Raw genomic sequence first — 72,089 nt, 5'->3', positions numbered from 1 at the left:
ACATTTCTACATAAGATTGGGGGGGGCACACCTGACTGTTACTACATTTCTATATAGGCTTGGGGGGCACACTTGACTGTTTCTACATAGGATTGGGGTGCACACCTGACTGTTACTACACTTCTACATAAGATTGGGGGGAACACCTGACTGTTTGTAAATTTCTACATAGGATTGGTTAGGGCACACCTGACTGTTTCTACATGTCTACATAGGATTGGGGGGGCACACCTGACTGTTTCTACATGTCTACATAGTATTGGGGGGCACACCTGACTGTTACTACATTTCTACATAGGATTGGGGGGGCACAACTGACTGTTACTACATTTCTACATAGGATTTGGGGGGCACACTCAACTGTTTCTACATTTCTACATAGGATTAGGGTGGGCACACCTGACTGATTCTCCATGTCTGCATAGGATTGGGGGGCACACCTGACTGTTTGTAAATTTCTACATAGGATTGGTTAGGGCACACCTGACTGTTTCTACATATCTACATAGGATTGGGGAGGGCACACCTGACTGATTCTCCATGTCTACATAGGATTGTGGGGCACACCTGATTATTTCTACATTTCTACATAGGATTGGGGGCACACTTGACTGTTTCTTCCTGTTTACATAGGATTGGGGGGCACACCTGACTGCTTCTACATTTCTACATAGGATTGGGGGGCACACCTTACTGTTACTACATTATTACATAGGAAAGGCAGTCCCTTCTTGTGGTTGCATACTTATGCCCACCACAGGAACTCTGTCCTTAGACAGGGTATGATAGGAATGACTGTTTCCAGGTCCTGAGAATTTTGTCACCAAAGACTTTTTAAGCACCATTGAAGTTTCGTCATATGCAGTCTTGCATATGGAATTAGCAGTATACATAAGGCCATGAACCCTAGGGCCTGCAGTATTTTTCTTGCAGATAGCTGGGTTCTGGTGGCCAATTGTTTGACGTAGGTTGTCAGATAGACTTGTTTTTATGAAGTGAGGAATGCCATCTGGGATGTTGTGTCCAAGCTTGCTCCCAAGAATACAATCTTTTGACTGGGTACCAGTTTTGATTTATTTTCATTGATGGTGTACCCCAAGGAAGTGAGGAGGTTTTTCACAAATGTAAGGTGCAGCAATAGCAATTCCTGACTGTCCTCCTGAATCAGGCAGTCATCCAAGTATGGGTAAATTTGGATATTTCTCTGCCTGCAGTATGTGATGGCTGGAGCCAGGCATTTTGTGAATACACTGGGTGCAATGGATAAGCCAAAGGGAAGTGCAGAGAACTGATAATGCATATATCCGGCCCTGAAACGTAGATACTTCCTGCATGACTCCCTTATGGGGATGTGCAGATAGACTTCTTTTAAGTCTAGGGTGACTAACCAGTCATCCTTGGCTAGCATATGAAGAAGCTGTTGCAGGGTAAGCATTTTGAATTTTGGTACCACCAGGAAGGTGTTGAGAATTGAACGATCCAGGATTGGGTGCCAAGAGCTCTTTTTTCTGGGTACCAGGAAGAGTATGGAGTAGAATCCTTAACCTCTCTGTTCTACTGGAACCGGCTGAATAACTCTGATATTGAGCAGGGAAAGAACTTGGCTTACTGGTTTGGAGGAAGGTCTGGGAACCCTCTTGGGGTTGGCAGTGAGTGGAAATAAAATTTGTACCCCTGGGATACAATGTTGAGGACCCATCAGTCTTATGTGATGGACATCCAGTTTTTTGCATGAAGGGCAAGTTTTCCTCCTAGGGGCACAAGCAATTGGGCAGAGCTGGGGAGTGGAGTAAAGAAGTCATTGTGAGTTTTTCCCATAAGGAGGTGGCTTACCACTTCCTGCTTTAGGGGTGGGGGCACTCTATTGCTTAGATCTCTGCATACCCTGAGACTGTAGTCTGGGTGGTCTGTTTCCCCTGGGTCTGATTTCAGAAGGCCTGGAGGGGGCTGGAAAGGACCAGTGTTTGGAAGGGCAATTCCTACTGAATCTAGGGGGTTGCACTTGTAAGAATTCTTTAACAGTCTGCATAGACTTAGCTTTTTCTTCCATCTTTTCAAGAACCTCTTCTGCTTTGGTGCCAAATAAACTGTCCTTGTTCAAAGGAGCATCTAGTAACTTTGATTTGACATGGTCTGGCAAGGTCTGCTCCTTGAGCCAAGCATGTCTTTTCAGTACAGAGCCAGTGACTGCTGCCTGGCAAGATGCTTCTAGGGCTTCAAAGCCACACTGCAAAGTATGCTTGCTGACTTGGCTTGCAGAGTGCATAAACTCCTGCAATTCTTTATTTTCTGCACAGTCTGTAAAGGTTGCCATTTTTCTGTTTAATAAGTTCCATAATATGTTGCTGGTACTTCAGCATGTAAAACTGACAATTCAATGCCCTAATAGCAAGAGTTGCAGAGGTATATACCTTATTACCCCATCTATCCAAAGGTCTGGAATCCCTGTTCGAAGGGGTGGGATTCTTGGCTGTAGTCATGTACATAAGAATGTCATAAAAGGACAGTTCTTGAGAGCTAGTCGATTACACAACACTAATGAAGGCTTAAATGATACAGTTACAGCTTTAAAGAAGGAGTTTAAAGACAGAGGCTACAGTAACAGAGACATCAATAGTAGCATTAAGAATATGAATGAAAAACGAGCTAACAGATGTAAACCCTACTTCTCAGAAACAGTTGAAGAAGAAAATAATATACAATATGGTAATAAAATTAAAGTTAGATTCCCAATAACTTATTCAAGTGATATCAGGAGATTTTGCGGTATTATTGAAAAGAATTGGAATATTTTGCATTCAGTACCAGAGTTACATAATGTCTTACAAGATAAACCTAAGTTTTCATTCATAAATAAGAAATCCTTAAAAAGACAGCTCTGCTATAAACCAAGTTCCTCAAAACAACCAGTATTATCACAAAGAATAGGGACCTTTCCCTGCAGAAACTGTATGGCATGTAATTATTTATACAATAAATCTGTTTATAAACATCCCACTCTAGCCTTTACCATTGAGGTTAATTTTTATGCTGATTGTAAAACACATCACCTAGTTTATTTTAGTTTCTGCACCAGCTGCTCTGCGTTCTATATAGGCAAAACTGATAGATGCCTTAAAGAATGCATGCTTGAACATTTGAGAGACATAACAAATAAGAAAGATACTAGTGTTTTGGCTAAACATGTACAGGCAGAAAATTCACAACACATTTTTAACTTCATGGTGATAGAAAATAATTAGCAAAAATAACAGAGGAGGGGACATTAAGAATAAAGTGGAGGAGGCAGAACAGAAATGGATCCTGCAACTCCAAGCAGATAAACCCCCTGGGCTAAATAGTGCGGTCTCTCTAAAACAATTTTTGAAATCCAGACCTTTGAAACACTGAATATTTTTATTCCATCATTTTTAAAATGCAATGACATTTTTAACTAAAAAATATTTATAAGATATGTTATCTATATACATTGTTATTATATTATATATGCATTGTCTTTTGTCTTTAAATATGTTGTATGATGTCACAGAGCATTTGTTCTCTGATTGGACACATTTGGTTTTTAAAATTCACTGCTCTAATGTATGTTTTAATGAGTCTGAAGAAGCGATCAGTTGTTGGATCGCGAAAGCGCTTACTCTTGTTGTCCTTTTAAAGTTGTATTCTTGTGGAACCTGGAATTTGGAATCTGGAAGTTTGTTCAGCCATGGTCAGCCTGTTTTACTTTATTTTCTACTGTATATACCTTCTTAACCCATCTATTCAAAGCTCTGGAATCCCTGTTTGAAGGGGTGGGATTCTTGGCTGTAGTTGTCTTGCTACCTTTAGGCCCCTGGGAAATTATCTCTGGGTCAGCAGTAGGATTCTTGAAAAGAAATTTCTGAGTGTCAGGTACTCTGTAGTACCTGTCTGGTTTCCTAGGGGCAGGAGGCAAAGTATCAGGAGTAATACTGGATTCCATAAAAACATCATCAACAACATCCAGGACAGGAGGTATTGCTAAAGGCCTTTGCTGAGGCAAATCTAGGAATTCTCCGAGTCTCTTTTTGGACTGAGGATAGTCTTATAGGTTCATAGGTTGGTATTTAGGCTATTGGCCCTAGGGCCTATACAAGCCTAGCCATAACAATTCCCTGGCTATTTCTTCCCACACTATTTACTTCCCTGGACCCCTGTCTAGCAGGGTGACTGACGTGATCCCTGGGGTGAATTTCCTTTCTCCCATCCAATCATCAAGGTTCCTTTTGAAGAGGACCAAAGTGGAAATGCTCTCTTAAAGTATGCAAGGTTCACCAAAAGAAAAATCCTCTGAAGGGGAGGCAGAGGGAATGGATTCCTCTGCATCTGAATTCTCATAAGCAGATAAGGGCATGTCTTCATAATCAGAAACCTGAGTCATTGAACTCCTGGTCTGTAGAAGCTGCTGGGGACTGGTCTCTTTTCCTTTTAACAAGGGAAGGCTGACTTCCCCTAATCAGCGTAATAAGGTCTTCTGCCATTCTAAGCATTTGTCATTGTAGCATGGAAGCAGGTGTTTGCGCTTTGGTCGTCAATTTTCTAGGCATAGCGCATGCTCTTGTCCTAAGAAACTCGGTAGTTTTAGATAAAAAAGAAGTCATCGGTTTGAGTTGAATATCAGTTGAGCGAAGAACTGCCTTAAAAGCCGGTGCCTGCACAATGGCTCAGGACCCATCCAAGGTAGAGACATCTGCAGGTTCCATAGTTGAAGAAGACTCTCGCGGCATACCGGACTCTGAATTGGTCTTGATAGAGGCCTACGCATCCATAGAAGTGGGCATCAGGGGCTGCAAAAGCACCTCACTGAGTAACGGCGAACTGGCGACTAGCTTAACAGAAGCATTGTCAGCAGCTTTGGACCTATGCAGTCTGTCTCTGTCTTTATCCTTATGCTTTTTTGGAATATTGGTAGTTGGATGGCTTACCAAAGCCATTTTAGAAGACAGAAATTGAGAGCGAAAGAATTTAGCAACAAGGAGGGCCTGACGATGCATGGTTCGGGCATTGAACAAGGCACAAAACTGACAGCGAGGTATGTCATGGTCTGGGCCTAAACAGGTGACGCAGTAAGAATGAAAATCTCTGTGAGGTATTTGCTTTCCACAGGCAAGACAATTGTTAACTTTTTCTGACATCGGTTAGAGCAAGAAAAAAAGATCCCCAATGGGGTACTTAGCTTTAGAAGACTTCAGGATTATTCAATTCGTAAATGAAATTCAGGTAGTGGCCGACTGGCACTTGTGAACTGCTTCTGCTTCGGGCTCCTCGGCAAGAAAGACTGATGTAATAGCATCAGCTACCTGTTTTTGTACCCCTGACAACCTGATGTCAGTCTTGGAGTGACAGCAACCGACGCAGAAATACTAAGTCTCTGGTATTCGGGCCGACTGAGTGCTACCTGCAGGCAGGTAATCCAAGTGTGATGACTGCAACAGTGAAACGCGAAGAATATCTAGCATAGCTGGCAGGTGAACTGTATTAGAATCAGCCAATTGCACAGGCAGCAACCCAGCACACTACTATAAACAACTATTAAACTGTGTGTCTCTCATTGCCTTACTTTAGCATGCCTGCTGATGTCAGTCACCGTGAAATAACCCTTTGGCCAAGTCTCACCCTAAAAGCTATGTGACGTTTGCGATAACTGCGTGATACTATAGTGTAGCAAACTAGTTAGGTACGCATTCTAATCCTGGTCCTGGCAACTGTGGTAATGTGTGTGTCTGTATGAGAGAGTATGTGTTGACACCTGATTGTGTGGACATTCACACTTACTACACTTCCCTTAACCCTCCTTTAGCACTGCTGCTGATGTTCTTCACCTTCAAAGATACCTTTGGACAGCACTCCAAAATGTAATGTCTGTGGTGCTTGCAATAACTGCATAATACCATAGTGTAGCAAATTAGCTAGGTAGAAATTCTAATCCTGGCCCTGGCAACTGTGATTTTGTGTGAAAGTGTGTGTGTGTGTGTTTGTTGACACCTGCTTTTGTGGACATCAACACTTACTACACTTCCTTTACCCCTCCTTTAGCACTGCTGCTGGGGTCACTCACCTTCAAAGATACCTTTGGACGGCTATCCAGCATATAAACTCCATGGCACTTGTAATAACTGTGTAATACCATACTGTAGCAAACTAGTTAGGTTGTAGTTCTAATCCTGTTTCTGGCAACTGTGATAAATTGTGTGTTTTTGTGTGAGAAAGTGTGTGCATCTTTGTTGACACCTGATTTTGTGGACATTCACACTTACTACACTTCCCTTACCCCTCCTTTAGCACTGCTGCTGATGTCACTCACCTTCAAATATACCTTTGTACAGCTCTCCAGCATATAAGCTCCGTGGCGCTTGTGATAACTGTGTAATACCATACTGTATCAAACTAGTTAGGTAGGAGTTCTAATCCTGGTCCTGGCAACTATGATAATGTGTGTGTTTGTGTGAGACAGTGTGTGTGTCTTTGTTGACACCTGATTTTGTGGACATTCACACTTACTACACTTCCCTTACCCCTCCTTTAGCACTGCTGCTGATGTCACTCACCTTCAAAGATACCTTTGTATAGCTCTCCAACATATAAGCTCCATGGCGCTTGTGATAACTGTATAATACCATACTGTATCAAACTAGTTAGGTAGGAGTTCTAATCCTGGTCCTGGCAACTATGATAATGTGTGTGTTTGTGTGAGACAGTGTGTGTGTCTTTGTTGACACCTGATTTTGTGGACATTCACATTTTCTACACTTCCCTTATCCCACCTTTAGCACTGCTGCTGATGTCACTCACCTTCAAAGATACCTTTGGACAGCTCTTCAACATATAATCTCTGTGGTGCTTGCGATAACTGTGAAATACCATATTGTAGCAAACTAGTTAGGTAGGAGTTATAATCCTGGTCCTGGCAACTGTGATAATGAGTGTGTGTGTCTTTGTTGACATCGCATTTTGTGGACATTCACACTTACTACACTTCCCTTACCCCTCCTTTATCACTGCTGCTGATGTCATGCACCTTCAAAGATACCTTTGGACAGCTCTCTGACATATAGTCTCCGTGGTGCTTGTGATAACTGTGTAACACCGCAGTGTAGCAAACTAGTTAGGTAGGAGTTCTAATCCTGGTCCTGGCAACTGTGATAATGTGTGTGTCTTTGCTGATATCACATTTTGTCGACATTCACACTTACTACACTTCCCTTACCCATCTTTTATCATTGCTGCTGATGTCACGCACCTTCAAAGATACCTTTGGACAGCTCTCTAACATAAAGTCTCAGTGGTGCTTGTGATAACTGTGTAATACCATAGTGTAGCAAACTAGTTAGGTAGGAGGTCAAATCCTGGTCCTGGCAATTATGATACTGTGTGTGTTTGTGTGAAAAAATGTGGGTGTGTGTTTTTGTTGACACCTGATTTTGTGGACATTCACACTTACTACGCTTCCCTTACCCCTCCTTCAGCACTGCTGTTGATGTCACTCATCTTCAAGATACCTTTGGACAGCTTTCCAACATATAATCTCCGTGGGGCTCCCTATCACTCTGTCACAGACGCACGTTGTCAAATGCATCTTTGTCAAACTGAAAAGAGCGAAAAGGCAAAATAGCAAAGCGGCTTTTCAGCAAATTCTTTCCCTGGGAAAGAATTTGGACGCTTTTACTACTTTGCCTTTTTGGCACTGTAGTGCAATCTCGGAGTTGGTATATTTAAGTAGGGAGGCACAGCCTCCCATGTCTGGGGTGTGGGGGTGAATCTTACCCACATTATGTAATGTTTTATAGTTTTTTTTCTCGGAACAGCGATTTTTTTTCACTTACATGGGGTTGATTATGTGTCGTTCGCTCTTCATAATACAGACCCTCTCCATGGCACTTGCAATAACTGTGTAATACCATAATGTAGCAAACTAGTTAGGTAAGAGTTCTAGTCCTGGTCCTGGCATTTGTGATAATGTGTGTGCTTATGTGAGAGAGTGTGTGTGTCTTTGTCAACAGCTGATTTTGTGGACATTCACACTTACTACATTTCCCTTACGCCTCCTTTACCACTGCTGCTTATGTCACTGACCTTCAAAGATATATTTCGATAGCTCTCCAATATGTAAGCTCCATGGCACGTGTGATAAATGTGTAACACTATAATAGCAATACATAGCTAGGTAGGGGGTTGAAACAATACTGGCAAGTGTGTGTGTCCTCAGTATCCTGTGTGGGTGTTGGGGTGATTGTGTAATAACAAGATCCATTGCAGTGTGGGTTTTGCTACATTATTATATTGAGAACCTATATGTCCCACTGTTCCCATTACAAGGCCAACAGTTGTCAAACACTGTAGAGGTTGTTGTAGACAATCCACAGCCATAAATGTTTACTGACATGTGCAATGACTATGTGACAATATGGATTAGTGAACAATATAGGCAACCATTATAATACCCAGAGACCACTCTCCACCCACAGAGCATACACAAAACAAGCTTGGCTCTTTCTCTATCTCTTCCTTTCTTTCTTTCTCTTTATCTCCTCTCTTTCCCTCTCTCTCTCCCTTTCTGGGAGATGTGGAAAAATACATCTGTTTTGCATAGGCAGCCGCTTGACTTTTGTAGGTAATGTTCATGATCTGCTGATGGCCTGTGCACAAATTGGAGTACCTTACTTACTAATTGCATGTGGAACAGCTGTGGTATCAGTCCTATAGCCAACTGCATGGAAACACACTCCTATAACTAAGCACTTCATGTGGGTGTTGGCCCTTTTCCTTCACTGTGAGCAGGACCTCATGTGGGTATCTGACAAACAGCATCACAGAGGGTAGTGGGAAATACCTCTTACAACAAACATTGTGGAGACAGGCCAACAAACTTGAGGGAGATGTTCCAGACATGGGGATATAATGTAAGTATTGCTGTTCTACATTTGAAGTACTGTTGGTTAAACAGGGTTTGTGTGGATATGGTTGTTCTGCATGATCTAAAGTCTGGCATGACAGTGTTATGTGATTGAGAAAACTCTCACCTGTAGGGCTATCTGCAGACTGGCCAGAGTTTGGAGTCTTAGATGTGGTGTGTTACTCCCACATTTTCTGTCTTTATAAATGCAGTAGCATACTCTGATGATTGCAGTCAGTAAATGGTAACATCCATGTGTGTTCCTGACTTCATATCCATCAGAAGAGATATGTCACAACAAACCCTGTTACACCAGCAATTTTCTCAGTTTATCACAGCAATATGTCAATATTGGCCCTGTGTTTGTGCCTCTTTCCCTAAGTCTGTCACCCTTTGTCCATATGTCATGCAGTAAGAGGTGGATATGTACAGTATATCATTATTTACTGACATCATTTCTGATATCAAGCCAGTGATATATCAGACTGCCAGACATGTTATATGTAGGATGCCTTATATTTGAGGAAAAAAACCTGGACATTCTATTGTAGTCTGTACAGTAGTGAGGTCTGTGTACTTATGGTGATTGCTGACAGAGTGTCAGTATTGTGTAGCAGTGTATTGTGAATATGTTATTTGGCCTGTGTACAGACTGGGGTAGATGTCAGTGTTCTTGGTCCTGTTCTATCTGACGTTGCATGCTGCTCCAGTTTCTGGTACCCTGTCAGCTTATATGTTTGTAGGGCCAGACTGGGACATGTCTCATACCACAGTCAGGCATCAGTCTACACTGTGAATTGGGCCAGTATATGTAGGGTTAGTGTGTGAGTGGCAAATATGATGAATTAGGCTTACCATAATGTGACTGCAGCTGTGTTGAGATTGGTTGTGGGTATGCACTTTCACACTGGTGTCTTTTATTCCATGATGTTACATGCCTGTAGTGCCTGCTATATTTGCAATTACATGTGTATTCCCCCATAGGAAAAATGGGTTAGTGTTGTGGCAGTCTGCCTGTAGTTTAGACAGTGCTAGTGTGATATGTCCAGATATTTGTCAGATGTGCTGTTGTCTGGCCAACATACATGTTGTGTATTTATGACAAAGCAGTGGGATGCTGTGAAGATGTGTATCACTAACTCGTGGAAAGTATGAGGGCTTTGGACCTCTGCTCCTCCAGTTAATATGTGGTAGGACAGACAGGAGGCTGTGAATGCATTCACTGTGTGAGCTTATCTACTCCAGTATTTGTGATATAATCCCCATTTTCATGGCTTTAAACATCCCCTTTTTCAGGCTTGGTCCACATTTCTTGCACTAAGGAGTTCTCTGTATACCTCTCGACTGACCAGATTGTTTCAGACTGTCCGCGTTTATTGCTCATATTTCTTCGTATTCCACAGGATCATTACTGTGATTTGTGTGGTACTTCACTATGATGATTTTATGATGTCTGTCAGTAACTGATGGCGTACACGTCAGTTTCAGAAGAGCCTTCCTTCACAACATGCATTTTGACACAACCCCTGTTACTGTAGCAATATTCTACATTTATAACTGCAATACTTACATTACAATTCCCATGCACTAAGAGTTTGAGAGTTATGGTGCTGAGGTATGACTCCACTACATGTTATGGGCATATGTTATACATACATACACACACATATATATCTATATATATATATATATATATATATATATATATATATATATATATATATATATATATATATGTGTGTGTGTGTGTGTGTGTGTGTGTGTGTGTGTGTGCGCACACGTGCGTGTGTGTGTGTGTGTGTGTGTGTGTGTGTGTGTGTGTGTGTGTGTGTGTGTGTGTGTGCTTGGTGTGTGTGTGTGTGTGTGTGTGTGTGTGTGTGTGTGTGTGTATATATATATATATATATATATATATATATATATATACATATGTATGTGTGTATATATATATATATATATATATATATATATATATATATATATATATATATATCCATATCCTTGTTATGTGTTAACATGAGTGTTGTATGTACCTTCTCAGATGTATCCCACCATATTTATATCTGATATGTGTATATTTAGATATAAAAACATGACTGATTCAACACTATTTTCACTAACAAGTAGTAAACAATTGTAGTAGTCAAAGCAGTTGTTCATTACTATTCAGTATGTGTACTGAATGATATATTTGAAAAAGCAACAGACATTTTTACTGCTTAGTGGTTATGTGTTGTGACTATAGTCTAGGCGGTCCTGAGTTCAAGACCTGCAAGGGCTGTTTATTTTGTTGCTAGGCAGAACAAGGACTGTTGGATACAGAGTTGTTAAGATAGTTTTGAGCAGCTTTAAGTGTGCTTGCAGGTTTGCACGACGGTAAGCAGTGCTAACATATGGTTAAATGAGTATGAGCTTACACCATGTAGGCTTCACTTACCAGTGCCCAAATCTGCTTAGCATTTACATTTAAGTAATGCTTACACCTGCTAAGCATAGCTCAGCCCCGGTAGCCAGTGATCACATTCCAGTCTGATAAAAAAGCAGGGTAATGACATCTTTAATGTGTATTTAATTCCATGTGCATAACATGCTTCTATGTGCTGTCATTATAGTAGCAAGGGGTGTGAGTATATGTATGGGACACACGAGTATACATGGGTAGTACCACAATCTTTTCTCTTTGTATATGTTTCATACTTGGGTAGTAAGCCCAGATTATATGCAGTCACACTTGCATGTATTGCATCATTACGTTACTACTTTTAACAGTGCTTTTCCAAGAAAGAGTAGATTGCAGATTGTAGTACTGGAACCATACAACCCTGCATGCAAAGTTGGACTCTGAGTACTGACGTTCGTGTCCTTTGTGTTTGAGCCGTATGTTTTTAAGTATCTCCTATTGGATATTGATCTGATATGTTGATACTAACTGTAGACTACTGTTTTTAGGAGATGTCATTGAGGACTGCTGTTCTGTAGTAATGGCATACCTGTCAGTTTCGGACATCTCTCTTTCAAAACATTCATCCTAATATATAACCTGTTGGCTAGCTACTTTCTGTCTGTCCTCTGTACAGATGTGCAGATGTCAGCTATTCATCTTGGCTACTTACAGGCAATCGCTGATTGACTGACACGGACATGTCTGCCCAGCTGTGTTATGAATGCCATAGCTAGGAAACCCCACTCTGTATGCACCACATGCCATGGATACCTCAACCAGACTACCACAGTCAACAGAACAATGTTTGGTTACAGGTCCCTAACCCAGACACTGGCCATGTTATGCAATATATGTTGCATACACATCAATTGGAGGACATCACTGGCCCGCTTCAAGAGAAAACCACATGAGTGGATGTTGAATTTAACTGTCACCCTGGGGATCACTCAAGTGGCATCAGTTGATAGATGGTCTGCTGACAAATGTCAGGTGACATGATACCAGTGTACTCACATGCCCTACTCTTGTCATCTCTCCATGGACATTAGCCTGGTACATGCCTAGGAACACCTGCACCTATAGACCTCAGCACTGACAAATGTGTCTGTGCGCATTACTAAGTATAACAGTGTCTGTGTGTTTGTAAACTTGTAACTGAAAATATTCTGAGGGCCTTCTCATCCACTACACCCCCCATTGCTATACTTAGAAAGGGCTGCTTTTGTAATTCACATTAAATGTCCCTTGTGACACTCTTCACCCTATGGGCTACCTGGAGCTTGCAGTACCAGCATAACACTATTCTACAAATGGGTAGCTAGGTGTGGGTTACCCTCTGAGTCCTGGCAAATGTGAGGTATGTGTGTGTGTGTGTGTGTGTGTGTGTGTGTGTGTGTGTGTGTGTGTGTGTGTGTGTGCAATTGTGCGTGAGTGTGCATATTTGTAGGAGACAGCATTCTGAGGCCACATTCTCCAAATACACTAAACCTTGCCATACATTATAAGGGATGGTGATGTTGCTGACATTAGGAGAGCCATGACAAAACCCTCACCCTACTATCCCTGTGGCATGTGCAGTAAATGCATATCCCTGTAGTAGCAATAATTAGATAGACAAGGGTTTGTAATGCAGTCTTGGCCAGTGTTTGATTGTTGGTATGTCAGAGCATTATCATGGTTTTCAGTGAGTATAATATCCAATGTTGGGTGGGTGTGCTGGGTATACTGTCTTTACACCATGGTACCCCCAGTACATGTCCCAAGGACCACTGTATGAGGACCGCTGTCACCATCAACCATACAGGTAACTGATGACACTATCCAGCCCAATGATGCATGTGCTGTGTGCAAATAATCTGTAACAGTATGGGCTCACTGACATGGTAGTCAGCACTGCTAAACCCAGATCTGTTAAATGTGTCTATGACTGTATGTATTTGTCAATGTATATATAGGTTCATAGGTTCATAGGTTCATAGGTTCATACTAGGCTATCTGCTCAAGGGCATTTATAAGCCTAGCCCATAGTTATGTGGCTTTCATCACCCCTTTAGTTTGAATAAAAACTATGCCTATCATTTTTCTGTGCCTCTGTCAAGCAGTGACACTGAAGTAATCCCTGGGGTATATCTGCGATCTCCCATCCATTGGTCAAGATTCCTCTTGAACAAGGCCAGCGAGGTGCTCTGCCTCACATGTACCGGGATTTTGTTCCACAGCATAGGGAGTCTCTGGGTGATGAATCTGTCCCTCCAGCATGTTCTATTTATAACCGTGTCAAGGTTTAAGTCTCCCGCCCTTGTGGTTCTGAGGGATCTAGATTTTGAGGTGAAGCATATTCATCAAATCTGGGTTTGACATGGCCTTATATGTCAGGCACAGGTCACCTCTGAGCAAGCGGTATGAGACTGAATAGAGCTGGAGTTCTTTCAGTCGGGCAGCATAAGACATATTTTTGAGACCCTTTATCCTTTTGGTGAGGAACTTTTGGGGCCTTTCAAGCTGCATCAGGTGTCTGGTCAGATATATTCCGAACGGGGCATTGTACTCAATCATAGGTCTAATGAGTGATGAGTACAGGGGGACGATGACCTCCCTTGATCTAGATGTGAATCCCTTCATGATCAGGTGGGCGATATAGAAGGTTTTCTAACTACTTTAGCAACATGAGTGTCAAACGAAAGGCTACTGTCAACTTGGGTCCCCAGATCCCTGATGACTTTTTCTGTGCTCAGTGGATTGCCATCTATATGGTAGCTAGGGTAACCTTGTTTTTCCCGAAGGGTATGACTATGCATTTTTGGCGCTTAACTTCAGGCCATGGCTCTGGCACCAGTTATCCGTTTCTGTGAGGCCCTTCTGGAGGATATCTGTGTCAGATGTGTTTTCGACTATGGCGCCCAGTTTGCAGTCATCTGCAAACTTTGTCAGCCATAACCCTCCTGTGTTTGCTTGTACTTCAGAAAAGTAGATGCCGAACAAGAGTGGACCCAGGACTGAGCCCTGTGGGACAACACTTGTGACAGGCTTTGAGTCTGACATGGCTCCAGCAACTCTGACCCTGTGGGTTCTGTCGCTTAGCCAGTTTGCAACCCATCTTGTGATGTATGGGTTTACATTCAAGCTGATGAGTTTTTCGATGATACCTGGAGTGGGGTATTGTGTCAAGGCCTTTGCCAGGTCGAGGTAGGCTGTATGGACTGCCTTTCCTCATCAATGGCCTTGGTGACTGTCTCGAAAAAGTCAACCAAGTTTAAGAGGCAGGATCTGCCTTTGACAAAGCCAAACTGGGTTGGATCCAAAGTCTGCAAGTTCCCTATGTCTTTATGAGTTCCATTATGATCTTCTCCATGGCTTTGCAGATAAGGCTTGGCAAGCTAATGGGGGGGTAATTTCCAGGGTCTGTGGAGGCACCGCCTTATGAAGTGGGACCACAGTCGCCGGCGCCACTCCTTGGGTATGTATCCTGAGGTGAGGCTAAGATTAAACAGCTGTCCTAACTGTGGGTTTAATTCCTCGCTGAGTTCATGAAGCACACAGCCGGGACACCATCCGTCCCATGGATGCTGTGTTTTGCCTTAGTGAGGCAGTTCTCACCTGGGCTGGAGATGTTTGGGGGCTACAATCCTCTGGAATAGATATCTCCTTTGGGGGAGGGGGAGTTTGCACTGAACCTGTCAGCCAGTATGTTAGCAATGTGTGTAGGTTCAGTAATTTTCACATCATTTTGAACTAATTCTGAGCATATCTGGGAGTTTCCTCCTAGGTTTCTAACATAGCTAAAGAAGGCCTTATGATTGTCTTTAGAGTCCTTGGCGATTTTTCTCTCAAAATTTGCCTTGGATGATTTTATGAGAGCTCTTAGTTTTTACTTATAATGATCAAAGGCCTTACCTTTCAAGGATTTTGCTCTATCTTGTAGTAGCTTCCTCCTTTGTTGTAGAGCTTGTTTATGGCTGGGGTCCACCAGACTGGACGCTTGCCTTTGGTACAGAGAGTCTTAGTTTTGTTTGGGATTGCCTGATCCATGCAGTCCTGTAGGTGCTGGTAGAAAGCATTTGTAAGTGATTCAGCGGTTTGAGTAATGTTTACCACTGGCTCAGGGGGCCTTAAAGGAGACCACACTAGTTTTAGAAGTGTGAAATCGGCTTTGAGAAGTTTTTCACTGTGGTCTTTTTGTTTCAGGTGGGGTGGGATGAGGACCTCCAGCGAGATTAGTTTATGATCTGATCTCACCAGTGAGGGGTATACTTCCGGTGTTGAACATTTTGATCCCATGTTCGTGATGATGAGATCAAGTATGTTTTCACCTCTTGTGGGGATGGTGACTAGTTGTTCCATGGCATTTGAGTTTATGAACTCCAGGAATCTTTGGGTTAGAGTGTTCGGGCTTGAGTAGTGTTCCCAGTCTATATTAGGGTAGTTGAAGTCACCTAGTATGATGGTGTTTGAGATACATTTACCCCTCCAATGTTTTCAGGAAGGCCATGTGAGGTTCCTGAGTTTGAGAGGGTGGCCTGTAACATGCTACAAATTGCAGAGCAGTCTTGCCTATGGTTAATTGCACCTGGATGGTCTCCGATGCATCGTGGCGCTGCCACCAACCTGAGGTGTGGGTGTCCTTATGAATATGGACACCCTCCTTTCTTGGTGTTGTCCGGATTTTGGGGCCGGTACGTATGATATGAGGTGAAACCTGTTAGTGCTGGGGTGCTCTCAGGAGCCTTGGACCAGGTTTCTGTCACAGCACAGACATCGATGTTCTCCATATTGAGAAGGGCCTCGAAAGTGCATCTTGAGATTGGGACTTCTGGCATTGAGCAGCATTACCCTTAGTTTTTTTCCTTTTTGGTGTTCTAGGGTGGTAGGTTTAGAATTTGAGCCTTGCCTCAAAAAGGCACTATGGGGTGGCAAGAGTATTTGCCAATATCCGAAGCCCAGGGGTGACAGGTGCAAACCGCCCCTGCAAGCGTGGGCTTGTCCAGCATGTCATCCCAGGCAGACAGACATTGGCTCCCTTGAATGACACCAGAATTTAAGCCAATTATTAAAGCTGATCATCTTATCACTGTATTGTGGCATCATTCTAGGTGAAGGTAGGATACTGCTCAAGGTCAGGGTCATACCTGCCTGGGCTACATAATCAGAGAGCCCTCGATGTCCCTTTCATGTAGTCCAGGAGGCACGCCTCAGGTCGCTGACACCAGCGTGGACAATGACTGAGTCGTACTTTGTACCTGCTGTTGAGAGACCTGAGTGCTTGCTTATGTGGCGGATTCTAGCCTGACAGGCAGCTTACTGTGACCTTCTCCTTACTCAGTCTGGTGAGCGGACGCCAGTGTGTCTGACTATGGAATCACCAATGACAAGTGTGTCTGGCATTTTGTTTGGCCTTAAGGGCTGTGACTGTTTGACACTCTGACTGTGTGGTCTATGTGTTGCATGTGCTGGGTCGTGAGGTGGTAGTTGTTTGGGTGTCTGCTTTGGTGGCCTCTGCTGTTTTGGTAAATTTTGATCAGAGCCTCGGTATGCCTTTGTGTGAGTATGTGTATGATTTGAAGTTGTGATGGTACCATGTGTGACTGGGTATGTATTGTGTGTGGTTACCTTCTCCTCCTGTCTGGTCTTGCCAGTCCTATGTTGAGAGAGCTCAGCCTCCAGTTTGGCCACGATAGTTGCATCTCTCGCATGTATTTGTGTTTTGTGGGAGAAGGAGAGGATTGTCTGTACATGAGGCAATTGTAACATTGCCTCAATATTCCCAGGTTCACCAGTTGAGCTGGAGAGACACTAGCAACTGATCCCTCGACATACTAGAAGTAGTAGATAAAGAACTTTCAAAGGACTCGGGGAAGTGGGTTTTAGGCTGGTGGGGTACTATCTATAATAAGAGTGCTTTATCATCAAGGTGCAAGTACTGTAGGAGTAAGTGCTAGGCTTTACAGATAGAGAATAGTCTACTTGGGGAATCAAGTAGAGATGAACTTTTCAGTTATAGGATATGCTGGTTAGATCAGCAGTACAGTTTAGTGTTTTATAGCAGGGGCTGAAGGGAGCTAGGAATTGGCCCAAAACGACCAATGGACTACTAGTTTCTGGCTGAAACTTCACCAAATCGGACAAAAGCCGCTCAGTGCTTCCCACTCCCACTGGTAAGCAAAGAAACTTCCTCCTTCCTAATAAGGCAATGGATCAGTAACAGGAACTAAAACAAAGCCCAGGGATCAGCAACTCTGAAACTGGACTACTCTAGTTCAGTAAAGTGGGAAAACAAGAGATTTTTGTTTTATTACAGAGATAAGGAAAAACAGACAGTAAATGCTATAAATGCTGTAAATCAAGCGCACTTTAGTGTGTAGCCTACAGAAACAATTTGCAACAATTAGTAACTTAAAGTGCAATAAACAGTGTAAAATGCAGAAATCACTTAAAGTAGCAGTAAAACAGGCGAAATGCAGTCGCTAGCTTAATAACAGTGGGAAAGCCACAAAAAATACTTATATCTGGTAGATATGACAGTATGTTATACAATGTATTGTCCATTAACACCCAGTACATCTCCCATTACCATGCTGTACAAGGCCTAGTGATATTGTTCACTTTACAGGAAGCTCGGGACACACCTCACAATACAAGCTCTGTGGTGTATAAAATTAAGGCCAAACACATTAATAGCAATAAGTACCTACGTAGGGGTTCTACTCTCAGTGTTGCCAAGTAAGTGTGTGTATTTGTGAAGGGATTTACTTCAGTTTCCCAGGAGATCACTTGTCTGAGAACTAACTGGCAAAAGGTAATATTTCAAAGCAATCATCTTGTGGAAATTCATTCCATTAGAACTAGAAGTGGATGTGTAAATACCCTCTTCCCCACTGTACAGCTATACAGCAATACTGGAGCTGGTATATATAGCTGGATGTGGTTGTTGTTGGCATAGCCGCCCACATTGGTGTTATTGTTGTGCATATCCTCCTGCTTAGTGTGCTGTTATACTGTACAGTTCATGTTAAGAGGTTAAGTAGTTGTTAATCACTCTATGTGTGGTTCTACGCAATCCCACACCCTCCAAAGTGGGGGGCTGTGTCCCCCACACCAGCACACCTATGTTGACCAACTCCAGGATTGCACTACATTGGGGAAGAGGACATATACCCTGCCAGTACCATTTTCAATGACATTATACTGGTGGACTGATTATTTACTGATGTGATGTTTTGGCAATTTGGCCTTGTTGGAATTACATAGGCCAAAATGAGTTCTCTGCAAAATGAAGTAAATCCATGTGAAAAATATTCTCTGTGTATTGCATCAATACAAAAGCCTCTGTTTGTGTGTTATTCACAAACATTTGGTGTGTGCCACCCAGTACACTTACCATTGTCCACTGTAGAAGAGCTGCTTACATCAGCCACCATGCATTCACCTGTATATACCCCTCAGACCTATCAGCCATGTGGCACACGTAGTAACTGTTATACAGACCTGTTACTTGTGTTCAGCTATACCCAGGATATGACACAGTCAGTGTGTCACCACAGTTCCATACCCCTTGTCGGAAAGGACATCAGACCAACATCCTGCTGACACAGGCACCTAGAACACAAACAGAATACATTATGGAGACTACAATCAGTCAGTGTTAATAACAGCTATAATGCATCATGGCTGGACAGCTACACACCCTGATGTGTAAGCATTAAACATTCCAGCTGACAACATGTTAAACAGCATTACATTGCTAAACTTTAGTACATCCACCCTGTGCATCAGAGCTATATTAGCATGTCCCTGCATCGATTGTATGGATCACAGGGATGTGGCACAGGTATCATCATATGCACAGGGTGTGGTGTGGGTTTGCCAGAGGCCTAGGGTGAGCTGTTTGGTTGACATCATGTGTGTGGGTTAGGGGGTTCTTTATTAAATGGCCTGTGCAGATGTGGTGTGTATAGGTGTGGAGGTGCCCTTGCTGTGTTGGTGATGTGTATGTGTACGTATGCACACAGTTCTAGCCATGTGGCTGCCCTATACAGGTGTATGTTGGACAGCTGTTGACTGTACATGCCAGGGTGTACAGTTCACCATGTCCGGCCATGGACACGGGAACTGCACCTGCCAGGGGTTGAACAGGCGCCACCAGGCAGAAGCCCAGATATTGTACTCTCCCCTGACGATGCCAATTGTCTGCTGGATCCACGTCCCTGCTGCATTGTGGTGCGGACAGCAGCCCCCCCCCCCCGCAGTGCTGATGCTGGTACTGCCACTACAGGAGCGGCCGTGAGATGTAGCACATCCACGTAGACCTCCACTTATTGGTGTTGCTGACCTACGTCCACTTGGCCAATGCCCTACTTCCACCACATGCTCTACCACAGACACCACACGGTTGAGGGTTCCCACCATCTCACACAACCGTCTATCCATGAGCTCTGCAAAATAACAGTAGGCATCTGCAAGATCATGGATGTAGTCATGTACAACAGGAAGAGTAGCCCTTTGCAGCCTCAGACTATCTCTGGTGTAACATTCCATACATGCATGTGACTCCATGATGGCCCAAAACATGCATCTACTGCCACCTGCTGTGGCACTTCTGCCAGGGGCATGATGCCCAGCAGCCCTCCTATGAGCACCCCTGTACATCTGCCTGTGTGGGACCTCGCTGATCATCCAGCTATGGCTGCTGTGTACCGACACACTTGCTATAGTCACCATACCTTCCTGTCCCATGGCACTACCCACCAGCTGTCCCTCATCTATGGCCACTGGTGATGGGGTATGTATGGGCATTGTGACTGTGAGCAGGGATGGGGTGGATAAAAGTGGGATGTCAACCAATGGCACAGATTCAGCCCCTGACAACCCTGTCTGTGCCTCACTATGCCTATCATCAATGTCAGAGTCTGTATGAACACTAACATCAGTTTGCCTGCAGGAGGGACCCTGACAGACCTCGCCACCTGTGAGGGGCAGATAAATGTAAATTAACACCTGTACATTATGGTTTACTTCTACACACACACACACACACACACACACACACACACACACACACACACACACACACACACTTACAGGTGAGGTGGCACAAAGATATTACACAGACTTCTCATTACCCAACAGTCAACATGCATGACATATGGCACTCAACAGCATGCACTGCAGCCATACTCAATCCTTATTACCAACATTATACATCTCTGTGATGCATGAATTGTGTTAGTAGGTGATGCCGCTTCACCTGGAGCACACTGTACCCATGTACACAGTATTGCTGTGCACCTGTACAGCACACTGGCATTTACTGTGCACCATACCTCACAAGTGTACACACCATTGCTGAATGTGTATATGTGTGGCAGTTATGTTTGCTCTGTTGCTCTCAGCCCCTATGTGTTTGTCTGACACATACCTAGGATGATATGAGGACTGATGTCAATAATTAATGCCTGAATTTTGATTTGCAGATCTCATCATCAGCAGTGCATGTATATGCAATAAAACCCAGTTACACTGACAACCTTCAAAGTGTAACATGGATATGCGGAGTATACACACCTTTGTTGACATGCTAGCCTCTTCTATGATATGCAATGGGGCCACAATACTGCATTTGTTAGCATTACAAACACGTGATATGTGACATATGACCTGTGCAGTCCAATGCAGTCTCAAACAAATGTTTTAGTCATGCAGATGCTGAATGAGATGCATACAATATGTGGGTTGCAAGTGTGCACACCCTTAACATGATGGTTTGTTGAAGCACCTGTTAAGTGAACTACAGCAGTCACTATTCCTGGAAGGGGTATACTAGCATGGCCCATCTTCACTTACCATTATTTGGTCACTCTGCCCTACAAAGGTCCCCCAACTCTGCCAGATTGCAAGGTTAGCGCATGTGCACAGCCCTTGGAGGTCACACAGTGGCTTCACTATTGCTGTTGAGTCTGGGTTATGTCTGGCACAATTCATAACCTTGACTGAGTTCAGATACAACCATTCTTAGTGAGCTTTGGATGTATGCTTCAGTTCACTGTTGTGTTTCAAGCTGACACTCCCCTCATCGTCAGCCTTACTGCAGATGCCTGGCAACTATGGGCCACACATGAGTGTTATTTTGCAGTGCTCCAAATTCCAAACACCACTACTGGCCTAGTTCCAGCTAATAAACAGCAACCCTAAAGTTGTACACTGGCACCAGCAAGCTACAAATTGGGGATGGTGGCCCTGAGGTGGAGTGAGGTGTGGCTTGTGCACCATACATACTTTATGAATACTGTCTGTAGGTTTGAGCCTTGGTCTCATGACACCATTACACATTGCAACACATGCCTTTGGGAGACTTGATGTTATGTTTATGCTACCTGTAGAGAGCTCCGGATGATGTTTCATGCGTGACAACTCTTCCGTCTGATTACCCTAACCCATAGGCCACACTTATGCAAAATCCCGGCGATTGTCGACACAAGTACTGCACAGGCAGTACTTGCTAGACATTCTTGCAAGTCCTTCAGTGTTGCTGCATGTTTCTGGGCAGCCTCCATGACCAGTTTGCAACATGTTTTGTCATCTATTTTGGATGGGAATTTATTTTCTACATCAATGTTGTCCCATTGTTCATACACACATAGATGACTGTCTGCACTGTTTGCCATGGTATATGCAATGGTGAAGTAAGACTACTTTTCCCACTCCTGAGTGCTACCTTTCAGATATGGGATCCATTTCATGGTTTGTAAGATGTGTGCAAGCCACGGCTGCCTCTGTTGCAGGTGAGTGGGCAAATGTCATGGACATACATCTTGGACAGCAGACCATTACTTGGTGTGACATTGAGGCCCTGTACTTGATTGCAGGTGTGTACTCAAGAAGAGTGAATGTTGTCAGTACATCACACGCTGCTTCCACAATATGTTGTTTGGAGTGTGTGCACACATATGCTTCCAGTGTTTGGGTGTTTGTAAGGTTTGTATTCACAATATTTGTTGTCCTAACATAGGATTCCATATTACATATTCATTGCTCATGTTAGGTTCACATTACAGGTTGTAAAAGGTGTGGCATGTGCTATTGTGTTCTGCCGTTGTTTATATCAGGCACAGTTGCCATTGTAATAGTGGTGTATACACTGTTGCATCCACTGTATAAGGGTAATGTTTCAGACATTTCCCTACTATAGGCCATTTGTCCCACCACTATGTTCATCTCTGTCCACACATCTTGCACTGACAGGTTGTTAGGTATATGGCAGGAATCTTACACACCCTTCAGATATGCCACCATGGTGACCACTGTGATGCAGTGCAGTAAACACCAATAAAAATGAACATGTTCAGCATGCATTATGGGTAGGTGTGTTAAATGTGTGCATGGCAAACAGCATGGCCATAACATGGCCGGTGTATTGGCAAACCTGAACAAAACAACTCCATACTCACCAGCTACACGCTGCTGCCCCAGTTGTATACCAGAGGGACCTAAATAGTTGTGTGAGAGAAGTAATGTCAGTAGCCACACCTGTGGCATTGGTACAGGTTGGAAGCAGCATTTCAGCACATCAACAGTACAAACCCACAATACTAAGGATTATGGACATCTGTTCATTACTACACTCCAGCGACTATCTTATCTGACATATGCATGCAGATACTTTACAGATAAAAATGGATAAGCAACAGTGGTCTAGTAATGTCCCCTGGGGCCTTACCTGTATGCTCCTTGTCAATTGTGTGGGTGGCACCCACCTCCACAATGCTATCTTCAACCTGCTGTCTTGTCTGGTGGGCGGGTGCCCCAAGGCTGGTGAGGAGCTCCTCAGCATGTGTCAGTGGGGGCTGGATGGTATGACCCCAGCTATGGCTAGCTGGTCCCTCCTAACAGCAGCAGCATGATGACAGGCATGGTGGATTAGGTCAATGCAATGATGTTGCACATGCTCATAATTTTGGCTGTGCAAGCTGACATCATTTACCCTGAGGATGAGCTTGTTCCACAGGGCGGTCCACTCCTGCAGATCCTGGGCACTGCAGCCAAATAGTATGCCATGATGCTGGATGATGAATTGGATAATTCTGTCATTCTGAAGGTTCGAGAATGCTGGCAAACATTTCCAGAGCATTGTACCTGGAAGACATGAACAGGAAAAAAGGTCACTGGACCTCATACGGTTGTCCACATGCACATCAACAGTAGATATTACTTGCAGTTAATCCAGACTATACCATAACACTGTAAGCTATCATGGCTTTGACATCTTGCATTACATTCCTGGCCCTGACCTGTCCAGTTCCCCCAATGTTGGAAACTTAATGGCATACTCCACTATTCTCCATTAATTTCTGTGTAGAGGGATGACAGTGGCCATCTTCCATGTGGACGGTGGCAAGTCTGTGTTTGACTGTAGTGTGTGATGGAGCTTTGAGCACATGCCTGAGTTCATATAGGAGGCAGACTGTGATGTTCTCATGCCCCATGGAGACTTGCTGTTGTTGCCATCAGTCGGCATTATGTACATGCTCACCATTGATGTGGGCAGGAGTGTGATTAACGTACATATCCCCCTGTACAAATGTTGTGGACAGGATGCCACTGTTCCTACCTATCCTTTCTGATGCAGGTTGCCTGTGTCCATGGCATATGTGTATGAGCTGTACTTTTCCCCCAGTACAGGTTGACTGGTGTTACTGCTTCTGAGACTGGGTGCATATGTGGAGACATGGTTGCAGTTGGCCTTGGTGGTTTGGATATGTCTGATTTCTAGTCATAGTCAGCCTTACAGGAAGTCACCTGTGAACGTACATGCTTGCTCAGATAGAGGTGCACTTGCTTCCAAGTTGTGGTCTGTACCTATGTGTCCCTGTACAGCCACTATAGAAACCTATTATGTGCTTTGTGTCTTGCTGCTGTCCACCAAGGGGGATTACTCTATCGTTGGTGGAGGCTGGTTGTACAGGTCAGGTACTGCTGATTCCATATAGCTACAGTGGGTATAAAGTGTACACCCCTGTTACAATGCATGGTAGTTGTGCAATTGAAACATGACCCCAAAAAAGCACATCACAACACAATTCCCACCTGTGATGTGACCTATAGCCTGATCAGTTCAATAGGGAGCATAACAGCCTCTCCTGTGAAAACATATGGGAATTAATACTCAGTGCAGTAAGCCAGTTGAATGTGTGTGCACAGCCTTACATTGATATGTTGTGTAAACACCTGCTGAGATGATTACAGCATCCATTTGTTTTGTTTTGTATTCTAACGTCATATCACATCTTCACTTGGCAATGGTTACTTACCTTCCATGAGACAGCTTTGTTTCTTTTTCAATAGAATTGTACAGGTTATGGGTCACATTTCAGGTGAAAAATGTTTTAACATGACTTTCTGTGGTCTCATTGGCATACAGCACACATACCTGGCATTCCAACAGGGGTGTGTACACTTTGATATCCAGTGTATATGAGTGTTGATATAGCTGTTAGTGGTAGGGATGGACAGTGGGTCATAACACAGTTGTCCACTTCTCTGAAAACATGCCTTTTTTTTTGTTGTACATAAACAGTGCCCTGCAATCCATTTTATCGTGCCCATTTATTTTTTGTTTCAGTGAAAAATTTCAACATCACATCTAATCCGGAAAATTTTTTTCTTGTTAACCATGTTTTACTCTTGCCTTCAAGCTAACCATAAGGATTCCATTGGCCCCCAGGGGGGACCGGAAAAAATTTTTTGTTTAAAATTAGTAAAAACACAAGTATAGTTTGACTCAATATTGTCCAACTGTAAAACCAGGAAAATTCTTTTGGATTTTCAAAAACACTGGTTTAAAAAACAGAAATCAATTTGATAAGGGATTAATTTACTACAAACAAATAAAATTTTCACAGGTAAAATTGGGGGAAAACCCCTTAACTGGTCAGGGGAAAAAACTGTTTTCAGTTATGGTTTATTATTCCTTTCCCATTTTCAGGTTTTACCCCCCACACCTCTTGGGAACATGTACAAAAACCCCATTGGGGGATATAGGGGAAAACTAGATTCCATTTCAAACCATAATTTTTAAAAACCCTTTATTCCAGGTTTTAATTGGGGCAAACCCTTTTTTCCAAAATTAACTTCCCTAGCATTTTTCCCGACAAAAATGTTTGGGGCAGAAAAAACCTAGTGGTTTTTCATTTGTGAAAACTCCTTCAGGGTTGGCCCCTCAGCGACCAACTATTTCCAACTTTTTAGAGGCCCTTCACAAAAGTGGACAAACCAAAAATTAATTATTACAGACCCAAATATCATTCAAACATGAAGTTTTACATACTTTTATTTTATGCCCTTTTGAAAGTTGTTTTTTGAAATTTTTTTTTGTTTTGGGATTTTTTCAAATTTTTTATCTCCTTTTCCAACTATAAGTGGGTTTTTAAAAGGGCAGCACTTTTTTAGGTATCTTGTTCGGGGAGGTCTGCACCAAAATTTCGTTCCCACTTTCAAGCAGAGCGTGTATTTTCCAAAAGAATGTTAGCAACCCCCTCATTAAAACATATTATTTTCCCTTTACCTTCCCTTATAAACATCCTTATTTCCATTTACAGACCAAGGAATACCTTTAAACAGGCTTTACAAGGCCAAATACTGTTTTATTTCCCCTGGACAGGGGTTGGGTTTCTGTTTATATTAAAATTTTTTTAAGGGGTTTTTGTAAAGTGTTTTCTTTTTTTACTCTCCTTCTTCCACTGGGCCCAAGGTTTGGTTTATGGTTGCCCCCCAGGCTTTTGTAGTGGATTCTCTGTTAGTATCTCTGGGAAAACCCCCTTTTTGTTTCACTTCTATTCCTCAGAGGGTAGTTCCCCAAACCTGTCAAGCAACTTTTCTTTTAAAAATACAAAACCTGTGGCCTTGTTTCCCTTTACCTTTTTTCCTGTATGGAAAGGGAACTTCAAATTTTTGGCACCTTACACCAGGAGGTACTAAAAATTTTGGGGGCCCCCAATAAAATTTTTATAATTAAAAATTTTTTATATTTTTATATATTTTTAAAAAAATTTTATTTTAAATTTTTTTACATGGCCAAAATTTTTCAAAAGGAAAAAAGCCCAAAAATTGTTTTGCCTAGGGTTTAAAAATGTGGGTATCAAATAAAACAAGGTTTGGCTGTAAATTTTTCTTTCCCAACAGGGGGGGCTTGTTTTTTCAAAAAGTTTGTTTTCGTTGATTCTTTTAAATTAACATTTTTTGGAACATCATTTTTTGACTTATATTTTTCCCCTAGGGTTATGGTGAAACTTTAACACCGAATTAAGTGTTAGATTTTTCTTAAGGGTGTGTTTTTTTCTGTTACTATTAAGGCTTTGCCAGACAGCAAAATTTATTTGGTTCTTTTCAATTTTTCGAATTGCATTAATCTTATTTGTATTTTAAAAACCAAATGTTAAAAGGGCATAAAAATAAATATCCAAATAAAATTTATTATAAAATTGTGGTGCATGTTTTGAGGGTGGGTATAAACATGAAAAATTCCTTTTTAAAAAAACAATTTTTAAAAAAGGGAAGGGAATAATGGTTTTAACTGGCCCCCCTTTAAACTTTTTAATATCCTTATAAGAAATTTTAATAATTTAATTTTATAATTTAATAATTTAATTATTTTTAAATTTGTTGTAATTTTATATTTAAAATTTTTTGGTTACATTGTAATTATGGGAATACTTTTAATTGTTGAAAATATCTTTTCCTAGGGTTAAGGTAATTGGGGCTTTTTGATCCTGGGGAAATTAAGGTGGTTATTTGTTCAAGGCAAAAAGGTTACTGTGGAGGGAAAGGGTAAGAAACAAAGTCCCCCTTTTTGGGTTACCCCCTTTAATGTTTTAGATTTTTCATAATTTAGATGTATCCCAATTTTAAAGCATAAAAACAAAACAACAAAAACAAATAAAATTTATATTATAAATTTTTATTTTATTTTTTATATTTATAATAATCCAAAAAAATAATATTTAAAATCCCCAAAAAAAACAACCCCACCCCTATATATATATATAAAAAAAATATATATAGATATATATATATAAAAAAAAAAAAAAAAAAAATATATATATATATATATATATATATTTTTATATATTATAAATTAAATTTTTTAAATACATTTTCCCCATGTTGAATGACTGTCTGCATGATAGTTTTAAAACATCCAATCTACAGCTCAGATGGCTTATGGTAAATTTTGTGGCTATGGTGCAGGGGCCTGGGTTTAGACTTGCAAGGGGTGTTATTTTTTTGCGGCAGAACAAAGGGGTGTTGGGAAAAAGGGTTTAAGGCATTTTAAAATTTATTTTTGGGCTAACAAATTTAACTTGGTTAAAAAGTTTTGAAAAGTTAAAGTGTTTTTTGGACATTTTTTCCTGCAAACACAACCCAACACCAAAAACTTATTTATTATTTTTTAAAAAAAAAAATATAAATTAAAAAACAAAAAAAATAAAATATAGGGGTTAATTAAAACCACCCATTTTTTAAGAACAGCTTATATATATAATTTATATATTTGGCCCCAAATGGGGGGGTGAGGGAAACAATAATATTTTGAAGAATTAACAATTACATGGTTCCCGTGGAAAAGTTTTGGACAGCTATGTTGGGGAAAAATTTGAAAAATTGCCCAAGGGGATGGGGTTTGGGGGGAAAAAAGGGGGGGGGTTGGGGGGAAACAGAAAGAAAAAGCACTAAGGAAAATTTGAAAGTGGGGGGTTTTGGTGGGGATGTTTGGTAAATAGCCCCCTAAACAGTTAGGCCCCAAGGGCTTAATCCCCTTTACCCAAATGGTTTGGGGGAGCAACAGGGCCCCCTTAATCCACCCCCCAACTGGGAAAAGACTAAAATCCTTTTGGGTTCTTTAAAAAAGAAGGGGGGAAGAGTTTTTGGAAAAGGGGGGGATGCCCGAGGGGAGCCCCTAGGGAAAAAGCTAGGTGTTTCAGGAAAATTTTGGGGAAAGTCCCAAAAGGTTGTTTCCATTTTTCCCTTAACCCAAAAAAAAAAAGGCGTTTCATAAAAACGAAAATGATATATGGAACCAAACCCTAGAGAGGGTGAAAAGGCCCCCAATATGTTTTCCTGGGAACAAAAAGAAAACATTTCAGTATTTTTTGAAAATGGACATATGTCCCCAAAATTTGGGAACATCCCTTTTTTTGTTTTTATTATTTTGAGATATTTTGGGGGTTTAAAAATTTTTTATTTTTCAGACACAACAAGCAGCTCAACATTATCACAGGTTTTTTAAAAACCTTGGTTTGGGGAATTTTTTTGAACAATCCCCTTTAAAATTCAGTTTTCCCCAAACCTTGGGGAAAGTTAAAAACCCGACTTTTTTACAAATTGTTCTGTTTAAAAACAACAAACTACCCTTAATTTTAAACCCGGGGCTTCAAGGCTGGCATTTTGAAATTTTTTTTTCAAATCCTTTGGGTTCTTTTAATTTCAACATTCCAGAACCTGCTTTTTTTTTGACAGGGGGCCTGGGTTTCCAAAATTAATTCAGGGAGTGCCAAAAGAGGATAAATACCGGAAAAACCCCCTTAAATTTTGCTTTTTTGGGTTCATTTTTTTTAAAATATTTGGGTATTTTGTCAATTTTTGGTTTTTTATAAAACCCTCAATTTTTAACCCAACAACAAATTTTAGTTGCATACAACAGGGGAAATCAATATAACCCCGCCTTTCAAGCATGGGTTTGTTCACAGGCCCCCCCAATGAAATAAAATGGAAATTTATGAAACCATTTCAATAAAGGCTGGACTTTGGGAACAGTTTGTTGAAACTTTCCATGTGGGTTTTTTTTTTTGGAATGTTGAGTTCCTTGTTTCTTGAGTTCCAACCCTTTTAATTGGGGGCATGGCCCTTAATCATTAAATTTTCCCCGGTTTATTTTTAATTTACCCTGGCTGGTTGGCAGTTTTATGTTTTTTACCAGGATCTCCATGCCCTTACTCCTTATCACCCGGAGACCTTGGGAAAATGGGTACAAAATTTTACTGTATTCCCACCTTTGGGGTTTAAATACAGCTGATTTCCACCCTTTGCCATGATTGGATGGTTTTGAAAATGCTGGCCTAATCTAAGCTACAGGCAAACTTGCTTAGCTAATGTTGGTAGTACTAAAAGGGGCAGGTTCAGCATTGCTTACCAATGGGCAAATCCACTCAATTTGCTGGGCTATTCATTGCTTAGTATTCATATGTACACAATGCTTACACCCGATCAGCATAGCTGTGCAATGCTTAGCATTGCTTATGTTTTATTATATTGATCTACGACCCGTTTGGGATTGATTCATCATTCATTACATGATATAGATTTATTTATCTTCCCTGACATCCCCCAATGTGCTGTAATTAATTTATTATTTTGTGACTATACTGTATGGGACACTTGTCATTACATGGGGATTTCACTACTTTATTACACTGACACCTCATATCTGGGCGTAATACACTACTCTGGTTGAGAACAATAAATCACTTCCTACATAAATATACACAATTGCACTTATGTTTATGCGTGATGTCTATTGCTTTTTAACTTATCCTGCCGTTTCAGCTGGGTTATGCATAGATAAGCAACGGGCACACCCATGCAGCTACACTTAAACTGTATTGCATATGTCAAAAAATAATTTAATTGTTGCATTTTTTAATTTATACCCTTCAGAATATCCATGGTAATGCTGAACCTGTTATTCTATCAACTTTCTGGCCCATGCAGCTACACTTAAACTTTATTGCATATAGGTTCATAGCTTCATAGGTAGGTACTAGGTTATCGGCCCTGGGGCCTATACAAGCCCAGCCAAAAAGGTACCCTGGCTTTTGCCACAAAAGAAAATTATTTTCCTGTGCCACTGTCGAGTAGAGCCACAGAGGTGATCCCCGGGGTGAATTTCCTGTTTCCCATCCAATCATCAAGATTTTCCTTGAAGAGTGCTAATGAGGAGCTTTGTTTGATATAGATAGGTAGTTTATTCCAGAGTATGAGAAGTCTCTGGGACAGGAATCTATCCCTCCAGCATGTTCTGTTTATTGTGGTGACAAGGTTTAAGTCCCTAGAGCATGTAGCTCGGAGGGATTGGGATTTCTTTAAGTGGAGCATGTCCAACAGCTCTGGGTTTGACATAGCTTTGTATGTTAGGCAGAGATCACCTGTGAGTAGGCGATATGTGACGGAGTAAAGCTGGAATTTTTGAGGCGGTCTCGTAGGGCATTGTTTGAGGCAGGTAATCCTCTTTGTGAGGTATTTCTGTGGCCTTTCCAGTTGTTGTAGATGTCTTGTGAGGTACATACCAAAAGAGGCATTGTACTCTATAATGGGCCTAATGAGTGATGAGTACAGGGGAACAATGACCTCTTTTTTTCTGGATGAGAAACCTTTGTGATGAGGGTGTGTGCCATGTATAAGGATTTCCTGACTACTGTGGCGATGTGATTATCAAAGGAGATTCTACTGTCCACCTGTGTCCCAAGGTCTCTTATCACACTTTCGGTGTTAAGTATACTACCGCCTATGTTGTAGTTCATGGGTACAGAGTTTTTACCAAAGGGGATGACAATGCACTTTTTGGCATTGAGTTTGAGGCCATGGCTTTGACACCAAACATCTGTCTCAGTGAGGCCCTTTTGTAGGATGTCCACATCGTTAGGAGTTTCGATTATGGTTCCTAGTTTGCAGTCATCTGTGAACTTCATTAGCCAAAGATGTTCTGTGTTAGCCTGTACTTCAGAGAAGTAGATACCAAACAGGAGAGGACACAGGACTGAACCCTGTGGTACTCCACTTGTCACTGGTCTGAAGTCAGATTTAGAGTCTGCTACTTTCACAGTGTGGGTTCTGCCATTGAGCCAGTTGGCAACCCATCTTGTGACATAGGGATTTATACCTAGTTTAGTGAGTTTATCTATAATTCCAGAGTGGGGGATTGTGTCAAAAGCCTTGGCAAGATCTAGATAGGCTGTGTGAACCACCTTACCCTTGTCTATGGCTTTGGTGACTGCTTCAAAGAAGTCTATCAGGTTTAGGAGACATGATCTGCCTTTTACAAACCCAAACTGGGTGGGGTCCAGAGTTTGGAGATTACCAATGTCTTTGTTTATAAGTTCCATGATGATACATTCCATGGCCTTGCAGACCAGGCTCATCAGGCTAATGGGGCAGTAGTTCCCAGGGTCCGTGGTGGCTCCCCCCTTGTGGAGTGGGATAACTGTTGCTGTGCGCCATTCAGCAGGCACAAATCCTGAGGTGAGGCTATGATTGAACATGGTACTTAGGTGGGGTGCCAGTTCGTTCTGTAGTTTGTGTAGAACGCAGCCTGGGATGTTGTCCGGTCCCATGGATGCTGCTGTGTTCTTGGTTTTGGAGAGTGTGTTTTTTACCTGTGCAGCTGTGATTACAGGAACTTTACATTCTTCCAGTATAGAAATGGGCTCTTTAGGGGGTGAGAGGGGGGGGTAAAGTTAGCACTGAACCTAACTGCCAGGATGTTGGCAATATCAGTTGAGTCTGTATATATAGAGCCATTGTGCTGCAACTCAGAGCAGATCTGAGTGTTGCCATTGAGATTCTTGACATAGCTATAGAATGCTTTGTGACTGTCTAGAATTAGTGGCAATTTTGTTTTCATAACTAGCTTTGAAGGATTTTATCAGGGATCGCAACTTCTTACTGAGGCTGACCAGGGAGCTCCTCCACTCGTGGGATTTTACTCTCTTTTGCAACAGTTTCTTCCTTCTGTTGTACAGTTTGTTTATGGCAGGGGACCACCAGATTGGCTTCCTTTTTCTGGAGGATAGCATCTTGGTTCTGTTTGGGATAGCACGATCCATGCACTCATGTAAGTGCTTATAAAGTGCAATTGTGTAGGATTCAGTAGTTGTAACTGTATTGTCCATCTGGATGGGTGTCATGAAGTTCACCACTTCTGTCTTAAGAAGCATGAAGTTGGCTTTGGAGAAATGTTTTAACATGGTTTCCTTAATGGGGGATGGGGGCAGGATGTGGATATCTAGGGTAATTAGCTTATGGTCAGATCGGACCAATGAGGCATTGACTTCAGGTGTGGAACACCGGTCACTCATGTTGGTAATGACTAGATCTAGGATATTGTTGCTCCAGGGCATTGGAGTTTATGAATTCCAGAAAGTGTTGAGCGAAGGAGTTGGTACATGAGTAGTTTTTCCAGTTAATGGTGGGGTAGTTGAAATCGCCCATTATTAGGGTGTTTGGTTGAACCCCAATATTTTCCAGTACATCAAGAAAAGAGGAGTGGGAATCCTGGGGCATGGTGAGTGATCTGTAGCAAGCTACAATTTGGATTGCAGTTTTCCCCAGAGTTAGTTGCACTTGGATAACCTCGGCTGCATTATGCTGAGCAACTAGCCTGGAGGTGTGGATATCCTTAATGAATATGGACACACCTCCGCCTTTGGTGTTCTGGTCCAGGTTACATGGCTGAAAAGTGTGGTATGAGTTATAGCCTGGTAGTGCAGGGGTGTTCTCTGGAGCCTTGAACCAGGTCTCAGTCACTGCACATATATTGATGTTCTCCATTTTAAGGAGTGCCTTGAGTGAGTGCATTTTGAGATTTAAACTTCTAGCATTGAGTAGCATCACCCTCAGTTTTTGCTTGCCTGTTCCTGTTACAGTGGTGAATTTGTCATTTGAACCTTGCCTAAAAAAGGCACTATAGGGGCGGCAAAAACCTTAGCCAGTATCCAGAATCCCAGGGGTGACAGGTGCAGGCCATCTCTGGCAAAGCATCGTGGTCTGTCGGACTTGTCATCCCAAGCAGCCAGATACTGGATCCCTTTAGAATGGCAGCAGAAGCTCAGCCAATTGTTGAAGTCAATCATTTTGTCCTTGTACTGCGGCATCATTCTGGGTGATTGCAGAATGCTACTCAGGGCTAGGGTCATACCTGCCTGGGCTACAAGATCGAAGAGCTCTTCCATGTCTCTTTTCATGTAGTCCAGGGAGGTACATCTCAGGTCATTCACACCAACATGGACAATGACAGAGTCATATTTGTACTTGTTGTGGAGTGACCTGAGTGCATGGGTTATATGGCGGATCCTGGCACCTGACAGACAGCTGACAGTAACCTTCTCCTTGTTTAGCCTGGTGAGTTGGACATCAGTGTGCCTGACTACAGAGTCACCGATGACTAGTGTGTTGGGTACGTTGTTTTGCCTTATTGGCTGTGGTTGAATGGCACACTGAGTCTGCGGGCTATGTGTCATTTGGGTTGTGTTGGGGGGGGGGAGTTGCCTGCATTTCTGCTTTGGAGATCTCTGTTGCTTGAGTAGATTATTACTGAGAGCCTCCGTGAATGTTTTTGTGTTTCTATGTCTGGATTTTGGTGGTGTAGATTTAGTGAGACTATGTGATGAGTGCGGTGTGGTGCAAATGTTTACCTTCTCCTCTTGACTGTCAAGTTCAGTCTTGATTGGAGAGAGCTTTACCTCCAGTTTGGCTAGATAAGTGCATCTCTCACAGGTTGTAGTGTTGGGTGGTAGGAGGAGAGGGTTGTCTGTGTACATGAGGCAATTTCTACATTGCCCCAAGATGCCCAGATTCTTCAGATAGACAGGAGAGAACACTGGGAGCTGACCCTTGGACATGCCTGAATAAAAAACTATTTTCCTCTAGATAAGTGAGGAAAGTGAGTACAAGAGCTGTTTTCTCTAAGCAAGTGAGGAAAGTAAGTACCAAAACTGTTTTCCTCTAGGTAATGAGGAAGGTTGAGTGCTGTAGTAATTAGTAGGTTATTTAGTGCTTACAAGTTCTGAACAAGTGCTGATCATGAATAAGCAAATTCAAGTGCTAAAACTAAGAATCTGTATCTGGACTAAACTAGTTACAGGAAAGGGGGGAAACAAGTGCAAATGTGGGCTTTTAAATCAGAAAGTTGAGAGAGATGGAAAAACTGCCCCAAACAGCCAATAACTACAATTTCTGGGCCAGAACCACTCCTTATGTGCTAGATAGGTTACCTAGTGCTTACCATTCCCACTGATAAGCTAGAAGGCTTCCCTCCAACACAGAAAGCTTAGGGGGGGCTCAGAAGCTTACATACAGTCCATATGTCAAAAAAATAATTTAATTGTTGCGTTTTTTAATTTGTACCCTTCAGAATATCCATGCTAATGCTGAACCTGTTATTCTAGCAACTTTCTGGCTTTGTAGGGACGATTGTCCCTTATGGCTTTGTCAAGATTCCTTACTCTGATAGGTTGGGAGGTGTGCACTATGTGCTTATGCTAAACCTGTTATTCTATCAACTTTATGGCTTGGTAAGGAAGATTGTCCCTTATGACTTTGTCCAGATTTCTTACCCTGATGGGTTGGGGGTGTTACGAGCATTCTCGCTCATTTTAAATTGCCAAACGGCTATTCTGGAGTGCAGGGGGCGTGTATTGTGAGAGCTCTGCTTTCAGACACACATCCTGCACTTGTACACAGACCCGTGTCCGTTTTACAGCATGGCAGCCCACCTTCATATATATGCATGGCTAGCTGCTGTGCTGAACAGCCACGGTCACTTCCATGCAGGAATAATTTATTCCTGCACTGTCATTTGCTGAATCTGGGGGAGTGTCTTTCCTCTTATTTTCTTTTGCATTTAATGTTAATTAGAATAAGAAACCAGCTATAAATCCTTTGAAATATTCCTATATGCACATAAATGAAATAGTTTCTGCATCATTACCTGACCACAAACTAATAGTTTCTGAAAAATGCCTTTATGATGTGTATTAAAATTTTCTTTATCAATATAGAATTATCTCATAACCTTCTTACATATCAATTAAAATAGAAGAATGATCTGGTAAACATATTGGAATAACTGCTATTGTTTGGACCAATTAACTGGACTGTCTGAAACAAATATATAATCCAGTCTTCTTTTTTTTAATTTTTGAGCAAAGAATTTAAAACCATTAATATTACGGTTTTTATAATGCCAATACTCAGTGCAGGCATGTGCCAACAAGCAGATGTTCAACTACTTAGCATGAGTACCTCTAAAAGGTCTAGCCAAGTCTACACTGAAATCTCCAAAAATTATTCTCACAGAATTTCAGTAACTTCATCCACATGCTAGATCCTGTAAAAAAAGTCTGATGGCAATTAAAGGGTGTATTTATAGACCGTACAACCAAATCATAGTTTTCAGCCTGAAGTGTACTCAATATGATTTTTGCATCAGCATCTGAAAAAATTATTGATGAGCTGAGCTCTGCCTGAATTGAATAATACAGCAACACCTCATGACTTGTTGAAGACTCTCTTCACTTTCTTGACAAAAAGCATTTAATTGCTGTAAGCTAGATGAATTTCTAGTAAACTTGAAATTTCAATGTTAACATGTTTCAACAATTTTAACAGATTTCCCCTTTTCATAGGGTTATTAATACCATTCGCATTTAAGGAACCAACATCCTTCTCTACATGTATTCCTCACCCATTCGATAGTAATAGGTAATTATCAATAGATTTGTAGTCAAAACCCTGGAAAATAGAGTAATGCCAACCTAGAGTAACCCATTCAAAAATGAGTATGCATCAAAGAATTCATACATGCCCTTCAAGGGAAAAGGGCAACATGTTTATGGCTAGCATCCCTTTTCAAACCTCATCAGGTGAGGAAAATTTTAGTAATGTGTTTTTATAGTTAATCTGAAGAATGGCCAGTAAAGGAAATCTAGAGACAACCCCTTTCTACTAAAGAGTTTTATTATCTCGGCAAACTCCTTTCTTTTTAAGAATCTCTGGTGGCAAGTCTTAGAAAACAATTATAGGAATTTGGTTGAAAATAAAATTACATTTTTGCATAGCAGTTGAGAGCAAAACATTCCTGTCAGCTCTAAGAACATTTCTAAAACTAAGTGAACTGACAAGTCAGCATGATTGTAAGGGTATGCATAATGAAAGATGAAGAAAGACTGCTAGTATTATGCATGCCTACCTTGTTAAGAGGAAGGAAGCAGAGGAATATGCTTTGAACGCAACATGCCAGATTCAGCTAGAGGTGGAGCTGAGAAAGAAGGATATGAAAAAAATGACATTGCAATCAGTTTCCATGAAAAGAGGCCATTGGAATAGCAAGACAAACCTGGTTGACACATTGTGATTTAAACTAACCAATTTCTTATCAAGCTTAAGGTAATACTTTTTTCCAGCTGAGGTAGTGGAATCAAGTATGAGCTGTCAGAGAGACACAATATGAAAAAGAAAATTGTGCAATATTTAGAAACATCAGTAGGGAACAAGCCGCTGTACAATGGTCCTCCTCCACATTTGTTGTATATTCATTTAACAATGATCTCACTGAAATATTTACCATTAAAGCAGAGAAAGTTCAGGCGGAATGCAAGTTTAACATGTGCCTGTCATGCTGTATACCTTTTATCCAGTTTTTAACTTCAGCCTTGCATTGGCAGATATATAAAAGTATTGCCACCCAGAGGTGTTATATACTCACAGTGTAAACTGGGGCCATAAATCCTGCTTATGGGAGTAATTCTTATTGCAAGTGTTGTCTAGTAAGATGACCTCTACATAAATAGTCATTTCAATAGTTGCTGATGATATCTGTTACAAATATATATAATAGTCATGACAGATAATAGGATACATCCACCATTATTTTTCACTGTAAAAGATCCAAAGTTGGCAGGCTGAAAGGAGGTAAAGCAGGTAGGGTATCTTCATAAAGGATATGGTTTTCCTGTTTTGCAAAGCAAATGAATAGCATTTACATTTTCAAGTCCATGATAATGCTGGATGACCTCTTCTGGTTAAAAAAACTTAGCTTTCCTTACTTGTGGTAATGGCCATGGATGACATTTGGCTTCTTATTATGCAATATTCCAAAACTCCTGCTCCATATCTGGACATCTTATTCCTGCAGCTTATGACTTGGCTGCTGAAAGGTAAATGATTTAAAAAAGGGAGGGGAGGTTCTAGAACAGGAAGCAGTGCAGTACTGCAGACATCTGATAACGTTAATTACCTGTTACCTGTTACCCACAATGGAATACCTTTTGCAACTAGAAGGAAACTAATACCATTGACAGCCAGCCTATTACCAACATTTGCCTACATACTAATATTGCTCTGGCAAGATCTGAGAAAATCTCAGAGCTCAGATACAGGAGGCAGACACAGGCAGTGCAGATAGTATGTAGAGGCTTCTACTGGAAGTGCAAAATCTGTCACTGCAAATCTGACATTGCTGAAAGATACAGTGTGACTCCAGTGAAAATAAAGCAAAGAGTAAAACTCCCTGTGTAACACCTTTAAAGTACTTTTACAGAAGAGTGTCACCTCCTTCAATCCTGGCACGAGGGTGGTCTGCATTCATCATATTCTTGCTCGGAGATTGTATTCCCCCTACTGAGTTCCAGTAATGAGATACTGAAATCTTGGACTTATTACATATTTTCTCAAGTTGCATTTACTGTACAAAAGATGGCAATTACAGTCCTTGAAATATCTTCAGGTACCACCTAGGACAGATGCCATCTGGGTATCATATAGTTCCTAAAAACAAATAAGCTTTACCCAGGTAAAAGCATTTACATCTCCCATTGATGTTCAGACCTACACTTGACACACTTCAGTAAGCACCCATTAAACTGCTGGACCCAACTCTGATCAACCTGCTGACTTAGAAGTTACATTGTCTTATGTCTACATATTCAAAAAACAGAATCAATGATGTCAGGCTAATCTCATAAAGGCAGCCAATTATTGCCTTGCATTAATATGCAGTGATACAAATCAGGGATTGTTGACAAATAGCCTTTTAGTCGAATTCTGCTTCTAAACAAAAACAAAGGTCATTTTTTCATGCATTTATTCATTTATTCATTCATTCATTCATTCTCTGATTATCTGATTAATACAATTCAGGGTTGCTGGGGACCAGGATCTTATTCTGGCACTCACTGAGACCACAGCAGAAAAGTTAATCCTATGTATGACACCAGTTTATCCAGGATACACAAACAGACACACGTGGCATTGACATCTTTATACAAACTGCAAAATTAACAATTCACCTGTTCTTGTCTTTGGGATGATGGCAGGAATAAGGTTTTCCAGTGATAATAACATAGAATTCAAAAGTGGAATTTTAACAATTACTTTTTTTTTGTAGATGCTAAAGTTTCATCCATTCACTATGCTACCTTACTGAATATACTAATCTTTGATATTGTTGTACCTCAGGTAAAAAGGAGTATTTCTACCAGCAGTGAATTCTATTCAATTAATGTGGATTTTAGCCAAACCATATATTAGTAGACAAGGAGCTGTAAATTAAATGCCCATTCACACGGAGCCTCCTTTTATCTTTGTCATGATGTTGGATTAATGCTCATCTTGAGTGATGTTTTTGCCAGCCAACTGAAATAAAGAATTTCACATTACTTAAAAGCTAGTGGAGTACTACAAACAGGGCAAAATAGAGTGATATTGAATATCTCGTGTCAAAAAAAATTCTTACAGATGTCTGTGAGCACCAGGCTTAATTGCAAATAATTAGGTTTTGATACTTTCATGTTCATTCACAAATATGGACTTTGATTTGATTTTAAAAATGGAGATTGCTGTAATACATCATAAAATTTCATGTTTGGTTGGAGGAAACAAATAACCAAATAAAAATTACATACATTTCCTAGTTCACTTCCTATTTAGTTTAGCTCATACTTAGGGAAGAATCCATTCTCATTGGAAAAATGCCATTATAACACTAATACCGCTACCAAAAGCAGAGTCTCCCAAGTCTACTAACAAAAGTTAATCCATCTCTCTTCTCCCCTTCCTTATTAAGCTACTTGAAATAGCTATTTATAATCAAATCATTGACTGCTACATGAATGCAACATCCTGTAAATAAGCAACCATGGTTTGCCCTGGGCAGAAGTATACATGCAACAGTCCTAACTGTCACAGACTCTGTCATCATATACAAGGACTTTGGACAACTAAGTAATGCCCTTTGTGTTGAACTTTAAGTTTTTAGTTTAGTCCGCCATAATCAGTTATTCAACTGTCTTTATTCCATCTCTGTTGGTCCTTCTATAATAAATTAATTATCTTTTAAACTGGTTGTTTGTGTTTAAAACTGGATCCAATCTCTCTTCCAAGGTACACATTCTTGTGGAGTTCTTTAAGAATCGGTACCTGATCTACTTCTCTTTCCTATATTCATTAATTCACTTACCTCTGACCCACATTTATCAAACTCTGTTCTCTGTGTTGATGATCTTACCATTTTCACGTCTCCTAGGTCCATCAGTTCTTTACAAATTAGCCATTGAATGGCCTTAGAAAATTCCACTGTCTAATTTCCACAAAAATTCTTCTAAACCTGAAAAAAATATGATTGTTGATACAAAGACTATGCTGATGTATCTCTACCCTTTTTATTTCCTCTCTTATGAAAGCAATCATAGAATTTTCTCTAAATTGTCTCTACATAAAAATACCACAGTATCTACCATGACCCCATTATATGTATAAATCACATTACCCACCTCAGTTACAAAATCAGCTAGTCTTTCTTTTGATGTCATAAAATCTGTCATTTCTTACCCCAAAATCTCAGGAGTCATGAGGAGCCAATGGGCAGGGGTATCTTCATGCCCATTTTGAATATGGACCCCCACCATTTCACTCTTCTGCCTAAAACCTCAAAAAATACAAATATTTATTAATCATATATGTATGTTCATTCTTTAATAATCCAAACATGACCATCACTGTGTAACACTTTCTTGTGTTAACTGACTTCCCATTACGGTTAGGAGTGACTGCCTCCTTTCTCTTATTTAAAACAAATCATCTGACTAGACATCCTTTCACTACTAGCCTCCATATTTCATCTAAAGTTTCGCCTTTTATTCTTTGATCCCAAGCTAACTCTACCCCTTATCTACATAAAACAAAACTCCCTGCTATCTAGTCATTGAGCTTTCTCTGTTCTTGTCCCTAAAGTTTGTAATGATCTACCATGTAAATTCAGAAACAGTAATATCATTAATAAGCTCCACTTTAGACAAAAAGCTGTCCTAAAAGGAAACACTCCATAGTCCTTTTCGTGTAACCCTGGATAACATGTTTTCTAAGCCTCTCCTGTTTCAGTCTTTACATAAATCTAATTTTGATACTAATTTACTCTTGTGTTAATTTTCCATAATATAGCCCTTTATATGTACATAACATTATACTTTTTAGTTTTGTTATTCTCTGCTAAGCAAACTTGATAACCTTTCAGATGTCCTTTAGTATGGTTTGCATGTCTTTTTCACCATATAGTACTGATGTTTTAGTTTTTAGTAATGTATAAATTATTTTCTACTTTTGGGAACTATTTAATTTTCAACTTATTGTATACTCTTCTGCTCCTATCAGCGCTGGCATTGATTGAAATTGGTCATTTTTAGATCAGTCCACTTCTCTGATCACCAGACATGCAAATGAGCCAATAAACAGAAAAACACAATCAATTAAACACAAACAAACAATAATTACTTATTATTAAAATAATATCTTTAACAAGATTTAAATTAACTCTCTTATAAATGAAATTTCAGCACCCCCTGAATGAGATCCTTAGAAAGACACACCCAAATCAGAAAATGTAGTTGATTCCACAGAACCAAGACCAGACAGACAAAGAATGTCCTAACTTAGGTCTTAAGGCAGGTCCCGAAAACAATTTAAAGATCTTTACCTGATAACATCAGACACTGAACCAAAAAATAGAGGGTACAAAAAGTTAAAAACAGGATGTTAAATATTGACCTAGCAATGACTGGTGGTCAGTGTAGAACCCAGATTAAATGAGCAATATGAGCACAGTGGAAAGCATCAGCCAAAAGGCTGAACATAATAATTCTGTACCTTTTCCAGCTACACTGGTTACCATCTAAGAGCTTAGATTAAAGGACATTGCAGTGTTCATTACAGGAAGACACAAGTGCATGAACCACTATCATAAGTTTTACGGCAGATAAGGTGATTGATCTGGGTGACATTTTGAGATGCAAAGAAAAATAATAATAAAATAAAAGAGGATTGCTGATACATTGCCCTTAAGAGGAACTTATTATCAGGAATCATCATCCAAATCTCACACAGGAGATACAAATTCCAGATGAGTCCCACTGGGAAAAAAAAAAACAAACAAACAAAAAAAAATATGCTTCTGACAGATGGTGGAAGGTAGAAGCATTGCTTTTGTCTCTGCTAGGTTGAGCATGGGCAGATTCAATGTTATTCACTGTAAAAACAAAAAACATGCAGAAGTTAATAATCTTGCGGTGGCAACAATGAGAAAGAGAGGCGTAGGTCAATATCAATAGTGCATTATTACTAGCTAATGCCCCTCCTACTCATGGTCTGTGACAGTGACAACAGGTACATGGCAAGTAATAATGTCATGAAGATAGAGCACTGAAGAACCTCACGTGTTAGCAGGTGGTTACTGGGGAAACTGACCTCAGAAACCACTTACTAACTGTGACCCGTGATGTAAGAGGAATATTGTATAAGTACTCTGGAGAAAAACACAGTAATAAGAATCTCAGCCAAAAATCCATCAAATACAATGGAAAGACCAAGGAGGGTGAGGTGGGAATATTACAGCTGACCTCTAGCCATAAGAAGGTCTCTCACCATTGTAATAAAGGCAGTTTCATTGGTATGCTTTGATTTAAAACCTTACTGTCAGGGATTAATAGGTCATGCAATGTTAAACAGAAATACAATGGTATATTATTTATATTATCAAAAACTTGCTGGTAAACAGAAGATTAAAGACTGGGCAATCATATTTCAAGTTCTGGGATCCAAGAATGATTTATTGAGAAATAGTCCAGTGGTCTATGGCATACACACAGAGGAGCAGCATTCTAAACTAGCAGCCATCACTGTGTTATGGGCATCCACCAGTGCCCAGGGTCACCAGCACTGATCACCACAAGGAGATGGCCCTTCAAGGACATTGTGTTATGAGCAACCACCAGTGCCCAGGTCACCAGCACTGATCACCACAAGGAGATCACCCTTCAAGGGAATGCAGGTGTGACTAGTGATCTCACAGAGATTGTTATCAACAATCAGGTAAGTAGCAGATGATAGCTAAGTCTGAAATTGGACAAAGTGATCATTATAAATTAAATCTGGTTCCACCACCAAACTACAACACCAAGTCCAATGTATTGTCTGTGAGCATGACTATCTGGTAGCCACCTTAGTGAAGCCTATGTTCTCTAAAATACACTAGTTCTGTGACAAGCTCACTGGTCTTGTCATTCACCTTGGTTTAAAAACTGCTTAGGACTAAATATCTCAGGTGAATAAGTACCAAGTCAGAGAGGAACTTGGTGAACTCTAATGTGTGGAAATAGTCACACATCTTGTTTTTGGTTGTGATGTACTAATGGCAGAAGGACTGTATACTGAAACACATAATAATGTGGCAAGACTGCTGCACTGGGGATTGTGCAAACATTATAATATTGAAGTAGAGGAAAAAAAACATTGGAAACATGATCCACAAAGCATTATGGAAAATGATGAAGTTTGTATCACATGGGATCACCTATTACCAACAGTTCAAAAAATAGATGAGAGAAAACCAGATATAGTAGTCTATGAAAAGAAGACAAAAAGTACCATTGATCACTGAAACTACAGTCTCTTATATACAAAGAGACACAAAATCACAAAAAAACATGATTTACAGGCAGAAACAAAGGCAATGTAGAAGAAGGATACCCAGACAGTTCCAATAGTAGTAGGAGCAACGGATCTATAACAAGAATTTGCAATCATACTTAGATATGTTACTTGTACATGTAACTCCATATGAATTGCAGAAGGAGTCAGTACTGGGCATATTGCAGATTCTGCAAAGAGCACTTCTGGCTAACATTAAAGATTGAAACAATACTAATTTCATTAAGTTTAATCATACTTTGACTTAGGAATGGGGTCCATACCCATCATGTTATTAGAAACCCAAGACTTGGAGAAATTAAAAAAGGGAAAGACCTGGGGTGACCAGATGGATGGTAAGCCATGAAGAATATGCAGATCCCCTCTGCCTCAGGATATTCTTAAAGGTGTTGAATCTTCCTATATCTACCTGGGATATCTCAAGTATAGTAAATCAGAGCATTGAGTTTTCAGATATACAGATATTTATTTTAACTGTGGTGGATGTACCTTGGCAGTCATTTTCATATTGGAGATACCATATGCGCTGTATATCATATGTTTATTTTCAGGTCTGCCCAGGGCCATGACTGGTAATAGTACAAGGCTGACATCTTGATTTCATATCTGCAAATGTCTACATATGCGTTTTCTGTGGGCAGCCTTAATACTGTTAAAGCATGCATAAAGGTATGAGGTATGTGTATGGTTCAACCCCTGTCACTACTACTGTTATTCTGTAACAACAGCACTTTAACATTTCTTAGTACTATTTCTAGAGTTTTTTGTTTAATATATGTACGACTCAAACATGCTAGCTGTCACATGTCACACCCTGTGTGACTGGCAGCTGTTGATGACCCATGAGAATTCTACAGATGGCAAATAAGTAATGCCTTATAGTCTACACTGGATACTATGAGCACAGCACTGCACATTTGTCGTGGCATATGGACATGTCACTTCAACTGGTATTTCATCTGCATAACATTTCCATGTTCTGGACTTGTAAATGTACATTTACTGCAGAGAAACTCGGTAGCTATATGTTGTGATGCCTTGTGGCAGTATCAGCCTTAGGTTACCATGTCTCCATTGTCCTGACAGTCGCTGTACTCATTTACTCATAACACTCATTTATTTGGTAGATTGGGTCTGGTTACATATATTTTGTGGGTATTTTCTTCATCTACAATGCTCAGTGTACTTAGTCATAGATGTACTGCCTTGCCATTGGCTGTATTTACCATGAGATGTACTGCATACATCTAACCATGTATTCAGTGTATCACTGGTTTGTGTTCACATGTGCACCTGCAGTCATTGTTGAAAAGGACATTTTTATTAGCAAACTGCAGCTATTCTCTGTAGCTCTTGTTGTGCTCTAGTTTGTACCAATTTTTTGTCTATAGCCATTTTCATATGCATTTGCTGTCTGAATCTGAGCTCCTGATGTTAGTCTATATGTATACAGTGACTGAGGATTTCCATTACCTCATGCTTATTTCCCTTCATCTGAAATAGTTTATTTTGCTGTTTTATGGAGTTTGAATTTACACACACACACACACACACACACACACACACACACACACACACACACACACACACACACACACACACACACACACACACACACACACACACACACACACATACACACACACATACACACGCGCGCGCGTGCTCGCTCACACATATATGGTTTACTATTGTAATGTCGAGCATGTCTTGTGTGACAATGACATGTGCAGGAGTCAGAATGCAGACAAACAATCTGAAGAACACTGAAATGTTGACTCAAGAAGACCGACCGTATAACAGCAGTCGAATCATTGCAGTCGACCAGGAGATTTACCCTTTTGCGCACTGTAGTGCGATCTCGACATTGTAATATATAAATGGTAGGGATTGTAGGGAGTGCAGCCCCCAACAAAAACATTACTGTTAGCACTGTGCAGTATGGATCTGGTCCATACATACTGCTGCTAAGGGGGCAATGGACTTCAGAAGTCGAATTTGACTTCGCCTGTATTGGTTTTCAGTATTTCAACCTACTTCATATTCTGAACATCGGACACGTAAACCAGATTTTTGAATGGGTTACGTTTTGACGTTCAATGTTTTAATAGTAAACCTATAGAGAGGGGGGAAGGGTGTCCTTACATTACTAAACTCTCTAAATGTATTGCATTTACCCATCATCTTTTGTTTGATACAGTTGCTAAAAAGGGTTAGAAATGGGCCATGACATGCACCTGTTAGACAAAGTAATAAGTTCAGTTTTAAAAATGATATTTTTATGGCTCTGTTAACTTCAATTCTTTTTTACTTTATCTACCCCAATTTTGATGGGAAGCAACACCAAACAAGGACATGCTCTGCTAGTATTTCTGGATGCAGCAGTCTGGTGACTAGCATCGTGTCCATATTAGTTTTGCTTATTTTACATCTTACACTCTGTGTTCCTTTATCAAGTGTAGTGCACTGTTGCAAATGTCCTGTGTGATGATGCATGTTGTACCACAGTATTCCAGACAGTTTATTCTAAATATGTTCTTGTGGTGCTGCATATGATCAAAGCTCTCAGATTTTATAAATATGCATATCACTTTCCACAGTTATTCCACATCCCTAATAAATATCCTTATGAAACCCAACCTGAAATTGTACACACATGAAACTGTTCTGTTTTACTGCACCATCAAACTTATCACTGTCCTCCCTTAAAATGTGTCTTAAGCAACCCACCTTATGCAATCATTTACCCATTTGTTTATCTGACATGTACTTTTGTTCTCAGCATTCACTCCAGATCTCCATGCATGCTTTCCATTCAGATAATGCCACCTTATATGTCCTAGCTGTCAGTCACCTTCTTTGAGAAAAATATTACTGATTGCAGATGCTGCAGAAGTTGGGACATCGTAATAATAATTTTTTTTATAAGTGGGGGTGTACACCCAATTTTATCTCTTGAAACTGCATTTGTACAATGACCACAATTATTTGAGTTCACACACACACACACACACACACACACACACACACACACACACACACACACACACACACACACACACACACACACACACACACACACTCACTTTTAAACAAACCTAAGCTGACTCATACTGATGTCCTGCTGACTGTGCATTATTATGTCCCCCTTTGTTGCTGATTTCCCAAACTAGGAGATGGAGTGGTAGCACAGAAGGAAATTCTACAGCTTCCATCCATTGTGGAAGACAGAGAAAGAGAGAGAGAGCTTTCAGTTACTCATTTCCATATACCAAGCTGACTTCTCTGGTATCCAGGCTTGCTGGTAAAACCTGGACCACTGGTAGCACAGTCAAGACTTTATTCCTATGCACCAGTGATGTCAGCAGAAAGCACAAATCACCTAAGTTTCAGGAAATGAAAAATATACAGATGTAATTATCTTTTGTGTGTACACCAGACAGACATCTGGCAAGAAGTCTATTCAAAGCATTTGCAGATATCTTACATTGTACATACTTTAATTTCAAAAGGCCACTATTGCATGGTCTCATCACCTCAGCAAGGGTTTTCAATACAGTTTTAGTCCTAGCCAAAATCAGGAAGCACATTCATTTGTTCCACCTTCTTTTCAGGATGCTTCCAAATAGCAAAACAGTATCTCAGTTTAAGAAATGAAATAACCAGTTCATACAGCAGATGGTTATAGTAGAACAGTAGTAACTTCTCTAAAGGTTCATTAAAAGAAAACAAGACAAATGCCTCCCCCAAAAGTAACTGCATACATGACAGGTATCGAATAAACATCCATGATGAAAACTTCTTTCCCCATTAGGGGTCGCCACAGCAGAACAATGGTCCACAGAAAAATTGGCAGTGGAGTTTTACAGTGTCAAGTTGCCAGCCTGGCTCCCATCCTTCCACAGATGGCACACACATGCACACACTTAGGACCAATTTAGTGTCCAGTCCACCTGCAGAATGTCTTTGGGATGTGGGAGGAAACCAGAGCACCCAGAGGAAACTCACATGACCGCTGTGAGGACATGCAGACTCTGCACAGAAAGTACCCCAGATGAGAATTGAACTGGAGAACTTGCTGTGAGGTGGCAACACTAACTGCTGCACCACCGCAGCCGCCCAAACATCCATGAAGAAAACAACCTGCACAAAACACATAGCTCACTTTGCACAGCATTATGGGGTACATGCACGCTTCCTATATTTATGATCATGTACAATGAGAAAGTAACACTACATAGTTTCAATGACTTTATAATGCAGTGTTCTTCAGAACTAGAATAAGAAAGTATGTCTATATGTATGATTTTATGCCCTTTAGGAGACTGTCAGTGTGTCAGGCAGCTGACTATAACTTTGAAAATTGAAATGGCCAAGTCATGCAAAACATGGAGACTTTACAGATTTCCCTACAGGAAACAGTCTAGTATTTTGACAAGTTGTAGAATTCTCTGATTTTCAAGAAATTGGGCTTACCTGAGTTATTTATTTATTTAAATGTGTAAATTGCGTCAGATGATTCTGCCATACTGAGCCCACTTCAGCTGCAACCTAAAACTTAATAATAGAGTACAAAGTAAGGAATTTAGTATTAAAAGCATTAACAGGAGTAAAACATATACATTCGCAGTCATACATATTTGATAAAGCACCAGTTATGTTTGGCAAAGTTATAACTTTAACTCTAACTATAAGTAATACAGTTATATAACCCAAGTAGCAACTGCATATATATATATATATATATATATATATATATATATATATATATATATATATATATATATATATATATATATATATATATATATATATTCAGAGTTGGAAAGATGCTTTAGTGGGTGAAGTATGCAGGTTAGTGAGGTAAGACAGTACACTGTTAATTATGGCTGGTTAAGATTAGTGGTCATAGTATGTGAATCCACTCGAGTTTAAAAGAAGAGGTCAACTTAGTTAAGTGTTTAAGCTTGAGGAAGCAGAGTTAAGGGTGTTTAGTGGGAGGATTTAAGACAGGTTATGTACCACAGGGATGCTGGCAGCAGGTGCAGGTTATTCCTTTTGCAAGAAAGGTTTATTTTTGAATGTGTGCATGTATTTATTTATTTATTTATTTATTTATTTATTTATTTATTTATTTAAATTTGTTAACCAGGATCTATGTTCAGGCTAAGTCAGGGAAAACACAAAAGAAATAGCTAAATGAAAAAGTATCAAATTTCAACAGGCAATACGATTAGCAATAACAGTAAAAAAAGCAAAACTTTTTATTTCCATTGATCAGTTTCTCATAAAGTATGATAATTAAAATACAATAACACAATAAAAAGTTAAAACAATGAATAAGAATAGATATTTAAGTAGAAAGGAAAAATAGTAATGGAACAGAGTGCAAGAGGGAAAGGAAAATATAAGTACAAAAAATTAAGGAAGAAAAAAGGGGAGAGAGAGAGAGAAGAGAAAAAGGGAGAAAAACGACAGAGAACAAGACAAAAGAGGAGATGTGCAAGAAGGAGGGGAGGCAATATGCAGGAAAAATTGTGAAAAATAAAGAAACAAGAAAATATTAAGATATGTAAATATTAACGTGATCAGAAAATATCATAACAGAATTACAAATGAGAGCAACTAAGAAATGTACATTTATTGCAGAAAAGTCAAGTAATGTCTGAGAAGTGCTGACATTTTTCCTTCTTTAAAAAGAAGGTCTTTGTAGTTTCTCCTGAATTTATAAAGAGATCTATAGTGTCTTATATGAGTTGAATCAATTGCCAAATTTTAAGCTCTGCAATTGAAAAAGCTATGATTTCTACATTTTTTTCTATGAGTACAATACGGAGTACAGGAGTTACACTGAAATCTGCAATTATATACCCCAACTGTGAAGTCACCTGCAACATAAATAAAAGGCTTTATTTCTGAAAGTATGAAAGAGGTTATTACTTTTTCTCCAAATTTTCTATTATCATATATGCCATAAAGTTCTGCTTGGAGGGATGTCCACAACTTTGGTGCCAGTTCTGAAAAACACAGTCGATAGATACTAGTGAGTTTGTTGGTCTTGTTAGTATAGTTGTGCTGTTGGCCTGGCTGTGAACTTGATAAGGGGTGTTCTTTACAGTGAGCCTGTAGTTAATTGCAAAAGTAGATTATATAGGGATTGATGTACTTGATATATGAGCAGTAGGATGGCACACTCTTTTACAGGAGCAGTTAGTGTATTGGAGAGTGGTACAGTGATGTTCATTTCTGGAATGAATCTGCAGATTTTGTTAGAGATTGGAGGTCATGAGGTGTTGGCTAGCAAAGGTAATGTTTATTCTAACTGGGGCTGAAGTGTTTTTCTGCTGATGGCTTTTCTCCTTTCAAGACTGAGTAACTGTGAAATATATTCCCAAACTAAGAAGGCACAGGGGATTTTTACTTTTAATTTGATGATGCATAGTGACGTATTTAAGGTAAGATCTAAGGTGACAACTAAACATTTGAAGGAAAATACTTGTTATATAAATTATTTGCCAGTTTATTTTATATATTGTCATGCTGTATATAAATTATAATACAGAGAGGTGTTTGTTGTTTACCCCTTATGAAAATTTGACCTCATAATTGTCTCTCTCCCCTCCTTTATTTGCTGCTGTCAACAAGCACAAAAGCATCTCTTCTCTGAATTATTTAAATATATATTTCCCTCCCACTGTATTCTATAGAGCCAGAATACAGAGTGTGCACCACGCCAATCCATGTCATTCTTTTAAACTTGTTGGCACTTATATTGTCTACCCTTACTATAAATTTGTTTAATTTTATCTGCTTATACCAGTGAGTACAAGGGGATCAAACTGATTTGCTCCTCTCCTTTGACTGCTAAAGCTTAGATACCTTCTCCTATCTGCTTAGTGTTGCATTTACTTCACTCATCTAAACAATTAAGCACTGCTCAGGATAGAAGGACAGCCTTCTAGTTTCAACTCTATTGCCGGTTTTTAGGGCTAGGTTGTCTAACCAATCTGTGCAACAGTCACTCCAAACGTCTCATTGCAATAAAATGAGTAAGTCTCAGAGAAAATCAAGCCACTTATCCACCTCATGAATACCTCCCATAAAGGGTCACCCTGAGTAAAATCTATCACTTTGACTCAAAGCAGCAACAGAAATGTTTTAGTGATAGATGGCTATTATCAAGTGCATTTCACTTATTTATTTGGGTCTATATCTCATTGTCGAACTCTTAAAAGTTTGACCATCATATGGTCGACACCATATGATCGAACTTTTAAAAGTTTGAACTTTTTAACAGAGATCTCCGTACAGTGCAGAATGAGAAGATTTCCCTTTTTTTAACTTTAGTGCGATCTCAGAGTTGGTATATTTAATGAGCAGGGGTGTGGGGGTTCCAGGGGGGCTTGCCCCCTGCTTAAACCGTTCAGGTAGGTTTTTTTCTTTGGTTTATTTTTTTATTACATTTTCGAACTTGTAAACGTTTGATCATACAGTGTCGACCATATGACGTTCAAACTTTTAAAAGTTCGATTATGTAATATAGATGCATTTATTTGGCATTTGTTTACCAGGAAGGTCCGACTAGGCATGAATCCCATTTTCAGTGGAGGCCCAGGGAGAAAAGCTGCAACATACATTGTTCAATTAATAAACTACATACTATTATCACATGAAGTGCACTAACAAATAGTAGAATCGACATACAGGATAAATAAAGTGAGATCAGAAAATCATACAGTGAATATTAAACAACAATCATAGGATATTGAATACCTAGTAAAGTATAATCAATAGCGATAACCGATGGTAAAGATATTAACCACTTTAAGTATGGGCAAAAGACTAAGAAAAAGGAAAGAGATTTTGCAGTTGGGGGATTAGGAAATGGAGTTAAAGTAGGGAGCTATTGGAGAAGTAACTGGTGCTTTGGCTACTAAGAGAAGGGAGGAAAGGAAAGGGGAAAAAGAAGAGCAAGGGAAAGAATAAGGGAGAAAGTGATGGGAAAGGAAGAGAAGGAAGGAGTAACAGGTAGTTTAAGCCTGGTATCTCAAGCCACTCTAAATATCTGAGGTCGGAGCAGTGGCGGGAGTTGTATGACTGACTGTCTGCAAATCTAGCTACTTTGTTATAGCAAAGCTCAAGTTTAAGGGAGATCTGAATGTTGGTGAAAATGGGTGAGGCATATAGTAGTGAAGGAAGGAGGTATGTATTGGCTAGAGTAACTCCTGAAGAGTTGGTAAGGAGTCTTTTTGATTTACAGAGCAGGCCCAGTTTTTGGTGTGTTGTTTTTATGCATTTTTGAATATGAAGATCAAATTTCAGTTGATCATCCGTTATAAAAAACAAGTAACTGCGTGAGGTGCAATTTCAATTTCAGTATTGTTGGGAAAAGATATTTTGAAGGTGTCTTTTATGTGTGTTTGGGATGTGGAGAGAAATAGGAGCTATTTTGTTTTATTTGAATTTAGGAAAAGCTGATTGTTACTGAGCCGGTTTTAAATCGAGTTAAAAGCCTGCTGAGTGATAGATTGTAACTGGGAAGGACTATTAGATGAGCAAAAGACAGTGGAGTCATCTACATATTGCATAAGTGTAGCTTGTTGAGAGGATGTATGTAGATAATTTATAAATATGTTAAAAAGGAGAGGGCTAAGTATGGAGCCTTGTGGGACACCTGAATTAAGTGGGAGAAAAGCTGAGTAAGTACAGAGCCATTTAACTCATTTCAGCCAGTTGGACAGGTAGCTAAAGAACCAAGTGACTATTGTACTGGAAAAGCCTAAACCAGACATTTTTGAGAGTAGTTTGGTATGTGAGACTGTATCAAAAGCTTTAGAGAGATCTAAAAAGAGGGGGAAACTATATTGTTGTTATCTCTGGCTTCACTGACATCACTCATGAGGATGAACAAGAAGATGATTACAGTGAGTTGTTTTCCAGGCAACAAAATCTCTAACATCACATGGGACCTAAGGATATTGACTGCTGAGAAATATGATGATAACGTGGTAGTGGTACATGTGGTACATGTGGGAGAGAATGACTTGAGAAATAAAACCATGAAGAGGATGCAAAGAGACATGTCAAAACTTTCTGTGCATGTTCCAACTGCAGATAAGGCACTAGGCTTGAGTGGAATCCTTTTTTCCCATCAAATGATGCCTAGGTACAAAGAAAAGAAGGCTGAATTCAATAATTTATTAAATAGTTGGTGTTATTCCAGGAGGCCCCAGAATGTGTCAACATGGGATGAGATGCTCAATAGTCCAGCTTGCTTCATTTAGGATGGTACTCTTGTTTTAAGTATTCTGCATATGGCTAAAGCCTTTGCTGCCCTAGGTGCCTTTTCTAGGCACAGTCCATTTCATAGATATTTTAACATGATTAAAATTATAAGTCATGAAATCAGAAGACATTAAGGTGTCTCTTATCATGCCAGAAGTCTAAACAATAAATTGCCTGTTCTTGAGGCACTCCTGCACTTGGAAAACATTCATCTCGGAGTGGTAAGTGAAACTTGGTTTAAATGTAGAGAGACCACTCCCTCTGTGACAGGATTTTGTACCTTTCATACCTTTAGATCCAATGACAACTGTGGTGGAGTCTCTCTATTTGTCAAGGAACATATTACCTCTAGACAGATCCATCAGACTCGCAAACTGAACTCATTTGAACTACAGATCACGCTAGACGGGATGAGCTATCAACTATTAACTTGTAGAACACTTTCTTTGTCCTCTGATAACCATGTAAGATTCCTCAGTGTTCTTAATCTCTATAGTAGCAAAACACTCCCTTATACTCAATGATTTTAACTTACCTCCAATAAACTGGAGCATCCATGCCTCCAATACAGGAAATGCCCCAAAATTATGAGACTTAATAAAATTTCCCTTGTGCAGTTACTGAATAAACCTAATAGAGAACACATCATTCTTGGTCTGATTCTTACAAATATGGCAGCTTCTTGTACAAAAGTCTGTAAGACACTGAATAAGGGGATAGAGCTTCCAGTCTTTCTTGGCTGCTCAGGGACTGTAGACCTGTGATCTTTTTGGTTGCGATCTTTTGGGGGGGTCTTTTTGATTGTTCGAAGTGTATAATAAGATGCATCCTAAAGGAAGCATAGTGCTCTATAATTGGTCTGATCACTGTTGAATAAAAGGAAGTAATTATCCCTTTACACCTTGATGATATTCTCATTTGTCACAGTACATTTATCTGCTGTTTCTGGCAGCATCTCTAGTTTTCTAGTAGCTTTTTAACTCATTGCAAAACAGTACTGAAAGGGACTCCTTTATCTCAAACCTCCAAGATATCAAGGAACACCTCCTTGGGACTTTAATTTAGTACCTGAAAATCTGACTCTCTAAATTTCTTTCTGCTAGAATGTCAGACCTCCATGGAAAATTCATATCAACAAAGTGGATTTCTTAGATGCAAGCTGTAGTGTATAAACAGCCAGATATTTAGGGGAAGAGTGAGTGAGGGCAAATCCATCCTTTTACCTAAGGTAGTTTCTGAAATTTGTTTGAAAAAGACAGTTTATTTGCATGGCTTCTTTCACTGGCTGGAATACAAAAAGGAAACACATTTTGTTTTACATGAATGTAAATAGATCTCTTGTATATAACACTGAGTGAATCAGACCTACTAGGCAAACTGATCTGTTGCTTGTCTCTTTTATGAAACAAAAAAAGGGTTATATTGTCACTAAAATGTCTTTGTCTAAGTGATTAATCGCATTAACTTTAGGTGTAGCAAATGCAACAAAATTTTGACTGCAAATATTAAAGTTCACTCCACAAGGTCAGAGGTTAGTACTGCAGATTTTCCAATAATGCATCTACCCAGAGCATTTGTGAGGTTGCTGTTTCAATATCAATAATTCATCCATTTCCTAGAGATAGCAAGATGAACTTCTAGACTAGATATAATGCTTTGTTTCCCTCAGCCATGCTGCAAGGCATGATTTTCACAGTGTTTGAACGGTTTGTGAATGTCTCCAGGAATGATCTGATAATGCAAGTAGTAAGGCTGCATAAGTAGGCTTGCGTTAATAATAGTGGAGGTTCAAATTATAGGATCATTGTTACGAGATACTGCCTCTCCCTCCATCCCAGCTGCAGAGATTTTTTTTTTGTTTTCTCTGATTTTATTATAAACTTAAGAAGTTTACTCATAGTCTATGACATAATCTTTTATTTCTCATAGTTTGTTTTGTTATACAGTATTTAAAAATTGAAAACATTGTACTTGAGTACAGTTACTATTACATACAAATTTATTAAATATGTTATTATAAGGCTAGACAGATTAAACAAAAGGGGCACCCCCAAAATTGAACAGTTAAACTGTGTCCCTCTCGACCTACCTAACGCTGAAATCCTAACTCGTCTAGTGATAAACCCAAACAAACCAATTATTATTATAACTGCCTATCTCCCCCTGGCAACAACCTACACATCACTGAAAATCTACTTTCTTGGGCAACATCTGCCTTCAACCAAGAAATAATTATCCTTTGTGACTTCAGCTTGGATTGGCACTCCTTCAACAGCCCCTCCCTCTTCCCAGACCTTTACAATTTCACCCAAACTATATCCTGTTCAACTCAGAAAACATTCCAAAAGGCAGTCTACACTTGATTGGATACTGACTAACAAGCCCAACCTAGGTTACCTAGCTGGCTGCCTTCCAGACTCCCTCACTGATCAGTCACCTACCTTCCTGTACAGGAAATGAGTACAGACCCAAACCAACATAATATATACATTCACCTGTAACAAGAAAAATTTCTCCCCCTCCACTTTTAACTTACTACTTCAACAAAGCAACTAGTCACCTCTTAAAAACCTCCCACTGGATCAGGCTGTACAGTACTTCAACAATACTTTTCTCAATATACTAAATGACCTCGCATCCACAAGAAAAATAAGATTAAAACCTAAGCACATACCCTGGCTAACAAAAGACACCAAATCACTACTGAAACAAAGAGACAGAGCATGGTTGGCATATCACACCAACAAGAATAATACAAACCTCTCCACACATTGCCAACTCCAAAATCTAGCCAAGAAACAAATAATATCAGACAAACAAATTTACTTCCAAACATGCCAACAAATCCACCAAAACAACCCCAAAAAGTCTGTCAAAACATTAACAGCCTCTTCAACCCAGGCTATGTCCCACCCCCTCCACCAGTCACTTCCAACATAACTGACCCCATAGCTACACAATTCAACACTCACTTTATTAACACAATCACATCTCCTAGGTAACAAACCAACACAACCTCTAACTGTACCCACTCCCTCTTTAGTGCCCCCCAACCCCTTTACATTTAATCCTATCCAAACTAGCTGCATAAAAACACTCCTTTCCAAACTCAAACCCTGCTGTCTAGCAGCAGACCTACTACCCATTGAATTCCTCAAAATAGCTGCCCCCTCAATTGCCTAACCCATATCAGTCCTGATAAACCATTCTATTGCAGAGGAATACATCCCCTGTTTATGTAAAATATCTCATATTATTCCTCTACACAATGGTGGAACCTCTAAAGAACTAACAAACTACCATCCGATAGCCATTCTCTCCCCCTAGCTAAAATCTTGGAAAAATGCATTCACAACCAACTCCTCATCCATTTCCTCAATCACAACCTCCTTTCCCCCACTCAACATGGCTTTAGGCCAAAACATAGTACCACCACTGCCCTACTATCTTTTACCAACACCATCCAAAGTCTCATAAACAAAGGCCAAATTGTCTCATCCATTTTCCTTGAAATGTCAAAAGCCTTTGACACCATTTCCCACCAAATCCTGCTCAACAAACTCTTCCTATGGCCTTTGCTCAGCTGCCCTATCCCTATCTCTCTAACTGTCAGTAAGCTACCAAATGGGAAAACACCCTTACCCCCCTTCTTCCCTTCTCTATTGGAGTAATCCAAGATTCTATACTTGGTCCCCTTCTCTTTACAATTTTTACAAATAACCTCAGGTCTGCAACCCAACTAGCCACCATAGTCCAGTACACAGACAATTCCACACTTATTTGCTCAGCTCCCACTCCCCAGGAACTACAAAAAATGCAAACTTCTTTTCAGGATATAGAAAAATACTTCACCGATCACCAATTCATACTAACCTCTAACAAAACCAAGATAATAGTATTCAGAAGTAACAAACCAAAAACATGCCAGTCACCTCTAACAATACTTTCCTCAAATGGAACCAATATTGAACCCACAAGCCAAACAAAACTTCTAGGTGTCACAATAGATGATAACCTAAGATTTGATATCCACATTGCCCTCACCATCAAAAAGGTCCACACCAAACTAGGAACCCTATATAGAACCAAAGCATACCTCTCTGAAACTGCCAGACTAGCCACCGCCCGCTCGCAGCTGCTTTCCACCTTCCTCTATGGATCCCAAATATTTACCAACCTTCGTAAAACAGACTTGAATAGTCTAGAATCCTGCTATAACAAAATTGACAAGTTTGCTACAGGTCACCCATACAGACCCCACCACTGCTCAGTACCCTTCCAGTTCAACTGTCTAGAACTCCCAAACCTGTTAAAACTCAATCAACTGACCATAGCTCACAAAATAATTCACCAACCCAATGTCTGCCCCTCACTTACTAACCTAATCCAACCTAATATAAATCACAGATCTCTCAGGTCCTCAAACAAAACTAATGTTAATGGTTACCCAACCCTACAACACACTAGGCAATTCCCTCTACTCTTATAAAATTTCCAAGTTCTGGAGCAATCTTCCCCAGACCATAGCAAAAAACCCTAATTATCATGAGTTGAAGCACCTCCTAAAAGAACATCTAGCAAATCATTGGCTCTGCTCCTGCCATACTCCTGGTTAAGTCTACCTGCACTCCAACTATATCTCGTAATTCAACTCTGCCCCAACTATAGCTCATATTTCTGCTCTTTCTCCTAACTAGCTCAACCCCTTATCTACTGTTTATCTCCTCAATAGCTAATGCTTTGCTTACATTTCTGCTATTAGATGCTAGAGTGGTCTTACATACTAGGTAAGCACACCAATCTTACATCGGACCATTCCTAACACTGTTAAAATATGTCTCCTTTTAACAAATGTTTGGTCAAATACATTGTTCTGAAACTGTATTTCATGTCTTTACCATAATTAATTGTTTTGCTTTTTGAAGTATACACTGATACAAATCAAACATTATTAATATTTGTTAAAATTTGTAGTTTTGTTAGAATTCTCTACTGTATGTTGGGAGCTTTCTTCCCCGTGTCTCCGCTGAAAATGGGCTTCTGGGCCAGATGGACATTACCTGGTAAACAAATGTTATAAATAAAATAAAAAAAATAAATTTTGCAATTTCATGCTTTCATACTTTCACAGTTTCTTTATCCTTCTCCAAAAGCATTTGTGGTGGCATAACCTTATATGCCACTCCTGAATGCAAATAAAGAACAGTTAGGCACATGGCTGCTTTGTCTTCATAGTCAGGCTCCCTCTATTGGTCAAGCTGCACATTTAATAAGATGACTAGTTGCTAAAAGATCTGTCTGGAGACTGAGATTCATCTCAGTTTTTATCCAAGCCATTTATGGATTTTTGTAGCAATTATACTATTATTTAATCATCCACTATTATGGTGAATGTTCTCATTCAACTGTATTGACTGTTTTTTTACAGTAACATCTCTGCATTACTAAACCTAGCAAATTCAGCTGGATTCTTAAATAGCCAGATGTGCTTTAGTACAATATAATCAATAGAGAATCCATCCAATTTAGTTGTTAAAAAGTTGACAATTTAATTGTGTTACATAAGAAATATTAGTTTTTTCCTTTCATTGACTATTTATGTATTTGCTTTTGTTTACCAGGAATGTCCAGGTTGGTTACATTGCACATTTTCATTGCAAGCCCAGGGAGAAATAGTAGATGCACACTATAACAAAGTTTAGATAAACTCACAGTGTACAAAAATAATGAAATTCATTAAAACAGACTAACCAAAGACTATCATGACAAGACATAAACCCCAGGATTCAGCAAGCTCTGCACGGTGTTCAGGAATAGTGCAGGAGCTACTGGAGGCAATATGGCCACCGAGAGATCCAGGAACAAGCTCCCGGGACATGCACAAGCGCTCCTACACTATTCCTGCATGGACACAGCTTCTGTATGCTAATAACCCCATTTGCAGGTGAAAACCATGCAAATGAGGTGAATTAGCAATCCAGGAAGCCAGCAGCCCTCCATGCAGGATTAGTATAACCTGCAGATATGTACTCAGTTAGTAACTGAGTACATTTCTGCAAACTACAAAATGGAACCATGACAGCTCCAAATAAAGGGTGTATATAATGTGGAAAGCACGCCATTGGTCAAATATATGGCCATTGGCATGGAAAACAGTTTCAAAATAACAGAAAATAACTTTTATGTTTTTTTGGCCGATTTCAGCCATTTAAGCGTAGGGCAGCATCACAAAAACGGGATCGGCCCAAAAATAAAAATAAAACCTTAAAAAATGCTTTTTCTGCAAAATCATAATTTTGCCATTATAATCAGTGGCAGGCAGAAGGCAACAAGGCCAGTGAATAGTGATTGTTAAGGGGGAAGGCTCAGTGTCAGACTTGTAACTAGGGATTAGCAGGAAATCCTATGCAAATGTGGGGAACGATACTGAATCACAGATTTCCCGTCATGGCTAGCCTCCACCCAACCGTGTAGGTGTAGGAAAACTATGGTGCAAGCCTAAGAGTTAGCTGACATCATAGAGGGGTGTGTCAGGCATACTGTAAGCTAATTGGAGCTCTGTGGCTCGGGTTTGCCCATAGCCTAGCAGAGCTAAGGAAGGGGGTGTGCCTGAAGCTGCCAAGCACACTTTACATTACCTAAACAGGTGTGCACTTCGAGCACCAGGATTTAAACAAAAAAAAAAAAAATTAAACCAGGAAATAGAAGCTCCATTCATATGTGAGCACTGGGTTTGTGCGGCGTGCCTCTGGGCTTAAGCAGGAAGGCAATGGGAAGGGAAAACAGCAGTAGGAAGGTAGTCAAGGAGAACTAGCATAGCTGCCAGGTGAAATGTATCAGAATCAGCCAATTACACAGGCAGCAGCCCAGCCCAGCACACTACTATAAACTATGCAAACACCTTTCCCTCTGATTTTTCCCACAAACTCTACACCACCAGTGTACACAAATGGGAAAATTTTATTTAACAAAAGCAACAAAATGATAGGGGCTGCATTCATTCTCATAAATCAACATGTGGAAGAGGCTGAGGGTGGTGAGGATGTGAATCCTGACGACCAACCCACAGTGAGGAAAAGGAGAAGAGTGTACAGACCCAGGGTAACCTACCAGGGGCTACATGAGCTGGAGATAGTGCAGCGCTATAGGGTGGTGAACAGGGTCCTCCTACAGCAAATTGTTGAGCTGTGCCGGCCACGCCTCATACACAGAGCCAACAGAGGGGAACCTATCCCGGTGGATACCACGGTATGTGTAGGCTTAAAAATACTAGCTACAGGTACCTTCCAAAGGCCAACTGGGGATATCATGGAGATCTCACAGGCATCAGCATCCAGGGCACTACACCAGTTCCTGGATGCCTTGTCAGCACATGCCAGTGAGCACATATATTTCCTCAACACCCGTGAGGCGTTGACCAGCAATACACATCTCTTCCACTAAATAGCAGAATATCTTGAGGTAGTGGGTGCTATAGACAGCATGCACATACTCATCAAAGCACCACCCGGTGAGTGGGGTAGAGTCTACATAAAACACAAGGGCTTCTCCTCCAACTGCCAGGTCATGTGCGATGCCCAGGGCATTATAATGAATGTGTGCTTTGGCAGCCCTGGAAGCTATTATGATTCCCACAACTGGCATATGACGCAGCTGTACCAGGGATTTGCCAGTGGGGACTTCACATATGCCCACCTAGTGGGGGATGCTGGTTATGCATTGGAGCCTTGGCTGATGACACCCATCAGAAATGCACACACACCAGAACAAAAACTCCATAATGAGGCACATGCACAGACCAGAATCGTAATAGAGCATATGTTTCGGATGCTCAAGTCATGGTTCTAGTGCCTGGACATATCCAGTGGAGCCTTGCAGTACTCACCAGCTACATGTACCCACATTGTCATTGTATGTGCCATGCTACACAATATGATCCTGCAGAAACAGCTGCAGTAGGAACAGCATGGGTCAGGGCCACACAGCCCCCCACCATTGCCAAGGCCTGCACAGGCACAGAGTGACTCAGAGGAGGAACAACCTCAGCCTGCCCCAGTAGGCAAAAGGAGGTGTGCCCAGTATGCCCAGGCCTTGGCAAAGAGGCAACGCATAGCACATACACTGACAAGGTAGGAACCCAGGGAATGACACCTCACTCTGACTTGCACATATAGTAAAAGGGATGCCAAACATGACACTATCTGTGCTTAACCATGTATAGGGAGTGTACTATGTGCATCCAACATATTCAGCCCTCCAGCATCATCCTCAATACTGGCACAGCCACAAGGTAAGTCACGCTCACTATCAATTGCTGAATGTAGTAGTATTTTCTCCTACCTGTATCTATGGTATGGATGTGAGCATGTTAGGGAATCAGGTAGCTGAATGGAATGCCAGCAAATAGTAGACACCTATATCGGCAGCATGAAAGCCTTAACAAATACTGGTGTCAACATAGTAGGCAGTACTAGACAAGATGACAAAACCCACTGCAGGACATGTGGTGGGCCAAATGTGTGTCTGCATGATAGGTCAGAATACAGAATTAAATGGAGTACCTGAAATACCAGTACAGTCATAGCAAATGTTTACAGTTGTCAGGTGTGCCCCCCACAATCCTATGTAGAAATGTAGCAACATGTATGTGTAGGTATAATAACAGTGGAGCACAGATTACCTGAGCTGGCCAAAGTAGCAGGATAGATTGTATCTCGTGTACAATATGCAGGGCTCTGTGCGTAAGGTTGGTGTGTGTTGTATATTGTGTGAAAGTGGTCAGCATGTAGGCATAGAGGGTTGTGTCCTGGTTGCCAGTGGCCAGTACTGTTGATGCCAGGGCCAAGTTCTCACAACTGCAGTGTGAAACACAATGAATCCCAGCAAGACACATTCCAGCAGTAATCTATACTAATTGTTCGGATGTAATATCTGTTACCATTTGAAAGATGGACATGGCATGAATGTAGGCCCAGACATACAAACAGTACACAGGTGGAAGAACCTTAGACAGAGCGTGTATTAAACATTACTGTCAAATAGACACATCTTTGGAATTGTACATCCAGGTTAGCAACACATTAGTTGGCTATGTAGTATGGAATACTGATGTTGTCTGGCCAAACACTGGCAGACCACAAAAGGCACAGGTATGAAGTACTGAGAAACTGGTGATGTCCTTACACAAGCCAGCAAAAGTGGAATGCCCCACATACATCTGTGAGTCAGCTGCAAGTAGCTTCCATAGCACACATCCACCCAGCTCACCCCATTATCAGCCACAGATACCTCACAGGTCTTATCCCTGCTGTTGGGAATGAGTACAATATGACCCCCACCTCTGTATGGTAATAGCCACAGAATGCAGCATACTGAAGAGGTGCCCCATGCAGGTTTGTCCCTAGCTGTAAGCAGCACCCTGCCAGCATCCACACCAATGGATCAATAAGGACAGACACTATTGACATTAACACATTGCACACCTACCCTGTCACCCCAGGGGAATATAGTGGCTTGCTGCCTGGGACTGTAGGAGTGACACAATGCACCAGCCTGCTACAGATGGCCTGCATCACTATGAAATGCCCTACAGTCCTCTGTCAAAGGCCTGTGTCTCACCCAGACTGCCAATGTATGTTATCTCATGGACTCCCAAAAAACAACATAACACAGTCCACAGAACTGCAAATGCAAGGCCATGTTGACAAATCCCAATAGCATGTCCACCATGTCATACTTCATGAACTGTGGACCAACCCCTAAATACTGCTGAGATGAAGTGATACCTATAGGGATACTCATCAGATAACATTTGCATAATTTTCGGAAGAGGATAGAATAATGGGGGGGGGGGTAGAAGCATGGACCCCATGGAGTGGTGAAGTCTGAAACTCAGATTTGTGCACATATTATCCCTGTCTGCAAACACAGGAATTGGTGCCTACACACCTGCTCATAAACCACAATGTGAAAGGGTAATGACCAGAAATATGAGCCCTGTCACTGGGTAACCTGTGTGAATCTGTACAGCTGTGAGGTGCCACAGCAGGATATGGCCATACTGTCACGTCGATGGATGTACAAGCATGGGATCCTCAGCCACTACAGTACCAAAGTGCTGAACCACTTACACAGACCCATCAGCAAGTGTTTGCAGCTCCCCCTCCAGAATGGCATGTTTGTGCAAGAATCTGTAGGCTGCAGACCACAATACTGGACATAGCGTCATTCATCTTGTGTTCCCCAGGAAATTACTGCAAGCAAATATGTATACTTGTCAGTACTTGACATTAAGAATCACAGTGTAAAACAGTACATATGTCTGAATATCTCTGCTAACACCAAAACCATGTAGCAGAAGCAGCACAGACACAAATTAGTTACAGCATCCCACTATCCTTTGCCAGTTGTGACCCCATATTGTCAACCAATCTACAAATATCCTGCAGAAACAGGTTGCTAGCTATAGGTGTAGAACACAAAAGCCTGTACTGGCATACAACCTACCTGGAATGGATTCACACATTCAATACAGACGGTCATACTGGGCATGCTCCCTTTAGAGAAACAAAACCCATGTCTGACAACAAAATACTGAAAGGTCATACTGGGCATGCTCCCAAACTTACAGAAATGAAGCCCATGTCTGGCAACAACAGTGGACTATATATATATCTGACAGTCCCAGATGTTTGTGCACACACTCCACATTTCACACCAGTAATGCTTTGCACACACATCGGATAGGAATGCACACGTATATCCAAGGGCAACACACTATAACAGGCCAAACGTACACATACATAGATATGTGGAAGAGAGTGACAGACAGTGACAAAGAGCTTCCCATCATGAGGCCTGTCCCACCCAGCACACATCCAACTGGCTAAAAACCACATGATGTGCAAATGTCAATCACTGTAGACATTTACTTCTGGTATCCCTCAGCATTAGAGTGTCTGTGGTGCTTGTGATAACTGTGTAACATGACTGTACAAGCATTATTCATCTAGCAGTTGTATACATGCTTCTGTTAAATGTAAACCTGTGTGTGACCGAGTGTTGTGTGTGCTTCCAGATTAATGGTTTATGGCCCATTGACACACACTGCACTCCCCATTGTCCTACTTTGGCAAGCCTGCTGATGTCATTCACCTTGAAATATACCTTTGGGGAAGGAGTAGCCCTCTAAGCTTCGTGGTGCATGCTATAACTGTGTAATGCTATAGTGTGATGTACTAGTTAAGTAGGAGTTCTAATCCCAGACATGGAAACTGTGTGTGTGTAGGGATCAAGGCTTTTGTGACCATTCACAGTCACTACACTTTCCATTGCCCTACTTTGGCAAGCCTGCTGATGTCATTCACCTTAAAATACACCTTTGGGGAAGGAGTAGCTCTATAAGTTCTGTGGTGCACACTATAACTACATAATGCTATAGTGTGATGTACTAGTTAGGTAAGCATTTTAATTCCAAACATGACAACTGTGTGTGTGTGTGTGTGTGTGTGTGTGTGTGTGTGTGTGTGTGTGTGTGTGTGTGTGTGTGTGTGTGCGTGTGTGTGCGTGTGTGTAGGAATCAATGCTTTTGTGGCCATTCACAGTCACTACACTTTCCATTGCCCTACTTTGGCAAGCCTGCTGATGTCATTCACCTTGAAATAAACCTTTGCGGAAGGTGTAGCACTATATGCTCCATGGGGCATCCTATAACTGAGTAATGCTGCAGTGTAATGTACTAGTTAGTTAGGAATTCTAATCCCAAACATGGCAACTGTGAGACAGTGTGTGTGTGTTTGTCTGTCTGTGGAGGGACCAATGCTTTTGTGGCCATTCACAGTCACTACACTTTCCATTGCCCAACTTTGGCAAGCATGCTGATGTCATTTGCCTTGAAATACACCTTTGGTGAAAGAGTAGCCTTCTAAGCTCTGTGGCGCATGCTATAACTGCCTAATGCTATAGTGTGATGTACTAGTTAGGTAGGAGTTCTAATCCCAGACATGGTAACTGTGAGACTCTGTGTGTGTTTGTCTGTCTGTGTAGGTGTCAATGCTTTTGAGGCCATTCACAGTCACTACACTTTCCATTGCCCTACTTTGGTAAGCCTGCTGATGTCATTCACCTTGAAATACACCTTTGGGGGAAAAGTAGCCCTATAAGCTCCATGGCACATGCAATACATGTAATACACTGTAGTAGCAATACATATCTGGGTAGGGAGTTGAATCTCAGCACTGTCAAGTATGTGTGTTTGTAATTAGTATTATGTGTGGAGGTAGCTGTGATTGTGCAATAACAGGGCTCATTTTGGGGTGGGTTTTGCACATTTCTTATATGGAGGACCTATTATATGTCACAATGTCCATCTTACAAGGACAAAAGATGTCAAACAGCAGAGAGGCTGGTGTAGACAATCCATACCCCTACATGTGATATTATGGATTGGGGAACAATATAGGCAACCCTTGGATTACCCAGAGAACACTCTCCACCCATATCTCATACACAAACACACTTGACTAGGCAACAAACACTATGTTGGTAGTTCCCTGCATATTGTCCATAGATGGTAAGCATGGTCTGATTGCAGTGGACTACAGAGGACATGACACCCTGTTCCATCCCTACAAAAGGCAAATAATTGCTTACAGTGGTCCTTAGCTATGTTCCCCACTGGATGCCTGCAATATCTGTAGAGTCAGCAAATGTAACCCACAAAGGACATACCATGTCTTATACACATGCCCTGTATGGACAGATGCCACTAACACCAGTGAATACCTGTATCATGCTGTCAATGTAGGGGCAGGATCAACCTGAGTTCCATTGCCAGTTCTCACCACATAAGGTCAGGAATGCCACATCAGATGATAACAATCTGTCCACACAACATGCCCCAGCCACCCCATTTACACTTCCACATGTCACAGAACATGCAAGTGGGACATGTCCACAGCCAAGACACCTTCCATGTTATGGAATATAGAACACATACATGGCAAGCATTGCACAGCACTGGCCACCCACAATAATAACCCAGATGAGTGGATGGTGAATATAATACCCACCTGTGTGGGCCAATCCAGGGACTACACCTCTGAGCCACACTGCAGACCATTGTCATGTGGCCTGATGCCAATGTATACCCTTTGCCTAACCTTATACAGCCTTGTGGCACAGTCAACCACTACACACCTGTGAAGCAATGTCCCCATGCATGTCAGTAGTGGCAAACCTGTGTGTGTGTGAGTGACGAGAATAATGATTTGAAAGCTATTCACACTCATTACACCTCCCATTTCCCTACTGAAGCATGCCTTCTGATGTCAGTCACTTGACATACCCTTTGCCCATATATCAGCCTGATAACCTCTGTGGTGCATGTGATACCTGTGTAATACTGTAGTGTAGCGAACTAGTAAGTTAGGAATTCTAATCCTGACCCTGCCATCTGTGATAATGTTTGTGAGTCCCTGAGAGAGTGTGGCTGTGTCATCCTTGACACCTGCTTTTGTGGACAGGCACATGTACTACACTTACCTTATCCCTCCTTTATCACTGTTGCTGATGTCACTCACCTTCAAATATACCTTTGGAGAGCTCTCCAACATGTAAGTTATGTGGCACATGCAATAACTGCATAAAAATTTAATAGCAATACATAGTCAGGCAGGGGGTTGGAACCCCGTACTGGTACATGTGTGACACAAACATGCATAACTCTTACTCTCCTACCCCCTTCCTTTCTTACTTTTTCTCTGTTTGTCTCTCTCACTCTCTCTCTGGTGGATGTGGAAAAGTACACCTGCTTTGCTTAGGAAGCAGCTTGTGTTTTGTAAGTGATGCTCATGATCAACTGATGGCCTGTGCATGAATTTCAGTCCCCCACTAGCTCATTGGATGTGTAACAGCTGTGGTAAAATTCCCATGGCCAATTGCATGGAAACACACTCCTATAACTAGGAACATCATGTGGGTGTTGGCCCTTATCATTCACTGTGAACAAGACTTCTTGTCGGTGTTTGGCAAACAGCATCACACAGGGTAGTGGGATATACCTCTTACAACATACACTGTGGAGACAGGCCAACAAACAGGAGGGGGAATGTTCCAGACATGAGTACAGAATGTAAGTCTTGCTCTTCTACATTTGAAGTACTGTTGGTTTAACAGTGTTTGTGTGGATATGGCTGGTCTACATGATTTAATACCTGCCATGACAGTGTTATGTGGTTGCGGAAACTCACCTGTAGGGCTATCTGCAGAATGGCCAGTGTTTGGAGTCTTACATGTGTTGTGTTACTCACAGATGACATACTTTAGAAATGCAGTGGCATAGTCTGAGGATTGCAGTCAATACATGGTGACAGCCATGAGAGTTACTGACTTCATGTCCCTCAGAAGACATGTCACAACAAACCCTGCTACACCAGTAAATGTATGAGTTTATCACAGCAACATGTCAATATTGGCCCTGTGTTTGTGCCTCCAGCCACAACTCTGTCAACCTTTCTACATATGTCATGCAGTAAGAGGTGCATATGTTCAGTAAATCATTATTTACTGACATCATACCTGATAACAAGCAAGTGAAGTATCAGACTGCTAAACATGTTATGTATAGTAGGGCTTATATTTGAGGACAAAACCTGTACATTCTGTTGTAGTGTGTACAGTAGTGAGGTCTGTGTACTTATGGAGATTGTCGACAGAGTGTGTATTATGAATATGTACCTTGGCCTGTGTACAGACTGTGGTAGATGTCTTTGTTCTTTGTCCTTTTCTATCTGATGTTACATGCTGCTCCAGTGTATGGTAACCTATCACCTCAGTGTACTTACCTGGTGTGATGTTATGTCCAGATATTTGTCAGATGTACTGCTGCCGGGCCACCATAACTGTTGTGTATTTCTGAAAAAGCAGTAAGATGCTGCACAGATGTATGTCACTAACTAGTGGGTAGTATGTGTGCTTGTGACCTCTCCTCCTCTGGTTATTATGTGTCAAGATAGACAGGAGTGTGTGACTGCATAAACTGTGTGAGCATATATATTCCAGTATTTACGTGATATCCCCATTTACATGGCTGTAAACATCCACTTTGTCAAGCTTGATCCACACGTCTTGCACTAAGGGGTTCTGTGTATACCTCTGGAATGACCAGAGTGTGTCAGACTGTCCACATTTATTGGTCATATCTCTGCTGTATTCTAAAGGACCATTACTGTGATATCTGTGGTACTGTACTATGATGATTTTAGGATGTCTGTCAGTAACCGATGGCGTACATGTCAATATCAGATGTGACTTCCCACACACAACATTTCTGTTAAGACAACCCCTGTTACAGTAGCAACAGTCTACATTTATACCTGCAATACTTACATGACATCCCCTTGCACTAAGAGGTTGCAACTATTGGTGCTAAGGTATGACTCCACTACATGTTCTGGACAGATGATAAACATATATATATATATGTGTATATATATATATATATATATATATATATATATATATATATATACATGCACACACACACACACACACATATATATATATTTATATATATATATATATATATATATATATATATACGCATATATATGTCTACATATATACAGATATATATAAAGAGAGAGAGGTTCATAGGTTAGTACTAGGCTAATTGCCATTGTGAAGTATTTTAAGCTTAGCCAATTACCCCAATGTAAGAATCAAACCCTGCACCTTTGTTTATAAGGCAAATGCCTTAAGCACTAAAACATGTTTTTGCAGGAGGTCAAGCCCTCCTGCACCCCCCATGTGGGGGGGCTGTGCCACCCACACCCCCCCTACTTAAATATATCAACTCCGAGATCACACTACAGCAAGGAAAAGGGAATATTCCCATTCCACACTGTAGTGTGACTGCAGATGTCAATGTTCGAAGTTTCACTACTTCGAACAAGTGAACTAGGTAAAGTGGGGTTCGAAGTAGTGAAACTTCGAACATATTAACGGATCTCATATATACATATATGATATATATATATATATATATATATATATATATATATATATATATATATATATATATATAAATATATATATACATATATACATACATACATATATATATATATATATATAATATATCTATCTATATATATATATATATATATATAGCCATATCCTTATGTGTAAACATGACTGTTGTATATTCCTTGTATATTCCTTCCCAGATGTATCACACCGTATTTATCTGATATGTGTATATGTAGATATAACAACATACGCAATTTAACAGTAATATCACAAGTACTACACTATTGTAGAAGTCATAGCAGTTGTTCAATACTATTCAGTATGTGTACTGACAGATATATTAGAAAAACAACAGCTGTCTTCATAACTGTGATGGCTTAGTGGTTAACTGCTGTGACTATAGTGTACAGGGTACTGGGTTCAAGACCTTCAAGGGCTATTTATTTTTTGTTGTTGCTGTGCAGAGCAAGGGCTGTTGGATACAGAGTGGTTAAGGCAGTTTTGAACAGCTTCAAGTAGGTTTGCATGGGTTTGCATGACGGTAAGCGTTGGTAATGTACGGTTAAATGTACAGGTGCTTACACCATGTAGGCTTCGCTTACCAGTGCGCAAATCCGCTTAGCATTTATATTGCAGAAATGCTGAAAACTGCTAAGCATGGCTCAGTCCTGGTAACCAGTGCTCACATTCTGGTCTGATAAAATAGCAAGGTAATGACATATTTTAATAAGTGTATTTAATGTCATGTACATAACATGTGTCTATGTGCTGTCATTACAGTAGCAAGGGGTGTGAGTCTACTGTCTGGGACACCTGAGTATATATGGCTTGTACAGCACTCTTTTCTACTTGAATGTGTTACATACATGGGTAGTATCCCAGGTTATATGCAGTCACACTGGCATGTAGTGTATCATTACATTACTACTGTTGACAGTGCTTTCCCAAGCAAGAGTAGATTGCAGATTGTAGTACTGGAACTAAACACCCTGCACGCAAAGATGGACTATGAGTCTTCACTGTCATGTTCCTGGTGTGTGAGCTGTGTCTCATTAAATATTTCCTACTGGATATTGATCTGACATGTGTAAATTAACTGTAGATTACTCTGTGTATAGCACATGTCAGTGAGGGCTGCTGCCATGTAATAATGGCATACCTATCAGTGTGAAATGTCTATCTGTCAGCATTTTCATCCTAATGCATAGCCAGTTGGCTAGCTGATGTCTGTCTGTCCTCTGTACATATGTGCAGATGTCAGATATCCATCTTGGCTACTTACAGGCAATCTGTGCTTGACTGACACTGACATGTCTGCCCAGCTGTGTTATGAATGCCACAGCTAGGAATCTATACCCTGTATGCACCACATGCCATGGATATCTCAACTACACTATCACAGTCAACAGAACATGCTTGGGTACCGGTCTTCAATGCAGCCACTGACCACGTTATGTAATACATGTTGCATACATGTCAACTGGAGCACCTCACTGGCCCTCTGCAAGAGGCAACCAGATGATTGGCTGTTGCATGTAACTGTCACCCTGAGGATCACCCCTGTGGTATCTGTTGATAGATGGCCTGCTGGCACATGGCAGGTGGCACAATGCCACTGTATACATATCCCCTACACTTCCCATCTCACCATAGACAATAGCCTGGTACACGAACACCTGCACCTATGTATCCTAGTACTGACAAATGTGTACGTGTGCATTACTGAGAATAATAGTATCTGTGTGTTTGTAGACCTGTAGCTGAGAATACTCTGAAGCTTTCACACCCACCGCACCCCCCATTGTCATTGTTAGATGTGGCTGCTGCTGTACCGGGCATTATATGTAGCTTGTTACACTCTTCTCCCTAAGGGCTACCTGGGGCTTGCAGTACCAGCACAACACTATTATATGAATGGGTTGATAGGCATGGGATACCCTCTGAGTTGTGGCAAGTGTGTGTATGTGTGCATGTGTGTATATTTGTAGGATATAGCATTCTGAGGCCACATTCTCCTAATACAATATGCCTTGCCACACAGTATTAGGGATAGTGATGTTGCTGACCATAGGAGAGCCATGACAATGCATCACCCTACTATCCTTGTGGCATGTGCATTAGGTTAATATCCCTGTAGTAGCACTCTTGGGATAGACAAGGGGTTGCATTGCAGTCCTGGGCAATGTGTGATGGTGGGTATGTCAGAGTGTTATCATGGGTTTCAGTGCATACAATATCCACTGTGGGGTGTGTGTGCTGGGTATACTGTCTTTACACCATGGTACCCTCGGTACATGTCACATGTTCCACTGTATGGGGACCTATTGTCACCATCAACCATACAGGTAAGTGATAACACTATCCAGCCCAGTTATGCATGTGCTGTGTGCAACTTATGTGCAACAAAAATGGACACACTGACAAGGTAGTTAGCACTTATAAGCCCAGGTCTTTCAAATATGTGTATGACTGTTATGTGTTTGTCAATGTGTATATGACAGTATGTCATACTATGTATTGTCCATAAACAACCAGTACATCCCCCATTACCATACTGTACAAGCCTGGGGATGTTCTTCACATAACATGTAACCTGGAACACACCTTACCCTAAAAGCTGAGTGGTGTGTGCAATTAAGGCCACACACATCAGTAGCACAACATGCCTAGGTAAGGGTTCTAGTCCCAGTGTTGCCAAGTAAGAGTGTGTGTGTATGTGAAGGAATCTACTTCCATTTTCAGAATATACATGTCCCAGGAGGTCATCTGTCTGAGAACTGCCTGGCATATGCTAACATTGCACAGGTATCATACTGTGGAAATACATTCCATCACAACTAGTGGTAGATGTGTAAATGCCCTCTTCCCCACTGTATAGGTGTACAGCAATACTGGGGTTGGTATATATAGCTGGGTGTGGCTCTTGTGGACACAGCCACCATCATTGCAGTTACTATTGAGTGTATCCTCCCGCTTAGCTTGCCGTAACAGTGTACAGTTCATGTTAACAGTTTAAGTAGTTCCCTATCACACTATCTGCAGTTCTACAGCACCTTTCAGCTTCCAAAGGGTAGGGCTGTGCCACCCACACCAGCACACCTATGTTTACCAAGTTGAGGATTGCACTACATTGGGGAAGGGGACATAAACCCTGCCAGTACCATCGTCAATGACATTAAACCAGTGGTCTGCTTATTTCCCAATGTGTTGTTGTGCCTATTCTGTCTTGGTGGAATTACATAGGCTACAATGGGTTCTTTGCACAGGTGCATACATCCATGTTTACAGCATTCTCTGTGTATTGCATCAACACCAAAGCCTTTGTGTGTATTATACACAAACATGTGGTGTGTCCCAGCCAGTACACTTACCATTGTCCACTGTAGAAGGGCTGCTGACAACAGCCACCATACACTCACCTGTATACACTATCCCCAGATCTATTGGCCATGTGGCACATACAGCAAATGTTATACAGACCTGTGACATGTGTTCACCTGTACCCAGGATATGGCACAGCCAAGGTGTCACCACAGTGCCATACCCCTTGTAGGATACAACAGCAGACTATCATCCTACTGACACATGGACACCTACAACACAAGTGGAATACATTAAGGAGAA

Source organism: Protopterus annectens, chromosome 1.part0 (assembly GCF_019279795.1).
Source record: "Protopterus annectens isolate FY-2018-M chromosome 1.part0, PAN1.0, whole genome shotgun sequence".
Lineage (NCBI taxonomy): Eukaryota > Metazoa > Chordata > Ceratodontiformes > Protopteridae > Protopterus > Protopterus annectens.
The sequence above is the reverse complement of the archived record's forward strand: the minus strand, read 5'-3'. Positions refer to the sequence as shown.